General features: G+C 33.8%; 5 protein-coding genes across 6 annotated transcripts in view; 2 read left to right on the forward strand and 3 right to left on the reverse strand.

Moving 5' to 3' along the window:
• LOC144557317 (putative receptor-like protein kinase At5g20050) overlaps window positions 1-730 on the reverse strand; it is a 2,117-nt gene extending 1,387 nt beyond the window's left edge. Inside the window, exon 1 of the mRNA XM_078305876.1 lies at window positions 1-730. This exon is cut by the window's left edge and continues 652 nt beyond it. Coding sequence (XP_078162002.1) covers window positions 1-632 — 632 coding nt within the window. The 5' untranslated portion in view covers window positions 633-730.
• A 7,522-nt stretch (window positions 731-8,252) lies between these two features.
• LOC144556788 (putative receptor-like protein kinase At5g20050) lies at window positions 8,253-10,605 on the reverse strand. Its single transcript, XM_078305230.1, has 2 exons — window positions 9,253-10,605; window positions 8,253-9,063 (listed from the first exon to the last, which is right to left on the reverse strand). The coding sequence occupies exons 1-2, from the start codon at window positions 10,540-10,542 to the stop codon at window positions 8,728-8,730; spliced, it is 1,626 nt and encodes a 541-aa protein (XP_078161356.1). The 5' UTR covers window positions 10,543-10,605; the 3' UTR covers window positions 8,253-8,727.
• Window positions 10,606-13,173: 2,568 nt separating this feature from the next.
• On the reverse strand, window positions 13,174-15,536 carry LOC144556787 (putative receptor-like protein kinase At5g20050). 2 transcript variants are annotated; one of them, XM_078305229.1, is made up of 3 exons: window positions 14,907-15,045; window positions 14,198-14,809; window positions 13,174-14,050 (listed from the first exon to the last, which is right to left on the reverse strand). In XM_078305229.1, the coding sequence occupies exons 2-3, from the start codon at window positions 14,744-14,746 to the stop codon at window positions 13,538-13,540; spliced, it is 1,062 nt and encodes a 353-aa protein (XP_078161355.1). In that variant the 5' UTR covers window positions 14,747-14,809; window positions 14,907-15,045; the 3' UTR covers window positions 13,174-13,537. The 2 variants fall into 2 exon arrangements, with proteins under 2 accessions (XP_078161355.1, XP_078161354.1); XM_078305228.1 differs by having other exon boundaries at window positions 14,198-15,536.
• Window positions 15,537-29,744: 14,208 nt separating this feature from the next.
• Window positions 29,745-32,318, forward strand: LOC144557196 (uncharacterized). Its single transcript, XM_078305726.1, has 5 exons — window positions 29,745-29,854; window positions 30,155-30,993; window positions 31,351-31,580; window positions 31,730-32,182; window positions 32,313-32,318. The coding sequence occupies exons 1-5, from the start codon at window positions 29,745-29,747 to the stop codon at window positions 32,316-32,318; spliced, it is 1,638 nt and encodes a 545-aa protein (XP_078161852.1).
• A 20,959-nt stretch (window positions 32,319-53,277) lies between these two features.
• LOC144557219 (protein LIGHT-DEPENDENT SHORT HYPOCOTYLS 4-like) lies at window positions 53,278-54,281 on the forward strand. Its single transcript, XM_078305761.1, has one exon. It carries the CDS (start codon window positions 53,387-53,389, stop codon window positions 54,023-54,025), a length of 639 nt encoding a protein of 212 aa, XP_078161887.1. The 5' UTR covers window positions 53,278-53,386; the 3' UTR covers window positions 54,026-54,281.
• The last annotated feature ends 5,070 nt before the right edge of the window (window positions 54,282-59,351 follow it).

The following is a 59,351-nucleotide window of genomic DNA, read 5'->3' on the forward strand; positions in this document are numbered from 1 at the left end:
AGGGATAAACAAGCATTGATACTTGCAATTACTATAAATAACATATCCTTGTCATACCAGTAGATTTGGAGGAGAATACCTAACACCACAGTTAAAACAAAAATTGATGCGATGGCCACGACCTTCCACCTTTGGGCCCAGATTTGCTTAACATGAAAGGCAGAGAGGATTACATAAACTATAATTGCTACAATCAGCGTGAAAATTCTATTAAATTGATCTGAATCTTCACGATTACTAAATAGCAGGACCACATCTGTCACAAATGCTGTGAATAGAACTGCGCTCCTCCGATCACATGAAAATTTCATCAGTAAAAAAGGCTGCATGGCCACCAAGCCGATACCATAAATTAGACGGGATACGAATTCCCAACGCCAAGGAGTGATGTAGAAATGATTAGCAAATATCATTGTTATTAAACCAAGGGACAAAGCTACCATCACAATTCTCCATTTGATAGTAGATATTTGGGTGGCATGGAGATAACAAACGGCAAAGTAGATGAAGGTATTAAATATACTAGTTGCTAGATAGTTTGAGATTAATTTTGCAGAGTCTACGATAAAGAGAAGTGTGAGGGAGAGAACTACTATAACTGAGATTATGATCTCTGATATTTTCATGGCCATATGATCTTTAATTTTTTCCCTCAATTTTGATTATTTTTTTCAGGGTTGGAATTGGAATAGGCATTACCTTGAAAACAGAGAAAAATACATGTTTGGGAAGCTGGAGCAAAGATGAGAGGTGAACTTGGAATGAGGATACAATACCATTTGTCGGGTTAAGTTTGGGTTTTCTTTTAGTGGTTAATTAATTAGAAAAAATAGTCTATTGTGCTTTTTAATCTCACTTCACTTCTGTCATCCTATATATCAAACACTGGATCCGCTTACAATTTACCCGAACCCGGGTTTTATTCGAGCACACTAGGTTCTAGGTAGGCTTAATTTCCCAGCGCCGGGTCAAACCCGATGTGCACATTGTCAAACTGATCCCCTACGCCAAATAAGATTTCCAATACCATTTCTTAACCCAACAAGTCTGTGTATTATATTTATACCAGTCTCAACTCCGAATTTTTCTTCCCCTGCTGACCTGCTCTCGATCAGGTCAACACTCAACAGCAACAGCAACAGCAGCTTATCAAACTCAAATTAAACGAGTAAAAGGATGCCATTGACACGTACCCGTATGACAGTGTCGGTCAAGTGGAATCCAACGACGCTTAGTCAAACTTGCAAAAATACTCATCATCAATTGCTTAGATTTTTCTCAAACTCCTTGGAATTGATAACACCCGCTAGCTGTGCCTGTGTGGTGTTCACATATATACTTTCTACTAAGGTACATAATTTAAGCCGTCGATAGGGGTGGATTTATAATTTGTGGTTAGTTGGGCAAGAAAATAATGAATCAAGTTTAAATAGCTACTTAGATATTAGATAAATTAAAGACAATACTCTAACTTATTATTTTCAATATTCTAATTTTTATTTTCTATTGTTTTAACTTATAATTCTAATTATCAATCAGAATAAAAAAATTATTTCAATTTTAACTCTAAATTTTATCTAAATTACAAATTAGAATTTTAAAAGGTGTTAAATAAAATTTCATAAGAGACAAAGTTGATCCGAATATACAGATCTCCATAAAATTTCAAAATTAAGAGAGCAGTTGTCTCCCGCAGTTCTTACTAGATCCGCTCCTGATCGTGGATTTATAAACTGCATCCCAGTACTAATCAATTTGGTGATACTACGGTTGAGTGAAAGTATAATTATAATTTCATATTTTTTATACTAGTAGCTAGTTTTACATATGGTTGAGTGAAAGTATAATCACAATTTCATATTTTGATTCTAGTAGCTAATTTTACATATGGTTATGAAAATATTAAAAAATTTCATACTTGGGCTAAAAGTGAAACAAAAAATTGAAAATAAATATTAAAAAGATACGGTCGAACATAATTACCTAATTCCGGTCCATTCTATTGAATTAAAAAATTGGCCCCACCAGTCGGACTCCCCTTCGTCTCTTCTTTCTTTCGACAAACAAACTCCCGATTTTTTCTGTCACCTGCTTAAAACGACCAATTTTTCCAATGCCACCTAATTTTTAGTACAAAAACGGTCGATTTTACAATATAATTTAGATCCGATTGCACCGAGTTTCCATGTGAAACTCATCTAACCGTCCGTCTAAATCAGATAATAATAATTGACTTGGATCTGGCCAATTCGTCTCGAATTCACCCGAATCAACTCGGATTGTACCGCACCGATTATTATTATTATTATTTTCTAATTATCATTATTATAATAATTATTTTTTTATCATCATCATCATCATCTATTCATCTACGTTTGGCAAGTACACTATTTAATATTTATTGACCTACCTTCCTACCACTGCACTGTAGAATCAATTACTCTATTTTCAGTCTTCAGCGACAGCTGTAATTAGTAGAGGAAGCAGGACGCACAAAATAGGTACCGTGCAAGTTCCAAGGAAATAAAAAAAAAAAAAATGACAAAAGGATGATGGAGATATCTTTTACTTGGTTAGTAATATTAATGATCATGTTAAAGGGGAAATAAATATAGATTATATAGGCCAAAATTTATAAAATAACACTTTTTTGAAAAAAGTTTAAATAAAATACTCTCCTCTAAGTATTTTTGACAAAATGCTCTTATGGGATCCACATATGCACTCGCATTTAATCTCTTTTCTCTTTATCCCATTTACTCCTAACTTTTCAGTCTTTTCTCGTCAAAATTTGGTTTTTTGTGTGATCATATACTACGTGAGCAAATTGTCAAACCATATTCATACGCACATATAATTGATATATGTTCTAATTTTGTGACTACATTAAAATGCTCTTTGAATCTATTATTATTTTTATTTCTGCTCACATGCATGTGATAAAATAATAATTCTCATCTACATAAGTATTTAATTAGAAAAAAAAGCAAAAAAAAGAAATTGGAGTGACGATAGAATAAAAAAGAAAGTATCATGAAATCTAGTTCACACTAAGAAAAATCATTTTATATCGGTTGAAATTGTGTTCCGCCATCAGATTTCGAACCGTTGCTTATCACTTCAATAGAAAATGTACATATGCTATCGGCTCAAATCAGATGACGTTAATCAATATACCATCGGTAGCGCACGTTCAGCCATCGAATTTGACGAATCCAACGCCATCGCTTTCGTTTCGCCACCGACGACAAATGTGATTAGCGCTGTCTATTTGAATTTCAATAGTTGTTTGCAATAGTGTCTTGGCATTGGCAGATCTTAGTTTTCTAACGGGTCCTTAAATTTCTGAGCCGATGGTGATGTATATCTAATTATTATTATTTTTTATTAATATACTACTACAAAAAACATTTTTTTCATCGCTTCTTTACCATCAAATGTGCTTCCGCATAGATGGTGTACGTCATGAGTGGCAGCGCTGTAATTACTTTGAACTTTTTACTGTCTGTTTTGGGTACAAAACCGATGGCGTTGATAGACCCCCTCCTGACCCCCTCCTTTGCCATCGATTAAATTTCACAAACAGTTAGTATTGAGCGACTCTTTAACATTGGTTCGACTAACCAGTCGATGGCACTGGGGAGGGTTACCTTTACCATCCGTTACGTACATGATCCATTGGTGATAGTACAAAGTAATAACAACTCGTTACCATATTGAACTGATGACATATTCACAGGGGCAACGCTTTGTAAATAATTAGAACCATGGGTTTAGTATACACTATCTGCTCAATATGTTAAACCGATGGTGATGCTATTATATTTTATATATTTCAATAAATCCTAGGTCGATCGATTCGTCTCTCCAGAGCCTTCCAGTATATCTCCAAATTAAGTATTCTGCTATATTTCTCGCTGTGAATTTTAACTTCCCAAATCGACAGACAAAGATCAGCACTTCCTCTCCCGGAGTCATTAATTTGTATGCTAGATCACTCTTTCCTCCTTTATTTTTTGTTTATTTTAATCGTTACTTTGAATGGTTTCTTAAATTAGGGAACAACTAATTTAAACTAGGTTTAGTTAATTAATGTTATTTTTTATTTTGTAGAGGTGAAACGAGTAGCCAAAGTAGTCGTTACTCATTAGAACCTTATAATAATTGCAATAGATGTCGTAAGCCGACTGTTGTGAGACTTTCAAAGACCAAAAATAATTTGAGGAGAAAATTTTATACATGTCCAGCATGCAATCAACTATTATGGCTAAAGAAATTTCTAACAAAATTAGGTTTCGAACCACAATCTAAAATGAAGCTACTATGTTATAATAAAGCTACCATAGACAGCTCACAATCCAGTGCAACATGATAGAACAATACATGTAGAAGTTGATAGGCACTATATCAAGGAAAAGTTAGATGCTAAAATTATATCAATACCCTTTGTAGAGTCAAACCAGCAACTTGCTGATGTATTAACAAAACCTGTGTCACACAAAATATTCAATGACTCAATTGAAAGGCTAGGCTTGACAGACATTTACGCACCAACTTGAGGGGGAGTGTTGAATGGACAAGCTGGCACGCATTCGTAGAAGGCTGGCATGCATTTGGCAAGTATCTGGGACAAATCGAGTACCAACAGAGAAGAAAAGGAGAAAAAATAGAAGACAACCAATATCAATTAGAATTGATTCAAATTCGAATATTAGAAGCTGTATTAGTCTAAATACATAATTGTAATGAATTGTAATATTTGCTTTCTAAATATAGATGCGCAGAGAATAATAAAAGGAAAATAATGATGTATGAATGAAGTGAAAAAATCTCTGTAAAATATTCTGATTAAATAAAAATCTGGATGGGAGGGTGTTTTTTGAGTCTTTTGTTATACTGGTATTTCGTAACAGTACGAGTCCTATCTCTCTACGTAGAGATGCAGGTTATTCAACTCTCTAATAGCATCTAAATGAAATATGCTGCGCTTTACGGGGCCTTTTAATAAAAAAGAAAACAGAGACTAAAGGACAAGTATATATCTCGTAGGTACGTACCATCCACTAGTGGAAAAACATGAATCAGGATCGGCCTATCTGGATCGGTTATATGAAACAACCGATACTAATACCTATCTGGATCGGTTTTCTGAACAAAACCGATTCTAAAAACTAGTTAGATCGGATTTTTTAGTCAACCGATCCTAATTTGTGAACTATCCGGATCGGTTTTTTATAAAACCGATCCTGATACTATCAGGATCGGTTGTTCTAAAAAACCGATCCTGATAGTATCAGGATCCGTTGTTCTAAAAAACCGATCCTAATAGTTAAACTATTAGGATCGGTTGTTTAGAACAACTGATCCTGATACAATTTTTTTTTTCAAAATTGGTTCTGCAAAAAAAAAAAAAAAAAAAAAAAAAAAAAAATTAGGGTCGGTTTTTTATAAAGAACCGATCCTGATACTATTAGGATCGGTTTTTTATAAAAAACCGACCCTGATTTTTTTTTTTTTTTTTTTTTTTTTTTACAAAACCAATTTTGAAAAAAAAAAATTGTATCAGGATCGGTTTTATTGCTAAAAACCGATCCTGATAGTATATGGATCGGTTTTTAGCAATAAAACCGATCCTGATAGTTTTTTTCTTTTATTTGGAAAATCTTTTCATATGGTTATGTTTAAATAAATATAAAAAATTAAATATTAGAAATATAAGTTAATTATTTAATAGAAATTTTAATTTTCAAATTCTACTTAAATAATATTAAGATCCAACGTAAACTATTTACGGCCGTGCGATGTTGCTATATTGTTTTGCTTTGATGAACTAGTAAATGAATCCCGAATTGTATCAAATTTTATAATGGTGAAATTAATATGACATTCTTTCATTTTAACGGTTCCGATCGACCAAATGCTAATGTTCGTATTCGTTCCTTCACAACCCCACACAACAAGGGTTCAAGTCCTATGTATATTATTATATGGCACAAGTCATTGATGCATCATGCATGATTGTATAAAAAAAATTCAATAGTCAAAATGACTTCAAAATGAAATATCAATGTCAAATAATTAATTATATTATCACATAAATTTTAATAATATAAATTACATTAATTTTCATCAAAATTACATTAATGAAATGTCAATGTCAAATAGTACCTATCTCCTGTTTAATATTATTTAAGTAGAATTTGAAAATTAAATAAAATTTCTATTAAATAATTAACTTATATTTCTAATATGTAATTTTTTTATATTTATTTAAACATAACCATATGAAAAGAGTTTCCAAATAAAAGAAAAAAACTATCTGGATCGGTTTTTAGCAATAAAACCGATCCTGATACAATTTTTTTTTTCAAAATTGATTCTGTAAAAAAAAAAAAAAAAATCAGGATCGGTTTTTTATAAAAAATCAGGATCGGTTTTTTATAAAAAACCGACCCTGATTTTTTTGTTTTGTTTTTTTTTTTTTTTTTTTTTTTTTTTACAGAATCAATTTTGAAAAAAAAAAATTGTATCAGGATCGGTTTTTTATAATAAAAAACCGATCCTGATACTATTTTTATACAAAAAAATTAGTATCAGGATCGGTTTTTTTATTATAAAACCGATCCTGATACTATTAGGATCGGTTCTTTATAAACAACCGATCCTAATGATAATTCCTATATAACCAGCTTAGCTAGGGTTCTTCTTATTTTCATTTCGCGCCTCTCATTTTCAATTTAGCATCTCTGTCTCTGTCTCCGTATCTTCCTCTCAAATCCTCAGTACTCTGTCTCTCTCTCTCTGTCTCCGTCTCTCCCTCTCCTCCGTGTCTCTCTCTCTCTTTCTCTCCGTCTCTTCCTCTCAAATCCGAGCCTCTCGCACCTCCGACTCAATTGTGCCAGTTTTTAATTTGTTTTATTGTTTCAAAAATTAATTAATGGTGTTTGTATATTGTTTTACAGTTTTGAGGACATCTCTCTCAAGTTACTTAATCATCCGGCCGATCAACTATCATGGTATTAGCTTTATCTAATTTTCTCATTATTATACTTTTAAAACACATTTTTTTGTATTTTTTATTGGAAAATGTTTTTCCATCTAATTGTTACCTTTGTTTTTGTTTTTAGGGTCTTTTTTAATCTCAAGTGATGTGATTGCAAAAGAGGTAATTATTGATTTTTTTTATTGTTGTGCTTTACATTAATTGCATAAATGTGTATATTGTATAAATGTGTGTTAATTGAAGAAATAGCCCAATTAGTCAATTGTATGTTTGTTAATTAATTTTTTTTTGGATTTAGATTTCTTGTTATAACATGTAATGCTTCACAAAACTTTTTATGAAGTACATGAATTTTTTGTAATAGTTTAAGATGTGTATGATAATTAATTTAGAATGTGTATATGATATTTAATTGATTATTGCTTCTTACTGTGCAACAAAAAAAAATTTAGGATGCTGGCCAGCAAAATATATATGGAAGCTGGTCAAATAAATAAAAATATTTTTTTTAGCTTCAATAAAACATCAGGATCGGTTATTTTAAACAACCGATCCAGATTACTACTATTAGGATCGGTTGTTTAAAATAACCGATCCTAATTCTAAAAAAAAAAAAAAAAAAACTTTTAGGATCGGTTTTTAAATAAAAACCGATCCTAAAAGTTTTTTTTTTTATCAGATCATAATTAAAAAAAAAAAAAAAAAAAAAAATTTTAGGATCGGTTTTTAAATAAAAACCGATCCTAAAAGTTTTTTTTTTTTTTTTTTTTGGAATTATGATCTGAAATACAATCAAGATCGGTTTTAATATAAAACCGATCTTGATAGTACGTATCAGGATCGGTTGTTATGTAATTTAAAAAAAAAATTCGAAAATACTATCAAGATCGGTTCTTATATAAAAACCGATCTTGATAGTACGTATCGGGATCGGTTCTTAGTCAAAAACCGATCTAGATAACAACTATTAAGATCGGTTTTATTAAAAAACCGATCCTAATAGTTTCTATTTGGATCGGTTCTTGAAAAATATAAAACCGATCCTGATAGTATCAGTATCGCCTTCATCAGGATCGGTTGGATTCCGATACTGATATGTGTATATAACCGAACCTGATTCCTGTTTTTCCACTAGTGATCTGCGATACAAGTATTAATACGTTTAGTTATTCTTAAAAAAATCTGTAGGAATCTTTTCAAAATACACATTAATTAGAAAAAAAAGAATACACATTAATCAAATCAAATTAAAGGAAAACATAATTATACATATAAATACACATTAATTACATATACAAGCAACCATGTGCTCCTATGGCCCTGACTTGCTTGGGTACAAAAAGAAAAATGAGATCATATATTCATATTATGATTTTTTTCTCATTACCCCACAAAGACATTGTGTTCTACCCCGCCGGCCGTGCACCTGTAATTATATTATTGTATTTCCTAATAGCTCATTTAATTGAATCAATAAACACCAATAATTATACCAGCAATAGTTCTAGTTCAGAAACCTGATTTTCAAAACAACCATTTGGATTAGCATTTTTTATCTGCCAGATTGAATGGAAATGGACAAATTATTGGCCGACATTAGAGCGGCCTCGTGATTCACATGAGCTCGGGCAAAGCTACCAGACAGCAAATCCACATCCATAAAATTCACTACAAACATTGAGCTTTCAGGAGGCACATCCACCGGCTTGCGACGTTCTAGCATCTTAACCATGCACCTCTATCATGTTGGGTCTAAGCATCGGGTTTTCTTGAATGCACCAAAGAGCCAGTCGAGTTAAGATCACTACTTCTTCTTCTCTTATGTCTTCATTCTTGCTCAAGGTCTCATCGACTACCTCCATCAGCTCACCTTGCATCATTTTCTCTTGTACGATCTTAGGGAAATATGTGCCCCGTCTTTGTTGAGTCTCTCCATCCACCAATATCATCAAGTTCCTTCGTCCACCAATCAGCTCCAAAACCACCATTCCGTAGCTATATACATCAGACTTGGTCGAGATAGCATTTGGCATCATCATCTCAGGAGGTAGGTAACCAACCTGTTGGTGATAAAAAAATATGTTGCTCTGGTAAGATGTTTGTAATATACAAAGTGAACTAGGATAACTTTATATAATTAATTAGCCTTTTGGCATGTAACCAATGAGATATTAAGTCTTAACAATAATTGAAGAATACATTTTGAAACATCAAAATTGAACAATGGATTATTTATCAATATTAATTACCGTTCCCCTTGCTCGGGTCATGACACTACTCTCATCCTTCCCAATTAATTTTGAGATACCAAAATCTGATAGCAAGGCGCTGAAGTCTCCATTGAGAAGAATATTTGCGGGTTTGACATCGAGATGCAAGATCTGCTGATGGCATTCATGGTGGAGATATGCAAGTGCCTTGGCTACATCAATTGCAATGCGATACCTTAATGTCCACGTTAAATGGCTTCTCTTTCCATCATTCGTGAAAAGCCATGTATCAAGAGACCCATTTTTGAGGAACGGATAGATTAGGTAGTAGTCTCCTCTCGGAGAGAGGCAAAATCCCAGAAGGTGTACTAAATTGACATGTTGCCGGCTTGCGATAATTGTCATCTCTGTTCGAAACTCTGTTTCACCACTCGGCCTCCATTTGATCCTCTTTACCGCAATGGTAGAACCATCTGCTAGTGTCCCCTTAAACACTGCACCAGAAGCACCTTCACCTATGGGTGCTTGGAAGCATGCAGTTGCTGTTTCAAGCTCTTTGATTGTGAACCTTGAGGGTAATCCGGCCATCTCGAGGAAATCGTATTGCTCGTCTTGGATTGTTTCCTGCTCCATGTAGGCTTGCCACCATGCCTTTATTTTTGGGGCAAACATCAGCCACAGCCATGGCAGAAGGGATAAACAAGCATTTATGCTTGCAATTATTACAAATAACATTTCCTTGTTGTTCCAGTACAAACGAAGGAGAAAACCTATCCCCAAGACTGCAGCAAAAATTGATGCAGTGACCGCTACCTTCCACCTTCGGTTCGAGATTTGCTTTACATGAAAAGCAGAGAGTATTACATACAATATAATTGATATAATCACCGTGAAAATTCTATTAAAATTTTCTAAATCTTGACGATTAATGAACAGTAGAACCATGTCCGTTACAAATGCCGTGAATAGAATTATGCTCCTGTGATCATGTGAAAATGTCATCAGCAAAAAAGGCTGCATGGCCACCAAGTTGATACCATAGATTAGATGGGATACAAATTCCCATCGCCATGGAGTGATGTAGAAATGATTAGCATATATCACTGTGATTAAACCGAGGGATAAAGCTACCATCAAAATCTTCCATTTCGTAGTAGATGTTTGGTTGGTTAGGAGTAGGAGATAACAAACGGCAAAGTAGATCACGGTATTAAATATACTAGTTCCAAGATAGTTTGGGATTAATTTTGCAACGGCTAGGATGAAGAGAACGGTGAGTGAGAGAATTACTATGGCCGTGGTTATGATCTCTACTTTTTTCATGGCCATATGGATTGAGTTTTGATGTATTTTTTCAGAGGTGGAATGTTATTTTCTTGAAACAGAGCTGAGAGGCACGACTAACACCGACTTATCGGGTAGGGTTTGGATTTTCTCTAAATGGTTAATTAGAAAAATTAATACCCGCTTTCATATATAGTAACTATTTTCATAAATATAAAAAGAATCATATCCCAGACACCTCCGAAATTTCTTCCCATGGACCCATGGTTCAAAAGAATCATATCCCAGTCAAAGTAAAACCACAATAGAAGTGTGTTTGGAATAGAACTCATCGATCCAATCCAAATATCCAGTGATGGTCACTTGAACTCGCAAAAATGAAAGAAAAATCAAGAAACATTCCATTCCTACATTTTTCTCTGCTGGAATAAGACCCGCTTGGCGCTTGCTTGATATTTGTATTTATTGACTTTTCAAGCATTGCAGAATCAATTCCCCTGTTTTCCAGCCTTCCCAGACAGAGCATGAGCTGTTGAGTGTTGAGGCAGGGGCCATACACAAGGAGTCGGACACACACTAGTTGCAGTGAAAGTTCCAAGGGATGGAATAATGACAATTTATTCAGATGTGGACAGCGGACACTCTTATCTTTATCTTATCTTGCTGGGTAAATTTATTTAACAGAGTCAAAACCACATATGACTCTTACATTCCATTCCATGAAGCAAAAAAGAGCTCTGTCAATATCACTATACCCCATTCTACACGCATTCTACGCGGCCGGTCAATCTTTTTCAAACACACATCTCTTGATTAATTGCATGGATGTCACATCATTCAAAACATAACTATTAGCGACACAATGTAGATATTTTATTTTTTTGTTAAGACGTTCATGAATAGCTTTTAAAACTTTTACTAGTGTGTGTTTATATATATACATAGATATAGACGTTCATGAATAGTTTTTATGGTCCAGATTTATCTAAAAAATAACAATTTTCAATAAATTTAAAAAAATAGCAAATTTTTTTAAAAAAATATAAAATTTCGTCCCCAAACACATATTAATATGGAGAACAAGATAAACGGCTTGAATCGACCGGTAGAATTTTGAAAACTCGAATATTGAGCCGTAGCATGAAAGGTCTCTATGCAACACATAGCACCATAGCCAAGTCCTATATATATATATATATAGAGTAAAACTAGGGTGTAATGTGTTTACCAAGAGAGTTTGGTGAGCAAAAATCTAAAAGTTCATCGGATCGACTTCAAACACCGAATCTAAACCGTTGAAATCCATGTGCTTCATGAGTGATGCATGTGCATGCAAAATTTTGAAAGTTTCGAGTTCATTTGCTACATGGTCAAGCGGTCAAATAAATGAACATTTTATTAAGTTAATTTATAAGTTGTTTTATATAGTCAATTTTTATTATTTCTTTGACCGCTTGACCGTGTAGCAAATAAACTCAAAACTTTCAAAATTTTGCATGCACATGCATCACTCATGAAGCAAATGGATTTCAACGGTTTAGATTTGGCGTTTGAAATTGATCCGATGAACTTTTGGAGTTGTGCTCACCAAACTCTCTTGGTGAGCACATCACACCCTAGCTTTACTCTATATATATAGAGAGAGAGAGAAAAAAAGGTTGGCTAAAATCAAAGTGGTAGTTTCTAAGCTTTGGTGCTACCAATTTGTTTTTCAATTTTCAAAGTTCAAAACGTTGATCTGAACCATTCAAGTTGATCTCTATATTAAAATGTGATTGGAGACCAAATTTTACATTATTTTGAATTTTTTTACTATTTATTAAGCCATTTTGAAAATCGCTAATCCAACGGTAGTTTAACAAAACAGTAAAATCATAAGCCACTTTGAAAATTTTAAAAAAAAAATTGGTAGCACCAAAACTTAGAAACTACCACTTTGATCTTAGCCAACCTCTATCTACCACTTTGATTTTAGAGCAACTTTGAATTTTCAAAAAATCAATCCAAACTGTTAGATGTAATCTCTATATTAAAATGTGTTTGGAGACCAAATTTCATATTTTTTGAAATTTTTTTTACTATTTAGTAAGCTACGTTGAAAATCCCTAATCAAATGGTCCAATCTAATTTTGTTGTTTTATTTCAGCCCAGCAGCAGCTTACCCATCAGTGATTACATCATATCTGGCTTAACCTCTTCTGATTTAATAGGCTCCCCACAAGTTGCTCTCTCCTCTCTCCATTCAACTCCGTGAGGCTTTTGGTCTGTTTTCATACTGGCAAGAACTATATTACCACTTACCAGTTCATACAAATCAAATGCGACGAGCTATATAACAATTATTATAAGTGCTCTATTAGATTTTAATCTGTTGTTAAATCTAATAGAACACTTATTATTAGAATGATTTTTTTTTTAATTTATGCAGAGATTGAACAAAGTGTAAAATATCAGAAATGTATTTTCAATCTAAAGTATTATTGGCATTTCCCCACCCAAAATCAGATTGTTCTTGATAATTGATATTGATCAGTATAACATAATCAGGTGATCTATGGTTTCTGGTAAACCACAAAGTTGACATCCTGTACTCTCTTGCCAACCTTTGTATTTTACTAGCGTTTGGTATAGGTAAATTTTAATTTGTGGGTTTGTATTATATGCGAAATAAATATGATCAGCATTTAGCTATTCTTGAATGAATCTGTATGGACATTTTTTGGTGAAATTTACACTCAATCAAAATCAAACTAAACGAAAATGTAATTATATAACAAGCAATCATGTGACTTGCATGAAAAAAAAGAAATTAAATATAAAAACATTAGATCCTAGTATCCTACTAGGATGTTCTCTCTTTTCCCAACAATAAAATTGCGTTCTACCCAGCAGATGGACCTGTAATTATATTTTACACTTAATTTCCTAATCACTCAATTAATTGAATCAGTAGAATCCATTAACTTCACAAGCAATAGTAGATATGGTAAAGAAAACTGATCTTCAAAAGAACCATTTGGCTTAGCATATAAATTATTTTCTATCTGCCAGATTGAATGGAAATGGACAAATTATTGGCCGACATTAGAGCGGCCTCGTGATTCACATGAGCTCGGGCAAATGTACTAGACGATTGTGGTGGTTGCACTTGCACATCTAAAAAGTTCACCATAAACATCGAGCTTTCCGGAGGCACATGCACCGGCGTGCGACCTTCCAGCATCTCAACAACCTCTGTCATGCTGGGTCTTAGCATTGGGTTCTCTTGAATGCACCAAAGAGCCAGTCGAGATAAAACAGTAACTTCTTCTCTTATCTCTTCATTCTTCATCAAGCTCTTGTCCACTACCTCCATTAGCTCACCTTGCACCATTTTCTCTCTGACAATCTTAGGAAAATACGAGTTCCGTCTTTCTTGAGTCTCTTCATCCACCACAAACACCAAGTTCCTTCGCCCACCGACCAGCTCCAAAAGCACCATTCCGTAGCTATAGACATCAGACTTGGTCGAGATAGCATTTGGCACTAGCATCTCAGGAGCTAGGTAGCCAACCTGTGTGGTACAAAATATGTTGATATGTAAGATGTTAATTTTTGTAATATACTAAGAAAACTTGAATAACACCATATAAATCAGCTTTAATAAAAAAAATAAGCTTGAAAAAGATGGAACAATGGAGAAGTTATCAGTAATAATTACCGTTCCCCTTGCTCTGGTCATGACACTACTCTCATCCTTCCCAATCAATTTAGAGATACCAAAATCAGATAGCAGGGCCCGGAATTCTCCATCAAGGAGAATATTTGCGGGTTTGACATCGAGATGCAAGATCCTCTGATGGCATTCATGGTGGAGATAAGCAAGTGCCTTGGCTACATCAATTGCAATCACATACCTTAATGCCCATGTTAAATGGCTTCTCTTTTGGTTATCCTTGAAAAGCCATGCATCAAGAGACCCATTTGCGAGGAATGGATAGATCAGGTAGTGGTCCCCTCTTGGAGAGAGAGAAAACCCAAGAAGGCGCACTAAATTGACATGTTGCCGGCTTGCAATAATTGTCATCTCTGTTCTAAACTCTGTTTCGCCACTCGGCTGCCATTTTATCCGCTTTACCGCAATGGTAGTACCATCTGTTAGTGTCCCCTTGAACACTGCACCAGAAGCACCTTCACCTATGGGTTCTTGAAAGTTCGCTGTTGCTGTTTCAAGATCTTTGATTGTGAACCTTGCAGGTAATCCGGCCATCTCGAGGAAATCATATTGTTCGTCTTGGATTGTTTCCCGCTCTTTGTATGCTTTCCACCATGCCTTTATATTTGGGGCACACTTTAGCCACAGCCACGGCACAAAGGATAAACAAGCATTGATGCTTGCAATTAATACAAATAACATATCCTTGTCATACCAGTAGATGCGGATGAGAATACCTAACACCACAGTTGCAACAAAAATTAATGCGATGGCCGCGACCTTCCCCCTTCGGTCCCAGATTTGCTTAACATGAAAAGCAGAGAGGGTTGCATAAACTATAATTGCTACAATCAACGTGAAAATTAATGTGATGGCCGCGACCTTCCCCCTTCGGTCACGATTATTGAATAGCAGAACCACATCCGTTATGAATGCTGTGAATAGAATTATGCTCCTCTGATCATGTGAAAATTTGATCAGAAAAAAAGGCTGCACGGCCACCAAGTCGATACCATAAATTAGATTAGTTACGAATATCCATCGCCAGGGAGTGATGTAGAAATGATTAGCAAATATCACCGTTATTAAACCAAGAGACAAAGCTACCATCACAATCCTCCATTTCATAGTAGATATTTGGGTGGCATGGAGATAACAAACGGCAAAGTAGATGAAGGTATTAAATATACTGGTTGCTAGATGGTTTAAGAATAAATTTGCAGAGTCTACGATAAAGAGAACTGTGAGGGAGAGAACTACTATAACTGAGATTATGATCTCTGATATTTTCATGGCCATATGATCTTTTTTTTTCCCTCAATTTTTTTGATTATTTTTTTCAGGGTTGGAATTGGAATAGGCATTACCTTGAAAACAGAGAAAAATGCATGTTTGGAATTTTCTTCTTGTTCTTAATTGGAACGATCGAAGAGGAAGAGACCATAACACAGTTGTCGGGTAGATCAGTTTAATTTGGATCTTCTTCTTCTCTAAATGGTTAATTAATTACCCGCGTTATTACATCTTTCTCAGCAGGAGTGCAGGACTGGACGGTATGGGTAGGACGAAATCATCAATTTTTCTATCTTTATTCACACCCCCTACTCCGCGCGCAGTCTATTGTCATCCTTTCAAACACTGGATCCGCTTACAACTTACCCGAATCCGAATATCCGATCGAGTCTTATTCGACCACACCAGGTTAGGCTTTCCCTGCGCCTCGTCAAACCCCATGTCCACGTTGTCAAACTTTCCCTGAATTTTCTGATTCCATGTCTCTTTAGTATTTGCATTGAACTGTTAAGTGTTGGCTCTCCTTTTGGTATTCTGTAATATGTTTCCTGATACTGTTTAAACAGGTCCAGCTACTTCTTATGTGAGTTAGTATCTAGGATTTACTTTTTGCATAATGAGTTTATTACTCATTGTATTTTGTATGAACTTTGGTTTCTATAAGAAACAGGTGGGGGTACCCACTTTTATCAAAAAAAAAAAAGAGAAACACTGTACTACCAGTCTACTAGAGGAGGAAAAATGGCGAGCCGGAGCCGGTTCCGTCACGGAACGGCACGGTTATAATATGGATCAACACGGTATGTGTGTCGGTTATGTATTGTCACTCGCTTGATCATCTTTAGAAAATTTCACACGGTACAACACGACACGCAAAAGATTTAATCATGATTTAATCACGGCACGTAATCACGCAAGTCACATGTAATTAGAACCGTTAGATCTTGACAAAATGGTGAATCTTAAATAAACTAATATAAATTATGATTAAATGACCACATAAGTTACGCAAGTCACATTTAGACACGGCATAATTAACGTGTCGTGACCATTTACATGCCATGACCACCTTGAACATTTTAGTCATAATACAACACAACCACAATCAAAGTATGTTAGTCATAACACAACACAACAAGTGTTTTCCACACTAAGTCTCACCTCCGAATTTTCTTTCTCTGCTCTCGGTCACCTTCTGAACTAATCATTACATCTAAGTCATCAAGTGGATCCCACCGACAGAAACTGCATCAGTAAAAAAAAATACTAATATTATAACAAACTAATACTAATCTAACTAACTATTTTTAAGAGTCATAATTTATCTTGCTTGTTTCAGTTTAACTTGGTCAAATCTTGTTTGCTCTTGTTGTGATCTCTATTAGTAATACTACATTCGAGTGTAATACAAATATTAGTTATAATTTCATATTTTATTATTAGTAGTTTTACATTATTATTATTATTATTATTATTATTATCTTCTTCGCATCATCATCGTAATCATTTAGTTTGATAAGTACACTGCGAGAATTCATGATTTATATTAGGATTATTTATTGACCTTTCCAGCACTGTAGAATCAATTGCTCTATTTGTAGTTTTTTTTTATTTAAAAAAAAAAAAAAAGGCTTTTTAGGCCCATTTCTCTATCTGTAGTTGTCACGGACAGCTGTCAGCAGAGGAAGAGCATGAGCTGGTGAGGCAGGGCCCCATTGACCAGGACGCACACAAATACACAATAGGTACGGTGCAGAGTGCGTATCCTCTGAGATATCTCATATTTTGCGTGACCGACGCGTCCGGTGCCTGTTCTGGTAAGAGCGTAGTGGGCCAGTATTATTTGAGCTTTGAGATTCGTGCAAAACAATTTGAACAGTTGAGATTTTCCAAAAGATCACGCAAAATATGAGATATCTTAAAGGATGCGAATTTCAAGTTCGAAGGGAACTATCTCAGAAGAGGAACAATGGTTCTTTTACACTACCCGATTAGAAAATCTATATCATCAGGAGGAGGAAATCTGGAAAATCAAATCCAAACAGAAATGGTTAGAGGCGGGGGATTCCAACATCAAATTCTTCCACACAATTGCAACCCATAGATCAAAGAAAAATAGGATTAATTCTTTAGAAATTGATGGGCAGTTGACCTCTGCCTCTCATATCATTCAAAAACATGTGGTTGAGTTTTATAAGGACTTATTAGGTACGACTGGAACTAAATTTGGTCATTTAGAAGAAGGGTTCTGGGATACTCCTGATTTACTTACATCTTTAGAACAATGGTCTTTAGAAAGACCTTTCACAGAGACTGAACTCAGAAATGCTCTTTTTGCTTCTGAACCCAATGGGGCCCCTGGGCCAGATGGTTTCACCTTCAAATTCTACCAATTCTTTTGGGACATAGTTAAGGCAGATCTCATGATTCTGGCACACCATTTCTTTGACAACACCTTGAATCTCCATAAAATTAACAAATCTTGCATATGCCTTATTCCAAAAGAAAAAGATGCTAAGCTTATTACCAAATATAGACCCATTAGTTTAGGTAACTGTAGTTTCAAATTATTATCCAAATTACTTACATTCAGATTAGAACCTATTATGTTTAGGATCATTGATGCCAGCCAATCTGCATTCATCAAACATAGATACATCCTGGATAATGTAGTCTTAAGTCAAGAAATTTTACATTCCTGTCAAACTTTAAAACAACATGGAGTGGTGATCAAAGTGGACTTTGAGAAAGCCTATGATAAGATCCACTGGGATTATCTTTTAGAAGTATTACAGAGTAGAAACTTTGGACAAAAATGGATCCAATGGATCACTCACTGGCTCCATAGCTCTCAATCTTGTGTACTGATTAATGGGAACTTATCTGAGTTTTTCTATTGTAAAAGGGGTGTCCGACAGGGAGATCCTCTGTCTCCTTTTTTATACATCTTAGCTGCTGATACACTCAGCAAGATCTTTTCTAAAGGGCGCCTACAAAATAAACTGATAGGTTTAGGACCTCCATGTTTAAATAACAAAGCCATTACAAATTGCCACTATGCTGATGATACTATCCTCTTCTTGTCTGCCACTGAAACTAATGTAGAATCAGCATGGTGGGCAATGCTAGGTTTTGAGGCTCTTTCAGGAATTAGGGTAAATTATTCCAAAACCTCTATGTACCCTATTCATACCAGTAGATCCACCAATTTGAATCATCTGTTTAGATGTCAGTGGGATACTTTCCCTCTCCTATACTTAGGCCTTCCTTTAAGTAGCAAAAAATTAACTATAGCTGACTGGCAATTCCTGATAGATAAGATTGAAAACAAACTCTCTAGTTGGAAAGAACATTTACTCTCTTTAGGTGGTAAACTTACTTTAGTTAATTCAGTACTAACAGCAATTCCCTTGTATACATTGTCTGTTTTTAAAATACCCATTACTGTTTTAAATAGAATTGATAAGATCCGAAGACAATTCCTTTGGAGAGGTAGTGATCACTCTAAAAAGAAATATATTTTGATGAAATGGTCTATAGCTTGTTTAGCAAAACATTTGGGAGGCATGGGCATTCTAAATCTTCGAGAAATGAATATCTCTTTGTTACTCAAATGGTGGTGGAAGTTAAAGAATCCTCAATACTCTAGTACATGGAAAGATCTAGTTATTACCAAATACTGTTCTGCCTCATCTTTACATCCTTCCTCTTTTTGGCTAGCCATCAGTAAATTAGAGAATTTAGGTCAAGTTAGCACTAGTTTTGAACCAGGTCAAATTCATTCCACAGTTAAATTTTGGGAAGATATATGGTATCAAAACTGTTCTTTAGCCACTAGATTTTATCAAGTCTATCAACTCTGTACCAATAAAAAAGTACTATTAACTGAGGTCATTGCCTCCCAAGGAAATATTGTACAATTTAGAAGGATTTTAATGGGAATTGACCAAGCTGATTGGGCTCAAATTCTGTCCATTGTGAATTCCACACACCTTCCTGACACACCAGATACTCTCATTTGGAGATGGGAAAATTCAGGGAAGTTCTCCACTCAATCCATTTATAGATTACTCAACAATACGGGAGTTCTGTCTTCTCTCCCACTTATTTGGTGGACATTACCAGTCCCTCCCAAAATAAGAGTTTTTATGTGGCTCACCATGCACCAAAAAATATTGACCAAGGATACCTTAACTAGAAAAGGCTGGGTAGGAAACACAGTGTCACTTTTGCTTGGAACAGGAAACTAGAGACCATTTATTTCTTAACTGCCACCTAGCTCAACAGATATGGTTTTATCTTGGTAAAAGTCAAATCTGGTTACCAAACTGGTGTACATGGGGAGACATTTTTCATCATGCCCTAAATTTACCTAAAAATGAATGCACTGGTTTATTAGTGGTACTTAGTGCGGTTTGTTGGATAATATGGAAACATAGAAATGATATTTGTTTTAATGATATTCACCCTAAAACTGTTAGAGCTTTGATTTTTCAGATTAAAATTTTAATTGAATATTGGACAGGAAAAATGAAGACGCCAGTGGCTGCAGAGGCGCAATCCTGGATGCCAATAATAGAAGATGCCATTCCCATTTCTGTCATTCCACCCAACATGGAGCTGGTTGCTTATGGTGTATCAGATGACACCATGCCTCCAGCAAACATATGGTGATCTGATGCATCTCTGAATGAAGAATTACTTCAACTTTTTTGTAGTTAATATACCCCTCAGCCCAATGTTATGTGGCTTATGTTTAGCTTGGTTAAAGTACTTCTGGTCTTTAGATGTGAATGTTAGCTGGCTATTATGCCATTTATTATACTGTTTCAATGTGCTAGTTATTTTTGGAACTTTCTCTCTGTCAATGGACTGAGAAATTGATGTAATTAACTGTTTCAGTAATGAAACGGGCTTTATAGCCTCTTTTAAAAAAAAAATAAAAAAAAAAAGTTCGAAGGGAAGAGAAAAATGACAAAAGGATGATGGGGATACCTTTTAATTGGTTAGTATTATAGTAATCATGTTATAGGGGAAACAAATATAGTGATCATGTTTATTTTCTTATTTTTGTTCACTATATATATGTGGATCTTACGCGCTCAAACTTTTTAGAAAGTTCGACAAGAACAACGACCTTGGAACATATTTTTCCATTCCATAGGTCACATCATTCAAAATCAAATTGAGTACGGAGTCTAAGGAGCAATTGGGATCAGGTTACGTGCGAAATCTGAGGTGGATCTATCAAAAGTTGGAAGATGAGAGAATCCTGAGAAGGGGAAGTATCAAAGCACGGCTAATCTTGAAGATTTTGAGATTCGGAGCGGAAGAAAATTTAAGTTCAAATTATTTTTGTAATTTCAAAGTCTAAATAGTTAATTCAAATTATTTAGTATGATATCTATATTAAAATGTGTTTGGAGGTCAAATTTTATATTTTTTTGAATTTTTTTATTATTTTTTAAGATAGTAGAAAATCAATTGATTCAGAAGATTATGAACTAAAAAAAACAATGATTTTTTACTTACCTTAAAAAATAGTAGTGAAATTTAAAAAAAAAATTATAAAATTAGGTCTCCAAGTACGTTTTAATATGGATATCACGTTCAATGGTTTGGATCGACTATACGGAATTTTAAAACGCGAAAACTTCTTATAAGCATATGGTGTTGAAATACTTATGGAAGCAATTAGGGGTGTTCATCAATTCGGTTCGGATCAATTTCAACTGAACCGAATTAGGCAAACCAAAGTTATAATTTGGTTTCAAAAATAGAACCAAACAGAACTGATTTAGCATTGCAACCGAACCGAACTGAAATAAAGTTTTATTTCGAATTATTTGGCTTCTTCGATTCAAACCGAAATATATTAATTTTTTTATTTAAAACAATTGATTTATAATAAACCAAAGTATATTAAGAAATAAACTGGGTATTAAGAAATAAACCAAAGTATTTAAAGCAATTGATTAAGAAATAAACTGGGCTATTAAGAAATAAACCAGGACAGTCAGGACCAAATTCATAATATATAAAAAAAATTGTTCGGTTTGGTTATTTCGATTTTGAAAATTTTCAAACCAAACTGAACCGAAGTTATAATTCAATTTTAAAAAGCAAACCGAATCAAACCATTAAACCAAAAAAATCAAACTGTTTAGTCCAAACTAATTCGGTTCGGTTCAAAACGGACTAAACAAGACCCAATGAACACTCCTAGAAGCGATTAGCCGGTCTGGTTATTGATATGCCAATAGATCCGACATTTTTATTTTTACCCAAATTTTAAAATATTTTAATAAAGTAACTAGGTTTTTGAAAAAAAATTAAAAATACCCAAAGTGAGGAAAAAAATCCGCGGCCCAGATATAAAATTCGAAAGTGTGGAAAAAATCCACGGCCCCGAATAAAAATTCAAAACCGCAAAATTTTTCCACGGCCCGACCTTTTTTTTGCATTATAAATAGGCGGGTTTTTTTTGTGTAGAAAGAGAAGACAGAACCAGAAGGAGAAAGAGAGGAAGATAAGGAGAAGAAGAGAATAAGAAAAGGAGACGTACTGTTCAGCTTCTAAATTAGGTAATTTTTTTTCTGCAACTGTTCATTTACGTATTTACTGTTCATATACGTATACATGTTTATTGTTCATCTACGTATTTTCAGTTCATATACTAATGTTCACTACTATTCACAACTGTTCACAATTGAAATCAGTAAACTGACAAAATATTTATGAATGTAGTTTTTTGGCCATGCCTATTGGAATTTCAGTACATTTTGGAGAGAAATTCATTTTTGACCAGAATGGAGTACGTTACTCCAAACCTCCAGTAAAAGAGAATTTGGCTCTGGTTGAGCCAGAAGTTGAGAAGAATGAGACCGAAGGTGGTGGAACTCAGGCTCAGGAGGAGTCGAGATACCGTAAGGTGTATGTTAGAAGAACACAGCAGAATGAGGGAGTCATGCCTACAGTGCCAATTGTGTCAAGTCCTTTGTCTCTGCCTGTTGCTAAGGGAGACCTAAAATGAAAAGCAGCCATGCAAGAAGAGCTCGAGGCCCTCGAGAAGAACAGAACCTGGGAGCTTGTGTCGCTACCTTTGGTTTCACCTTATAATGGGTCTCATCTCCTCCTATTTAAACATTCCCATCCTTGATTGTCTCTTTCCTTTTTTGAATCTCATTTTTAAAAACTTCCTTCCCGATCAGCTCCTTAGCTAAAGCAATTTCCTTCCTCTTTCAGATTTCCCTTCTATATTTCGTCGATTTCTTCTCTATAATTCCTGTAATTAAATTGCTCCTTGATTTAACTGTCTGATTGGGGGGGGGGGGTCACATGGAGGTACACTCACCATTTCCTGATCAAAATTAGATCTAGTCACTCTCTCAATTGTAACTCCGATGAGAATCGACGATCTCAGGTATGGCTTGCTCGGTGGTGCGCACTCGAAGCAGATACGGCGATGAGGTGATACGCTAGACTTCCCCAGGCACCGATGAGAAGGGAAAGGGGTACTTGAACCGCAACCTCTGACACCCCGCGAATCACGCAAGTGGGAGGACTGAGAACTTCCTTGCTGCGTCACCTCATTTCTCACGATCGTGATCCTCGGTGTGGGGCTAAATACGAAGCCTGATCTGACGATCGAGACCTGGTTCCCACGAAAAGGCTTCAGAGAGGCTCTGTGAAAAGGAGATGGGCACTGCTGGTCAATCTGAGTAATTGATCGGGTATGGATCGTCTTTTGGACCTTTGATTCTGGTGGTTTTGCTTTTGTTTTAAAAAGTTGGGCTGTCGTAACACACAGCCTTTATTAATAAGTTCACCTGGATATGCTATGAATTGATATTTGGAAATCCTAATTTTTTTTTGTTGTTGTTGAAATCTGTGAGATACAAGTTAAAAAAAATTGTCTGATTGATTTTGTTGATTAGGCTTCAGGTTTTGGTTTTCACTATAAATGCTTTGAACTTGTATTGAGTGAGTTATTTACGGATTGAAATTTCCAGGATGAATGTAATCAATTTACATATTCTATGCATTATTTTACAGGATTGGTCAGTTAGATTTTAAATTTATGTAGAATATTTTTTAGGATATGTTTTACAGTTTTACATGATATATCATATATTTTACATGAGCTATGCATTGTATTTATTTTCTTTATTTTACTGGATTTGTTTAACAGTTTCACAGGATATATATGCAATGTTTTACAACATATATAATCACAGGACTGTGCTATCTTCGTTTTGCGTTTTGTCTACAATATAATCACCGACACTCCTGTGAATTTCACACAGGTAAAAAACTTGAAAGTTTATTTTGTAATTCTTATTTGTAATAAATCCAATTTGTTACATTGTTTATTTTATTTGTATGTAGGACGGTATTTTAAAAGAACGTGTGGTTCTTGTGATGAGGCTTCTTACTCATCATAACAATGTTCATCAGAGGATGATAATTTAGAAGTTTTATTTTTGCATAGTATGTTGGATATTATTTTGGATGTTGAATGATATAGTTGTGTTTGGATGTTGAAATTTTACAGTATACATGGGATCGATTTATAGTTTAGATTTAGAAATTTTACAGTATTGTTGTTTGTAGGTTGTATGTTTTGTTTTTGTAGTTTAAGTTGAAATTTTATATTTTTTACATTTTATTTTATCCTTTTCATATGTTTATTTTACATCATTGCAATTTTATAGTTTTTACGTTTTATTTTCGTAGTTTATATTCACAATTTTACAGTATTGAAAATTTATGTTTTTAAATTTGTATTTTAATCTGCTAATTTTATAATTTTTTTATTTTATAGTTTTTACCTTTTGATTTCACAGTTTAATTTGATAATTTTACAGTATTGAAAATTTATATTTCTTAACAGTTTATTTTATTGTTTTCCTTTGTAAATTTTGCATGTCTGTTATTTTATAGTTTATACATTTTATTTTTATAGGTAAAATGGTCAATTTTACAGTATTAAATGTGTTGATGATTTTATTGTTGTTCATTAAATCGAGAAAAAAAAGAATAAAAAAATAATCGGGAAATTTAATTTTGTATTTTTATCACTTTTTTTGTCAAAATAACTGCTAATAACTAACAGTAACTACCAGTAACTTCCTATAACTGCAATTTCCGAAAGTACAATTTGAAAGTACAAATTTTTGTCCGGTTGTGCAAGTTGCAATCTCTTTTTATCTATCATGGGACCACTTTAAATAGTTGCTGGATGTTTTGTAATTAACTGATATATTTTATGTGATATATTATATTATTATACAGCATATAGAAGTAGTTTTACAGTATTCACACAAGTCAAAGCTGTGGACAAAAATCTGTGGACAATTAGATGCTTCCTTTTCCAAAAATTGGTTGATTTTTTGGTACTTTTATATTATTATTTTCATTTTTGCTTATAATAATAATAATAATTATTATTATTATTATTGTTATAATAAATGTAATTTAATTATTTATTATTATTATTAGTATTATTATTATTATTATCTATGTTCATTATTACTTATATATGTTTGGTAAGTACACTAAATGACTTCATGATAATATTATTTAATTTACTGACATTTCCAGCAGCACTGTAGAATCAATTGCTGTATTTGAAGACTTCCTGGACAGCTGTTAGCTAAGGAAAAGCATGAGCTGGCGAGGTAGGGGCCCATTGACCTGACGCACACAGACACAGTAGTTGCAGCGGAAGTTCGAATCGAAGGGAAGAGAAAAAATAGAAGAGCACACCTTTTAATTGGGTATATATACACTATATATGTACTTGCTCTTCTATATATTTTTGTACTGATCAATGTAGAAGCAAAAGGAGATCACTTCTTTCATAAGTCATAACTGAAGTATTTATGTTAGATATTTCTTTGGTTAATGTTCTTCAATAAAATTTTTAAAAAAAGTTGGGTCTTTGGAGGTGTTGCTATGACCATCAGAGTTAAATAGTGCTGGAATGGGCTCAAATAGGATCCAATAGTTGTACACACCATACAAAGGCCACACGGCCCACACTTAATTAAGGTCCTCAGATAGCAACATCACTGCTTCTCCTCAGCTGAATTCTTTAACAGATCATTGTAAATTTTATGATTTTAATAGTTTGTTCTTTTTATTAATGAAGAATGAGGCTATGACACTATATATGCATTGCACACACCGGTTCATACTATGGCTTCATATTTCTATTTTTTAAGTCCAAATTATTGATCCGAACCACTCAATATCATCTCCATATGAAAATTTACTTCAAGACCAAATTTTATATTTTTAGAATTACTTACTATAGTATAAGTCATTTTCTACCTATCTAAAAGAATTCTAAACAAATATAAAATTCAGTCACCAAGTACATTTTCATATGGAGTCACTTAAAATCAGATATTATGAAGTCATAGTATGGACCAATATGCACTATGCATAGTACCGTAGACTCACTCGTTAATGAAATATATGTTTGAATAAAATAATATATGTAACATTGTAAATATAACTACCTAAATTCTTTTATCTAATTCAATTTCAATCACTGTAGAATTTCTGGTTATCTCTCTGTATCTAATCTAGTTTATAAATTATAAGAATTAATTTGTTATATCCGTGAGAGAGTAAAAGTGCTTAATAGTGTAGTATATTCTCGTCGGTAATAATGATACCTTCGAAAATAACAATTTTTGTTAGCTCACCATCGGCGATAGTCGTATTTTATCCTTGCAGATAAATCGTAGGAACTCCACTTGAATCTAGGTATATAGTGTAATTTGGTGAAGTATGAACAAAAAATATTTCACAAGAAATGCATTCAAACAAAATAATGAAACAGCGAAGAATGCATGGTTAATCGATCGGTTTATGGATTTCAAATGCTCAGTCATGTTTTACATGAAGGACGATCGATACAAAAAGAAAAGAAAGAAGGATCTAGAATAAAGACCTAATATCAAAATAGAAGCACAAAGTTTACATATGATAGACAGGAGATAAATAGCAATGATATCTGATGTTGTTTTGATAGACAGGAGATAAAACTTGGGTCATTATTAATTGTCTAAAATAATCATTTTCTTCAATTGATTGAATCTCTCAATATATGTAGGTATCAAATTAAAGATTTCAAATTTTAATTAGATTTTAATTATTTTGACTGGAATATTTGAAGTTGTGATTTTTTTTTATATAAATAGTACGTACATGGTTCTAAAGGTACTACAATAACTGAAATTAATTGTTCCAAATCCCAACATGTTTTACCCAGATTAAACATACATTAATAAAGGTAATTGAAAAGATTAATAAGTTTTAGCACCCCTACTGCCCTACACAATATTGCTCGAGTTTCCTTTTGTGTAAGAACTGTCTCGTACTTTTGTTCATTGACCATATTGTCATGTGAAAGAGAAACTACGATCTGTGCAATATAATTTTTACTTTTTTTTTTTCAATGATAAAGTGGGACCAGATCTAGCCTCTCCTTTTTTTTATTCAAGACAAAAATATATTATTTCTCATACAAGTACACAAAACTGGCCAATCGTAAATAAATTATTATTTTTTTTAGCAAAAGATCAAATATTAGACGGATAAAGATCGGATATTAAACGAATACGGATGGAATATCCATTTTTCTTTGTAACAGTGAATAATATAATATATTTTTTTCATAATATATATTAAATTATATGATATAAATCTACTATTTATATATGGATAATTAAAATTTAAAATCATATCCGTATTTGTATCCGCATCCGCACGGATATTCGGATATCGAATATTCGTATTGAAATTTTAGATACGAACGGATAATATCTGATTTGTTTGCACCCATAACCCAACTATTTAATATGTATATGAGATCCCCAATTCAAACTTTAAACCTGTGATCTTACACACGGAGCGTGTTGCTTTTGCCACGACCACAGATTGCTTCTCAAAAAAGTAAATAATTAGGTGCAGGAGATGTGGTTAGTACGGGGTTTATATATTTACCCCATTTTTTTTATAATTAGAAGTAACAATTATTGGTGCTTTTTATATTCTTTTTAATGCTGATATTAACAGAAATTCTAAATGATCCCCATTATTTATTTAAAATCTGGTCATTGAATTGTTGGCCATCACACTTGTGAAAATAATAAACTTAAACAACAACAACAATATATATATATATATATATATATATAGTATGTTCTATGTAGACCCATAATATTGACCCCATCTAAAAAAGGTTCTGCATCCGTCCCCAACCCAACTCAACAGCTAGCACAATATCCCTCTTTATATAGTTCATACCTAGGTTTTCCAACGATGGCTCTTAATCAATTAAGGCTGTTAAGTATATATAGCCTATGTTACACCAGCAGTTGACCTAAAGACTGATACATACTTGGTGTATATACAACAGCACCCCTGAAAGTATAGAGCTAGGCCACTAGGCCATGCCATCAACAGGGCAACCCTAAAAGATAGTGTACTTAGTTTAGGTACAATTTTGGTGGGGCACTTCTCAAGGGTGCCTTACACTAGGTTCAGTTACTGCATGCATGAATTCACTTAATTTGATCGGAACAGCTCGGTGCAGTACATATGTTGTGTTTTGACCATGAGTCGGCACCCTAGTTTGAATCACTAGCCTAGCTATTACAACTTTGCATGGAACAGCTTGTGGTGGGTAACATATACAAGGACCTCAACCGGTATGGTTCGTACAAAAATGAGAGGTTTCTGCTGATATGTCGGTACACTCGCTGCTTTACCAATTATAATTATGACTTGACCGGGACTTGATCGCTGCTTTGGTGCTTTACCAGTTACATCAGTAAACGTGTGAATGTTGAACTACAAACAATTGCACCAATAGATGTGGAGTTAGGTGTAAAACTTGTTTCATTTAATGAAACAGACAATATGCCTATTTTAAAAAAAATATATGTTTATGTGTGTGGTGTCAAAATATGAGACTGTGGAGTCGACCAATGAACAGTTATATTGGGGGACCGAATATTTTACGGTAAAAAAAGGCCCATTGCAATCAGGTTGTACTGATAATAAATGAGGTTAGTGCTAATTCTATATATATATTCTTTAATCATCTAAGCAAAATATAACTACTAGCTTTTCTTTGTCTTTTTGAAAAAAAAAATACTAGCTTTTCTTAGAAAGCGTGCATAAGAAATTAAGAAAAATGGCCGTAGTTGTTATTTATATTAACAAACGGCTGTATATAGATATTGAAAATGGAAAAATGCGTTAGTATTCTGGCCCCATGTGCAGATTTAAGAGTTATAAATAGCTAGCTAGATATAGTTGCGCATTAGTTGTGCTATAGTTTTTTCGGACTTTTTAAAAGCGATAGTTGTCATACTTAAATCAAAAATTCTTGATTAAGTTGTGATTATGCCTCGCCTCATGTTTATTAATCAATAAGCATGCAACGCTAATAAACACGAACAATAACAAATAAAGCGGAAGCGTAATATAATCATACAAGCATCAGTCACATAACAATAAATAAACATACACATAATATCCGTACAGTCCATATCATATCAAATAGAATATAATCTAAGGAAGGAGAATACAGGATCTAGTGAGTTCCGTGTGTAATACAAGAATACCGGCTTTGACCCTTCATCCACCTCTTCATCCGTCTCTGAAGGTCCTTCCTCCACCTCTTCATCCGAATCTCCATCCGTCTCTGAAATGATCAAAATACAGAGCGAGAGAGAATTTTTTTTTTTCAATAAATTGATCAAAACAGTGCTGGAAGGAGAAGACAATGTTTACAGAGGGTAGCATGAAGATACATGTTTTAATCAAAAAAGAGTTGAATAAAAAGTTGGATGAAGGACCTTAAAAAAAAAAGGGAAGAGGTGGATATATGAAGGACCTTCAGAACCGGATGAAGAGTCGAATGAAATTAATCATAAATATTATAAAAAATTTCAGTATATGTCTAATGAATCCAAAACGCCTTTATATCCCGGGTGTACCGAATTTTCGAAACTGCCAACTGTATTGAAATTATTGAACTTAAAAGCAGACAATGGTTGGAGTGATAAGAGTTTCACGTCCTTATTAGAGCTTTTACGAGAAATGCTCCCAGATAACAACGAGTTACCTTGTACAATATATCAGGCGAAGAAGTTGATCTGCTCAATGGATTTGAAGATCGAAAAAAATACATGCATGTCCGAATGACTGTGTATTGTACCGTGGAAAGTACGTGGCCATGCATGCTTGTCCTAAATGTGGTGTTTCACGGTATAAACGTAAGGACCAAGACACTGATGATGGTAACGATGAAGGAAATAAGGGCCGGGCTCTGGCTAAGTCAGTGTGGTATTTTCCGATAATACTGAGATTCAAACGGTTATATGCAAATCCCAAAAATGAGAAATTATTGTGTTAGCATGAAGAAAAGCGCAAAAGGGACAGTAAACTAAGACACTCGGTTGATTATTCTCAGTGGAGAAACATTGATACAGAGTTCACAGAATTTGGTGGTGAATCAAGAAATCTTAGGTTAGGGGTGAGCACAGACGGAATGAGTCCGTTTGGAAGCATGAGCAGTCGGCACAGTACTTGGCCAGTTCTTATATGCATCTACAATCTTCCTCCTTGGTTGTGCATGAAATGCAGGTATATAATGATGTCATTACTAATCCAAGGACCCAGACAACTCGGAAATGACATAGATATATATCTCACACCATTAATTGAGGACCTCCAAAAATTGTGGAGGGATGGCATCCGGGTGTGGGATGCGTACGACAAAGAACAATTTGAATTGCGGTTCATGGTATTTTGCACCATAAATTATTGCCCCGCGTACGGAAATTTATCAGGCTACAGTACTAAAGGAGCAAAAGCGTACCCTATCTGTGAAGATGACATGCAGGTGCTGAGGTTAAAAAATTGTAAAAAGAATGTTTTTATGGGGCACCGTAGGTTTCTTCCTATTAATCACTCATACCGTAAGAAGAAGAAAGAATTCAATGGGAACATTAAGCTTGGAGTGGCACGTCGTCCGTTAGACGGGAAGGGTGTCTTCATGCGGGTTAAAAACCTGAAAGTTGTTTTTGGAAAATGTGCTAAAGCACCACCGAAAAATATTTGGAAAAAGAAGTCCATATTTTGGGAGCTACCATATTGGGAATATTTAGAAGTGAGACATTGCCTAGATGTCATGCACATTGAAAAAAATATCTGCGACAGTCTAATTGGCACATTATTGAACATTTCGGGGAAGACTAAAGACGGTATTAAAACTCAAAAAGACATGGTAGAAATGAAAATACGACCCATGCTTGCACCGCAGGATAAAGAAAAGCAAAAGGCATACATATCCCCCGCAATGTGCACAATGTCGAAGATCGAGAAAATAAGCTTTTGCAAATGCCTTCATAGTATTAAAGTCCCATCGGGATATTCTTCGAATATTAAGAAGCTGGTGTCGATGAAGGACATGAAATTGATTGGTCCGAAATTCCACGACTGCTATGTTTTAATGACACATATGTTCCTGTTGCAATTCGGGAAATTTTACCAAAGTCCGTTCGGCAAACCATCACGAAACTTTTTTTTTCTTCAACGCAATTAATTCCAAAGTGATAAACCCGCTAAAGTTGGATGCTTTGCAAAAGGAGGTCGTCGTTACACTTTGCCATCTTAAGATGTATTTTCCGCCATCTTTTTCAATGTTATGGTTCACCTTGTTGTTCATCTTGTGAGGAAAATTAAGATCTGTGGTCTTGTGTTCCTGCGGTATATGTATCCATTCGAGAAATTTATGGGTATTTTGAAAAGTTACGTAAGGAACCGATTTCGATCTGAAGGTAGCATCGTAGAAGGATATTCCACGGAAGAGGTCGTTGAGTTTTGCACCAACTACATGACCGGTGTGGATCCTTTTGGCATTCCAAAATCTAGAAACAAGGGCAGGCTCCAAGGAGTAGGGACTATTGGGTTGAAAGCCGTAGTTGCTGATAAAGATGAAATGCTAAAGGCACATTTTATTGTACTACAGCACATGACAGATGTTACTCCCTATATCGATGACCACATGGCAATCTTTCGATAGCAGAACTACACGAGAAGTCAGAAGTGGCTTACTGACGAGCATAACCATTCTTTTTATAGGATGGCTGAAAGAAATAGTGAAGTCACACCCCGAAATGTCGCCCATAAGTGAAACTGGTAGATTGCTGGGCGAAGGACCCCAGATGGTTGTTAGAACATTCCAAATCATATTACGGTGTTATTGAAGAAATTTGGAAGCTCATTTACAATGCTCACCTCAGCATTCCCTTATTTCGGTGTCAATGGGTCGAAGATTGGGGTGTTAAAGTTGATAATGACGGGTTCACACTTGTTGATTTTAACAAAGTCGGGTATGTTGATGATCCGTTCATACTCGCCAAGCAAGTCACCCAAGTCTTTTATGTCACTGACCCGAGTGATGCTAGGTGGAGCGTCGTCCTATCTGGAAAAAGAAGGATTGTTAGGGTAGAAAACGTAACTGAGGAAGAAGAGTACGACCAGTTCGAAGAGATACCTCCATTTTGTGCCGATGTGCAAGCTGAGATAGCAACAATTATTAAAGAACAAGACGGAGCAAATTACATCAGATCTGACCACAATGAAGGACTATGGGAAGATGTTCAAACAGTGAAAAAAAGAGAAAAAGGAAAAAAAATTCAATGTATAATATTTATTCTTTTTAAACTTGAAATTTTTAATATTTCTTTTCTGGAAAAAAAACCAATGTATAATATTTATTTCTTTTATAATATTTCAGAGATGAAGAGCCAAACGAAGAGTCAGATTATAAAGATTAAGGTTGGTTCTATATATCTATCTCTGGATATTAATTTGTTTCTCATTTTTATTTTTTTATTTTTTTATAATATTTTTTTTTGTATATGAGCAAGAAGATCCATCTCTGTATTAATGACTCGAATAGAGAAGCAGAGTTTATTTGCAGTACTGATGAGAGCTTTGGATGACTATAAACCGATAATATTTTATATTTTTTTAAATATAAATATAAATACTTTATTAGTTTAAATATGAATTTAAATATTAGATTAGTTTAAATATCTAATTATTAATATAGAAATATGATTATTTATTATTATAAATATCCTATTAGTTTACTTAAATATTAATATAAATATCAGATTATTAATATAAAAATCAGATTATCAATATAAATATAAATCTAAATACTAATATAAATATCATATTTTTTAAACTAATTTCTAAGAATTTATGTAATACAATTTTGAAGAGTCATTTTGAGTCTTCTCATAATTTAATAAAAAGGTAACTTTTCGAATTATGTGAAACTGTTAAACCGTGTAATTAAAAAAAGGAGTTCTACACGGCCATTTAATAAAATATCCGTGTAGAAAAGCGTTCGTACACGGATGTTTAATTAAATATCCGTGTAGCTCCCCTTTCTTTTCTACACGGTTGTTTAATAAAAAGTCTGTGTATGACATGTTTCTACACGGATATTTAATTAAACGACCGTGTAGAAATAGAAATATTAAAATATGTAATTTAAAAATAATGTGCTTTAAAAATAAATAACCAGAAATTTAAAAATTATAACCTGGAATTTAAAAATAAGGTAATGATTGCAGTGGTTGAACCGGTGAGAATATTGAAAAGAATAGTTAATACAGTGGTTGAACCGGTGGCCGGGAACTTAATTTCTTGTGTTTCTATAAATGCAGCAGATCGATTCATTTGGAGATCGAATTAAAGAAGGTGAAGAGGGCAAGAATATCATGGAAAAGAGATGGCGAATTGGAACAAGAATGAATACTTTTTACGTGGAGATAGAATTCATTCTTGGATCCAATTCGCCATCTCTTCTTCATAATCTTGAAAGAAAAATCGTTGAAAGGATTTATTTGTTGTAAGAGGAAACAAAAAGGTAAATGTAGCTTTTTAATTCTTTTTAATTCGTTGTCTATTAACTTTTTAATTTTTTTCTTGCATCAAGCAATTTATTTCATGAAGGAATTAATGTGATGCTGCATGCAATTTCTAATTGTTTTTTTTTCCTCTACGCATCAAGCAATTTATCTCAGGAGCTAGAAGCTGGCCATGCTATATTGAAGATTTAACCACCATCGTTGGAGCCTTCCTGAACAAGCGGCTGTCTTATTTTATATTTTAATATATGTGGAAACGTTTATCACTGTTAAATATATTATATATGATTTTGTACGATTTGTTGTGTGTTTTTCTATGATCTGTTAAATATTAATATGATTTTGTAGTTTTTATTACAGTTTAAATATTAAATGAAAAACTTAAAAAAAAATAAAAAATAAAAAGGTATTTTTTTTATTTTTATGTTTTGCATTTGAAAAATATAAAATTTGAAATTTGAAAAATCTGAAAAACCTGAGGTTTTTCACATTAGCAATTTATTTATTTAATAAGTTTTATATACAAAAAAATATGTGTAGAAAGGTATTCGTACAAGGACGTTTAACTAAACATCCATGTAGAAAGATATTTGTACACAGAATTTCAATTTAACATCCGTGTAGAAAGGTATTCTGTTTAACTAAATATCCGTGTAGAAAAGCATTCGTACACGGATATTTAACTAAATATCCGTGTAGAAAGGTATTCTACAGGGACGTTTACTTAATTAAAGGTCCGTGTAGAATTTTTTTTTTTATACTTTATTATTTGTTGGTTGTTTTGTACTGCTAATTTATATCTATAAATTATTTAGATAGCATTAATTATTTAACAAAAAAGAAAAATTTATAGAAAACAAAATGTGATTAAATTAAGAACGTGAACAATATAATACATCAAAAAGGATCGATCCTAGCTAACACATCAAAAAGGATCCTAGCTAATACACAAGGAAGAAAAAAAAATATGGAAGAAGAAAACAAAAAAAAAGTTAGCTAACTAAATAATCAATTTTTTTTGTTTAAGTTAGCTAGTTTTTTTTTTGTTTTCTTCTTCCATATTTTTTATAAAACAAAATATGGAAGAAGAAAACAGAAAAAAGCTAGCTAAATTAATAAAACACTCCTTCATAAAGGCCCTGGCGTGACCCCAGTCTCCTTCTAATCCAGGGTCTCTTTGGCAAGACCCAGCGATCGCCCCTCCATATGTACGGCTTTAGTGGTGGGTGCCCCCCTTGGGCTACGCCGTGGCACTTTTAAGGGCGACCATGGCTATGTCCTCCTGTAGTTGGGAGGAGGCATTTAATAACCGGGAGGAACTTCGAGACCGGGAGGGAGTTGGAAATTGACATCTATTTCTTCGGAAACATAGCTGGGGGGCCATGACCATGGCACATTTGAGGGATCATAGCCGGGGGACAGTGGCACATTTGAGGGGTCATAGCCAGGGGGTCGCACTGGAACCCAAGCGGTCATTTCTTCTTCCAAATCTTAGATGTTTTTGAATTTTGATCGAAACGGGGGAGTTTCTCAAATTATATAGAATTTTGAAGAGTCGTTTCGTCTTCCCAGAATTTTAATAAAAAATGTCATTTCATTTAATATTTAAATTTAAATTCTACACGGCCGTTTAAAAAAAGGATCAACCTCCCATTTCGCTGGCATTTCGGCGAAAGTAGTCAAGCATCCGGGACCGAAGTGCTATGCCAGTTGGACAATCTAAAGGTAATCACTACTTGTTCATAATCTAAAGGTAAAACACGGATATCTTATGTTACATTCAAATTCTTTTGCAATACTTGAAAAATGTACAAAATTTGATACAAACACGAAGAGATGCTGCCAACACTGCAGACAAAACTTTGTCACCGGTACGGAGCTTGGCATTAGTCGTTGGGACTGATGCGCCAGAAGCTCCTGATGCGCCAGTAGATGCGCCAGTAGATGAGCAACTAGAACGTACGGGGCTCACCAAAGAAGATGTTAACCGTTTGCCCCGTGATTTGCGGGCTCTCCACGCTTGCTTGATTAAGGCACCCGAGGGCATGACAGCTGTTACATTCACTGTCCCCCCCAGTATGTTTCTACATGAAGGCAGGGAGGTCGTGCTGCCTTTCAAAGAATTCAACGACTTTCTAGAGGCCGCCTCGTCAAGCAATAAATGGCTTGATGTAGGAGTCATCATTGTTTTCCTCATGTTAGTGACAAAAAATTATTTATATCATGTGTATAGCACTCAAATATATATTCTAATGTAAAATGATGATTTTTCAGGTTTATTGTCCAAAAATGCCATGAGACCACGTCGAAAGGTAAGGTGAACTCGTGTGCATTTTTGCACCCCGGTAGAATTAATGCTTTCATGGTGAATATGTATCTGACTGACTGTGTCGAGTACTTGTGTAAAGCAATGCATCAAGCTCGTGAGAATCAAAAGAGATTTATTCTCCTGCCATACCACCAATTGTAGGTTACTTGTAACCTTAACTTATGTATTGTTTGTATTTTAGTTAAAGAATTACACCATGAACCATAGCAAAGACTTGTGTCACTATTATATGCTAAAGTACTACAATTCTTCTCCTCCCACAGGGGCTACTAGTGTTTGCTGATTGTGCCACTTGAAAATGCGGTTTATATCATGGATTCAAAACGGCCCGACCAATCCATCACTCCTCAGAAGTCCAAAAGTATCTTTCCTGTTTTACTTAGGTAAGCAATAATAATTCACTTGGTTTGATTTTTTTTTCAATTATAACAAATTGTGGAATTACTAATCACAGTCACTCAATTTTGTAAGGGCTTTTAAGCAATATGTTAGTGAGAGTGGATTGCAAAGCACGGGCAAGCAAAGAAATAAATTGAATGGGAAGTGGTTGGAGGTGAGCACACTATAATTTTATAATTCCATATTTTTCTTCAAAAAATTATTGTCGCTCTAACATAGGCCGCTAAATGTAAATTTCAGTCCCCGCAACAGAAGGATGGTTGGGAATGCGGTTATTACACGATGATTTATATGTATCACTTTGTCGGCCGCATACAATTCCAATGGCCATCATATCCGTTATGTAATTCATATTAATTTGTAATTCATATTAATTTGTAATTCATATGTTTGCCTTGACTTGTCCATATAATTAATATTGATTTACTCTAAACTTATTTTGTTAGCTACATTGTTATATTTATTTTTATAAATCAAAACAGAGATGTAGTTGCTAGATTGTATTTTTCTAACTTGCATATTTTGAATTTTTGTAGTATTCATTAGAGTCAAAGAGTTACTCCAAGGAGTAGTTAAATCATTGTAGACGTACGTGGGCAGGGTGGTTTATGAAAGAATTTTGTAAACCAGAATATGGATTTGTATAATTTTGTATAATTTAGTGAACATGTATTTTGTATAATTTTTGACATAATTTAGTGTACATGAATTTTGTTTAGGGGTTTTGGTACTCTTATTTTGGAAATTCTCTGTTTTGGAATTGATCTGATTTTTAAATGGCTAACAAAGTGGAGGCTAGTAAAAAAAAATTAAAAAATGTAAAAAAAAAATAGGACAATTATACACGGACATTTAACTAAAGTCCGTGTAGAAAGGTATTTAAACATTAAAAAAATATTAAAAAAAATTAATAAATAAAAGAAAATAAAAGAGCTACACGGACATTTAACTAAAGTCCATGTAGAAATATTTTTAAACATTAAAAAATAATAAAAAAATTAATACATAAAAAAATAAGAGAGCTACACGGACATTTAACTAGAGTCCGTGTAGAAAGGTATTTAAACATTAAAAAAAATATTAAAAAATTTAATAAATAAAATAAAATAAGAGAGCTACACGAATATTTAGCTAAATATTCGTGTGGTATTTAAACATTAAAAAAATATTAAAAAAAATTAATAAATAAAACAAAATAAGAGATCTACACGGACATTTAACTAAAGTCCATATAGAAATGTATTTAAACATAAAAAAAATATTAAAAATAAATAAATAAATAAATAAAAATAAGAGAGCTACACGCGTGTAGAAAGGTATTTAAACATTAAGAAAATATTTAAAAAAATTAATAAATAAAAAATAAGAGAGCTAGACGGACCTTTAGCTAAATATCCGTGTATAAAAGAATTTAAACATTAAAAAAATATTAAAAATATTAATAACAAAATAAGAGAATTACACGGACATTTAGCTAAATGTCCGTGTAGAATAGTAATCGTAGACGGTTTTTTATGTAAGAATACGTGTAACTTGGTTATGAAGAGAGCCACTGTCAAGGAATTGTACACGGCTGTTTATGTAATAATTCGTGTAGCTATCAGTAATTGTACACGGGTAAATATCCGTGTGTAAATATTCAGGGATTTCTAAACCCTCGCATTCCACGCGGCAGGAAAATTTGTGTAGCTCGCATGTTTATGTCCGTGTGCAATCATTTATTCTGTAGTAGTGTCCGTCGCTGATGACTTCCTAGCTGACGTCACCATTCGCTGAAGGGTAAGGCGTCGATCGCTGATGATCCCTTCAGCTACTAGCGAGATTTGTCGCTGATGCTATTTGTTGATGTGGCTGGAAGCCTATCAGTGACCGATCGAGTGGTCGCAGAAAGGTCCCAAATCGGTCGCAGAAGGTTAATTTTTTTTGGGTATTTTTTGTTATTTTTTTTCCCTAATTGGTACAAAATGTACCAAACAAATATAACATTAAACTCATTATGTTCATATTTTTTATCTAGCCCCAATTGGTACGAAATGTAATTCACAAGTATTTAACATCAAATATCAAACAATTCACAAGTAATTTAATTGATACATACCAAGCATTTAACATCAAATATCAAACAATTCACAAGAAATTTAATTAGTACGTACCACGCAATTCACAAGCAATTTAATTGGTAAGTGCCAAGCAATTCACATCAAATATCAAACAATTTACAAGCAATTTAATTGGTACTACATAAATATCAAATATGAAATATCTAAAGTATGACATAAAAATAAAATATCTAAAGTACGACATAATATCCTACAACATCAAATATCTACTAGTCATCTCCGAGATCATCCCCGCTGTCATCATGAGTATCGGGGTTCAATGCATGGTGGAAGCTAGAACCTCCCTGTGAAAATATAACTAAAATTTTTATGGTTCAATATTAAGAGTTTACTGTTTAGGGTTTAGTGTTAGTCCCAAAGACACCTAGAGTGGGGTGAATAGGACTTTTTATATTTTCGTCTATTTAATAATGTTCTAGCGTGTCTATAAGTTATTCTTAGTGGAAACTACAATAACTTTGTCCTAAACTAAATGTAAAGTAAATAAAGTAAATGGTAGAGTTTAGAGGCATTTGACACGAGAGTTGCTTACGGAGTTCGGCACTAATGCCTACGTCTTCGGGGCTCGCGACCTTCTAGATGGCGCGCCTTTCTTTACCCTATGAGAAATGATTGCAAGGTGGAACCGGTGAGCTTTTACAATCTTCTGGGAAGTCACACGACCCTAACAAGACAATCCAATTCACGAGGACTCAAGGATTGCTAGGTGAGCACAAGACTCGAAGTAGTAAATGATTCGATCACGCAGGATCACTCTAGGAGTTGATTGATTGAATAAGCTTGAGATTAATTGTGTATATTGAAGTTTGAGTGCACAAGCAACAACGACTTTCTCTAGATCTGTAAATACAAAATATTGAAGTTAGAGGTGGCTAGAGTCGTTCTTTAAACTTTGGTATAGCTTCTATTTATAGAGAGCTGATAAAAATGAAGTAAGTGATGCTGACCGTTGCAACGGTACAGGGGACCGTTACAGCGGTAGGTTAATTTGAGTGGTTTGAAGTATAACGGTGGTTACTGTTGATAACAGTCAATGACTGTGACAACGGTTCCCACCACGAAAATCCTTTAGAAGGGTTAGCATTCGGTGACGCTAAAACCTATTTTATGCGTCACAGGATTTATACAAGATTTATTTATTCAGTTGTAATTGTCACTGGATCGTTACAACGGTAGGCCTCACTTAGGTCAATCTCAAGCTTATTTTACCAGTCTTACATATACATTATTCTTAATCTTGAGTTAATGCTTTTGCTATCCAGTGTCTTGTGCTTCATGACTATCCTTGATGTTGTATTGCAGTTCATTAATTCATCATTGATGTCAGTTCATTAATTCATCATTGATGTGTAATTACTGATCCTTCTGTCACACCCCGAGGCCACGGGTCGTAACAGTCCCCCGCCGTAAGCATACAACGCCGTGTATGCTTACAAGGCAATTAACAATTTAATCCAAACAACAAGCAATATAAACAAGTTTCTAATATATAATCAGAGTACACAGTCTGGACATAAAATAGTACAACAAAAGTATCACATCCGGATACCAACCATGAGGTCTACCCTAAATCTACACAACAAAACATATCTAGGGTCATGAAGTGGTAAGCTACTAAGGCCTACTACTCTCGTGCCTCTCCGAAATCAGTCGCACCAGTACCTGTAAAGTAACCCGAAGGGTGGGGGTGAGAATAAAATTCTCAGTGCGAATTTGCCACAGTTTAGACTATTGGACTTGCAATCAGACTCTATATTCAAAAATGAAACCCAAACCATAACAGTTCAAATAGATATATATTCATAAATAACAGAATGCCAATTCTCGACAACAATTAATCAAACTGAATCACAGTTTACGGAATTTCCAAGATGAATTTTGAAACACAACACATATTTGGCTTAACTCGACTCATTAGGGCTTGTAGCAACTACAGATGTTCTTTCGAGCTAGACCCTTTATCAAACCCACATCTGTAAGGTTACTGACACCTACAGATGGCCCACCGAGCTGGACCCTTTATCTGACACCCATCTGCAATTGCTTGGCTTAACAGTTATTAAGGTCTGGTTCAAGTCACATAAAGAAAATCCTCTTTAGAATCGTTTCCAATATTCGCAATATTCAATTGACCGTCTAAATGCATTAACACGTAGGAGAATGCCACCGAGCCATAGACGTTACACATGTCACCCACGATTCCAATTCACACATCATAACATAATCACCCTCCCTCGTCCCAACCGGTACTGGGAAGCATTGAGGGCCGTTCACCTAAGGCCATTTAGGATCCTAGGAATCAAAGCCAGCATACAGCCCGACTTTGCAAATTCATTGGATCCAAGTGCTTAACTTCGTAAATCCATTCACATACATATCAAATCGTGGTGACTTTCAATCAAATCAGATCATAATAGATTGACACAACCTACAACCATACCAGCATGCAAATCACTCAAGTCACATAAATTCAAGTTTAATTTGATTGGGCTATGCAAATGCTTTACACAATTCAATGATCCAATCAATGATATTCAACATGACAAACGAATAAACCGTTTAATTCCTGAAAATAAAGTAACAAACAAGTCCAAGAATCCTGCACCTGATTACGATGAGCGTACCGCTTAATTAAGGATCAGACGTCTCGAATTGCCCTGCGAAGTCTTGCTCGACCGAGCCTACACTTATATTACACGTATACTAGGTTTAACCTTGGTTCATGATCGAGAGGTTTACTCGAGTTATATTAGGCTTACACCTTAACTAATCTCCTATCCTTTGGTACCAATTTATTTGATTTCTCGCAACAATCAGGGCTTGAGTGGGAAAGGAAGCTCTCACGCTCGTTTTCTTCTCTTTTGGGCGAAAATCACATAAAAATGGGGAAAGTGGGCTGTGGGGAAAGAGAGAAGGTTTGATTTGAGTTTTAGGGTTAAAAATACCCCGAGTACGGACGCACTCAATTCAGTGCGGGTCGGTCACCCGCACTCAGCACTTGGAACATATTTTCAGCAGTTGAAAATACACTGAAATATACACGAGTGTGGACGCACTCATTTTCAGTGCGGGTCGATCACCCGCACTCAATACTTGGCAGAATTTCGGCAGCTTGAAAACACAGAAAAGAATACTCCAGTGCGGACGCACTCAGTACTTAGTCAAATTTTCATGAAAATGGCACTGAACAAGGGAAATGTTTGAGCGTAATGCGGACGCACTCAATTTCAGTGTGGGTCAGTCACCCGCACTCAGTACTTAGACGGATTTTGGAAAGAAATTCAATCAACACAGAAGAATACTCCAGTGCGAACGCACTCAGTAGTTAGTCCCATTCTGGAAAATTAAGTCAATACATAATTTCTCAGTGCGGACGCACTGAGAAGAAATTCAGAAAACAACTCAAGGAAAACAGAATCCAGTGCGGGTCAGTCACCCGCACTCACCACCAGTGCGGACGCACTGGACCTATAAAGGTTCAGAACTTCGAAATTCCGACGCGGTTTCGATTCATACTTAATTTACTCATTTAGAGGAACTTTAATTAAGGTTTAAATGTCTATTTTATTAGCACAATTTTCGACTCTTGCTTTTAAGATATTCAAAATTTAATTGTTAAAGTTTCGTAACGTAACACCTTCACTAGTCATGAACCTGCACAAATACTCAAGAAGGAAAACTGTAAAATGCAATTATATATGTTTTGCAAATCCAAACAAACGAATAAGTCAAGGGCTCTCAAGGCCAATAATCCCCCCCCCCCCCCCCTTGATGATTTGCAAAACATGCATATCAAGTGAGTGCACAAATTGGTTATGCCCACAAAGTATGGAAAATTCAAATTTTTGAAGTTTTTGTTTTTCCCTTATTCTTGTGTATTTTACTATTTTATGTGTCATTGAATACCAATATAGCATGAACTTGTAAATATCTCTCCCCCTTTTTGAAAATGGTCAAAAGGGTTGAAAATAAAACAAAGTTATGCTCAAAACGAAGAGAGGGCTCAAGTCATGCACTCCCCCTTAATTTGGTAAAATTATAAATTAAGGCTTATTAATAAAAATATGAATAAAATATTGAAATGAAAGCATGAAAATTTTCACTAAATATGAATTTTAAGGGTATATAGTGCAATATATGTAACTTTTGACTCTTTTTCGGTTATGAAATTGTTGAAGTTAAATTAGACCCTACTTGATCAATCAAATCTTCTAAATTAAGAGAATATTGAGGTTAATTTTTTATCAAGTGTATAAGCATTTTATTTTAGGCAAAATATAAAAATTATAGCAATAAATTAATTTCTTAGTGTAACAGATAACTATATTATAATAAAATATATTTCCAAACCGCTAGAAATGGCTGATATAAGTAGTCTGGATGCATTTTGAACCCCTTAAAGTAAATAACTAATTAATCAAATATTACAAAATACAGAATCTTTCCAAGATAAACTCTCCAAAATAATTTCAGCGTGCACTAAAACTAAAACCACCTGTAAGGTGCATAACTTTTTTCATTTTAGACTAGCCTAAATGTCAGCTTATTACATCTTAGTTCAACTTAATTAAAACTTATTTAGCGAAATAAGTGAGACATAAAACCCTTATTCCACAATTTAATCCAGAATCAAACATCACCATTTGTCTTCAAATTAATTAGTTGGATAGTAATGTATGAATCTTTATCTTAGATATGAATTGGTCTCACCTCTATCGACCATTAGGATTTTGAAAACTCAAATATTGAGCCGTTGCACAAAGCCCCTCTATGCTACGCGTAGCACCATAGCCAACTCATATATATATATATATATATAGAGAGAGAGAGAGAGAGAGAGATGGGCTATGGTGCATTGCAATGCATGGAGGGGTTTGTGCATTGGACTATAAATCTAAAATTCAAAATCCAAATGGCCGATTCAAACCGTTCATCTTGTTCTCCATATTAATATGTGCTTGTAGACCAAATTTTACATTTTTCTGAATTATTGTACTATTTATTAAGTATTTTACAAAATTGTTGATCCAACGGTAGCTGCTGATTTTACTGTTTTGTTAAGCCACCATTGGATCAACAATTTTGTAAAATACTTAATAAATAGTAAAAAAATTCAGAAAAATGTAAAATTTGGTCTCCAAGCACATATTAATATGGAGAACAAGATGAACGGTTTGGATCGGTCATTTGAATTTTGAATTTTGAATTTTAGATTTATGGTCCAATGTACAAACCCCTCCATGCATTGCAATGCACCATAGCCCATCTCTCTCTCTATATATATATATATACATATATATATAGAGAGAGAGGAGTTGGCTACTCTACTTATAAGCATATGAGGGCATATGCTTATAAGTCATTTTTATGTTTTTAATATCCAAATGGTCGATCTTAAGCACTTAACATGTTTTTATATTAGAATGTGTTTGGAGACCAAATTTTTCATTTTTTGGAATTTTTTATTATTTTTTTTAGAAATTTTCATAATAGTGGTTTTATATTAAAATAAAAATAAAAATAATCTGAAAAACACTATTTTGTCAGAAAATTTCAAAAAAGTGTTAAATTTCGTTTCCAAACACATTAATATGGAGAACATGTTGAGCACTTCAAATCGACCATTTCAATATTGACAATACAAAAATGACTTATAAGCATATGCTCTCATATGCTTATGTAAGTAGAGTAGCCAACCCCTATATATATATATATATAGAGAGAGAGAGAGAGAGAGAGAGAGATATGCTATGGTGAGTTGCAAAGTAAGGATCTTGTTTTACTTCACGCTCATATCTCTATTTTCATAGACTAAATAATCGATCTAAACTACTGAACATGATATCTGTCTTGAAATATGCTTGGAGACTAAATTTTACATTTTTTGGAAATTTTTTATACTTTTTTAGATAGATAGAAAACCGTTGTTTTTTTATGGATTCTAGACTATAAAAAATAGTGATTTTGAAATATTCTAAAAATTTAATAAATAATTTTTTAAAAAATATAAAATTTGGTCTCCTAGTACATTTCAATATAGAAATCATATTGAGAAGTTCGGATTGTCTTTTTGAAATTTCAAATATAAAAAATATGAACACGAAATAAAACAAGATCCTTACTTCCCAACTCAACATAGCCGAACTCTCTCTGCTTTATAGGAAAAACCGACAATGTACAATAATTATCAGCATCCTCTTATCTTGTGGTTTCAGATAGCAGCCAGAACTGTAGCAGTTCATATGAAACCTCTTAATTATTATTCTGAAATTTGAATTCTCTTGACCGGTTGGCCCTTGCACGTATATACATACCCCACATGACACTATCACTACAGCACACTTTCACAAATATTCAAAAACGGTCTAACCTAGCTGGTTTCTGGTTTGCACTTTTTACTTGTCCAGCGAGAGAGCTAGCTAGAGATATATAATATAGCTTTCTTTGTTGAGGCCCCATATCCTCAAAGGATATTCGGATCGTCTGCATTATGTATTTTATTGTTTGAGTTTGAATTTGGAACGTTTGATCAAAATCTAAGTCAATCAGCTAGCTAACAAGCCTAGCTAGGTCATGAATGAACCGACCTATTATTAGATGAACTACCGTGAACAGCAATGTGCATTTTGTGACTGTTCCCCTTTCCTCTTTAGAGAGAGAGAGAGAGATCTAGCATCTGGTCAAAGGGATCAGAAACATAACAGATGAGTAAATGTGAATTGATTAAAACGGCCAAGGATTTGCCATTGGCATGCACGTTCTCATGTACAACGCTTGTGCTGTACATATATGTCAGCTACAGCTTTGATTCCCTTCTTCTCTTTAGCCCGCCTTAGACCTAACACAACCTCTATTTATTTAGTGCAACTACATGTCTCCGCTCCTTTTTATTTCTATACCCCACAAATCTTGCCTAACCTATTTCTCTCTCATTTTTGCAATCAATACAATAAATAGTTATCTCCTTTTTGCCTCTATTTGAATTTATGAAGGTATAGTCATGCTTGTGGTGATATATTTATTTATTTCACAATACCATTTACATATGCTTGTGGTGACGAATAAATGACGTACTTTTTTAAATGAGCAAAACAAACTAAATTAATATATAAATAACTCTTTTTCAATTATTAAAAATGGCAGTGCCACCGTCTTGCAAATTAATTATGAAGGTGGCAACACCTTACATTTATTGTAAATATTGAAGCAATGTGTCTAAATTTTGGCAATTCGACAAGAATAATTTACAGAACATATTCGAGTACTTGTCTTATATTTTTCTTAGTCTTACGCTTATTCATCTTTAGATATATATGTCTATTACTTATGTCTTATCCCCCAAAAATTCCAAATCATTTGAATTTTGTAATAATAAAGGCGCATGATTTAATTATTTACATATTCCAAGATATATATATATATACTATACGAACAAAATCATTAAACCTTGGTAGTCTCTACCAAGCATTTAAAAAAAAAAAAAAAAAAGGGATTCCTTTTTTATGGTCCCAATTGATTCACCCCTAGTTTTGACCTAATATTTACTTTTCTTTTTTGAAAAAAATGGGCGTGAGATTACATATCACTACTACAAAAAAAACATTTTTTTCATCGCCCCTTTACTATCGGATGTTCTTCCACACAGATGGCGCTCGTCACGAGTGGCAGCGCTGTAATTACGTTGAACTTTTTACTGTCTGTTCTGGATAACAAACCGATGACGTTGATGGACCCTCATTTTTCATCGGTTAAATTTTATGAACAGTTAGTATTGAGAGACTCTTTAACATCGGTTGGGCTAATAATCCGATGGTGTAGATGTAGTGATCTTTACCATCCGTGATGTAGATGAGCCGTCAACATTAGTATGATCAATACCAACTGCGTTCCTTATTGAACATATGGCGATATTCTCAACTGTACGTGTTTCTTGTGATGTATTGCGTCATTAAGTTTGGAGCTATATATACTCGGCAATTAATATAATGAGATAATTGTTTAATAACATACATATAATACCAACTCAATAATATCTAATTAAATAATAAGGATAAAAGTACAGGCTCCTGAAATTTTTGTGTTATAATTTGTTAACATAAAAAGTTCATAATTAAAATATCACTAGTTAAATTAAAAACAATAAATACTCATTGGTATCATTAGTTCATAATCAAAATTAAATTAAGTAGCAAGATTAAAAATATTCATTGTTACCATATATCATTAGTTCAGCCACTAGTAGTGAATATATATGGAGATAATTCCGAGATAGGATTGTCGGATGAGGCTCTGCGATGTACTTATTTAATCAACATATTGGTCACTCATGCACATAACGAGTTTGATGAAGCACAAAGGCTGCAGGCTAGAGAGAAGGATGAAGACAACTTGTACCTATTGTATGATTTGAATACGACTTGCAAGTTAATTTTAACTACTGTTGTGTTTTTCCTATCTAGAGGAACAACTTGTATATGTATAATATATATATTGTTGATGCATATGTGTTGTTGATTATATTATATGTTTAAAAATGGTTAGGCTAGCCTGTAATACAAGAATTAATAATAAAAAATAATAATGTAACACCAAGTAAATTGAGTTGGGATCAAATTAAATAACTATATTTTAAATGTAGTGCAACGTAATTGAAATACTAAAATAGAAGTACGACATAAACATTTATATATTTTTTTTCTTATTTTCTTTCATGTAAATAGATTAATTTAACAATAATAATTAATCCAAAAATAACATAATAGAATGAATATATTCCGATTGATGATATTCGTATATATAAGTTAGCATATATTTAAACAAACCGATTTAGCGTAGGGTTGCGTAGGGTTGGCAATTTAAAAAGTCCTCATTAATAAAATTAAAATAGATAACTGTTCAAAATAACCGGCGCCGATCCAAAACCGTCTCTATAAAAATACATGAATTAATCGGTTTACATCTCTGTCTCCTTCTCCGCATCTTCACAGACCCCATAGTTTTTTTCAATTGTTTATTCATTTTCTCCGCCATCTTCACAGAGTTGATCAATTATTATATTCTTTTTCATTTGTTTTACTCTTTCCCTTCATATATTCCATGAGTTACCAAATCCGTACAGTCAACGTTTCAAATTTTTATTAAATTAAGGTTTCTTACATTTGGATTTTGTTTGTTTCCTTCTGTTTGCATTCGTTGGGGATTTGATTACTTTATACTATATATAAATATACATGTCTCCGTTTAAATAGTCAGATTGTGCCTCTTTTATTTTTATTTTGTTTTCATTCGGTTCGAATTTGAGTATCTTATACTATATATATATGGGATCGACTAACAGTCCTCCTACTTCAGTCCCCTATCTGTCTTCCCGAACTAAAAGACAAAAAAAATAGTTAAAACGTGCTAACTACCACCAAAGAGCAAGATTAATGCTATTCTATTAATAGTCAAAACGTATAGTATTCATACCTACGAATTTATAGTATTTATACTTATTATCAGAACCATTCGTCATATGTAAACACAAGCTGGAGGGGACCACTAATGACCAGGGGGACCGCTGACGTCTTGTGACAGCCTGGATTGGAGACCGCAATCGTCTGAAAATGACATTTGCCAAGATTGGGGACCACTACAGCGAATCTATATATTATTCATATATAAATAAAGAAGTATTCATATCTAAACAAATGAAGTATTCATACTGACGATTACGAAGTATTCATACATGTTTGAAATAATTTATACAATTCAAAATTCAAAGTCAGATTCATCTCTCTCACCCCACTTCTTCCAAGAAGTATTCATACTGACGATTACGAAGTATTGATACATGTTCGAAATAATTTATACAATTTAAAATTCATTGTCAAATTCATCTCTCTCACCCACCTCTTCCAAGAAGTATTCATATCTAACATGAAGTATGCATATTTAACAAATGAAGTATTCATATCTAACTAATGAATTACTCAATATCTAACAAATGAAATATTCATATATATAACTATTCATATCTAATTAATGAAGTATTCACACATGACACTAACAATATTCACACCTGACACTAATAATATTCACGCCTGTCTAGATTAGGACCAAGAAATATTTTCAACATACTAGTATGCATATCTAAAACAATTAAGTATTCATATCTAACTAAAGAATTATTCATACTGACGATTACGAAGTATTCATACATGTTCGAAATAATTTATACAATTCAAAATTCAAAGTCAGATTCATCTCTCTCATCCCACCTCTTTCAAGAAATATTCATATGTAACATGAAGTATGCATATCTAACAACTGAAGTATTCATATCTAACTAATAAAGTATTCATATGTTGCACTGTGACAACCTTCGCTGAGCTAGCATGGACCCCCTCCAATGGTGCACCACGCTCTCCCCGCCGAATCTCGACGGTGCACCACTCTCTCCTCGCCGGATCTCGACCGTGCACCATGCTCTCCTCGTCAAATCTCGACGGTGCACCACGCTCTCCTCGCCGAATCTCGACGGTGCACCACGCTCTACTCGCTGGATCTCGACGGTGCACCACGCTCTACTCGCCGGATCTCGACAGTGCACCACGCTCCACTCGTCGAATCTCGACCGCCATCACAACCATCGGCGTGGGTAGCTAGTGGCGAGCAGTAGAGGAGAATAACATAGTGGATTTTGAGTTGTGTTGAATTTTTTTTTTTAAGAGAAGATTGAAGAGGGTGGATTTTGATCACGTAGGGGAACAAAAAAAGAAAGGTTGTTAGGGGGACAGATAGGGAACAGATTCAAGGGGGACAACATCTTTACTCTATATATATATTAGTTTGATAATAGACAGATTTAAATAATCATTGTGGAATTTTAAATTTTATTAAATTATTTTATTATTTTGGAATTTGATTATTTTCATTTAATTCGTTCATATAGTCAGGTAGTCATTTTAATTAATTTGATTCATAAAGTAAGTTTGATAATAGATATTACTCTGATTTATATTATTGAGTGATTTTCAATTAGTTTAAATAATTCATATAAAATAAATATGTATATTCTTTTGATAATTGACTTTTGTCTGATTTGCACTAAGTATGATTTTCCATAAAAAGAATTTTGATCAATTTGATTATGTCTTGATATGATGACCGGTCTGAATAATTGTAATGATATTCATATTTTTAAAACATAACAAATTTTATTTTAAGTAAGATTAGATGGTAATAAATATATTTGATTTATATCTTGAATGACAGTCAAATGGAGTTATATATAAGTATTAATTTAGAAACCGTGTAATATGGTCTAGGTCTGAGTTCTGAAGTAAAGAGTGACGAAGAAGCGGTAGTGAACTACACCGCAATAGCAGGTACCGGTTTCCTGGACATTGTCAAATTGTTACTTATCGTTTTGTTTGCATTTATTTACTTATGGAATTATTCATGTCGAATCGAACGATCCCTTTGGCTTTGTTTAGAGAATACTATGATAGGATTATTCGATTGATCAACGGACTTATTGGATGTGTTGTGTTGAGTATGACTAGAGCGTGATTAATGAAATGAATATGGAATGTAATGGATAAGTTAAAGGAAAGGGCCAATATGCGTTGAACGCATGTTGGAATGTATACATTGGGTCTAGTATTTGACTGGACCCCTCGTTAACGTGACGTTGTTTGGACTTCCCGTCACGGATCAATATCTTGTGGTGGTTCGAGTCCCCGTTGAGTGAGACAGTTGAGCTAGTGGTGGTTCGAGTCCCCATAGTGAGACGCCAATAGCTGGGGTGGTTCGAGTCCCCCTGGTGAGGCAAAGAAGATCTAGCGGTGGTTCGAGTCCCCGTCTAGTGGCACAGCCAAGATCTTGTGGGGTTTGAGTCCCCCTGGTGAGGCAATTAAAAACATGAAAGATAACTAAAGAAGTGTATGTGTCCTTGTGTGTGTGTGTGTGTGTGTGTGTGTGTGTGTGTGTGTTTTAAATATGTCTTAGTAAGATAGCATGTGAGGATATAATTTTAATATCTTGTTTGTGTTAATAAGTGAATTTGACAAATTCCGGGACTGGAACTAAATCCCGTACTGAGAGACTGTTCGATCTCTCACCCGTTCCACTTTTATGTGGGTTCCAGAAAATGATGAGGCCGACATGGAGCACGAATAGGAGGGATGCGGATCAAGAGATCAATGAGCGGATGGCTCAAGTGTCTTTTTATTTTTCTTTTTAGTTGAACTTTAATGCTCTCTTTGAAAGTGGATACATTGACTGACATGGAAATTATCGGTTTGTTTGCCATGTTTGTCTTGATCTCATGTTGATGTGTGTTGTGTACTCAAACTAACTGTAGTGTTAGAAGACTTGTTTGATTTTAAATGTTGCATGAGTATTTATTATTGATAATGTATGTGATGTGCATACGCCTTACGTGTTAATACGTGGCGGGTTGTCTCGGGGTGTGACAAATAATAATTACATATACATCACAATCAACCCAGAAATTAATGACCCGCTAGAATTCTAAGATTTGCCAACGCCAACACAGACAAAACAGATGGTGCAAGATGCTATTGCAATCGGCTATTGAAATTCAGTGGATAGCGTTAATCACATTTGTCGTCGGTTGGAGAAATAAAAGTGATGGCGTTGGGTTCGTCAAATCCAATGGCCAAAGGTGCGCTGCCGATGGTATATTGATTAACGCCATCTGTTTTGATCCGATAGCATAGACGTCTACATTTTCTATCGGAGCGATATGCATCGGATCGAACCCCGATGACGCAACGCGATTCTAACCGATATAAAATGATTTTTTTTTTGTAGTAGTGTATATATTCCATTTTAATCTTATATACCAAATGTTATAATTTCATTTTTCATTGCTTTGTGGTGTCATGAGCAGATCTTCCTGCATTCCAACTTCTTGGATAAATTAATCAATTTTGAAAAGACTTGTGGATTGCCTTATCATTAGGGGTTTTAATGGATATGGTATGGGTTGAGTGGAGATATTTTCATTCTCATAGTCAAATATAATTAATTTTATTTATACCCTACCCATATTCATTAAATTTTTGGATTGATTCATACTCTTCCATAACCCATTAAGATAAAGGGTAACAAAATGAATAATTGGTAATTATCCAATGAATTAATAGCTTATGTAATTTAATCTAAAAATATAACACACACATAGCGTACGTAATATCATATAGTTTGTAATCTCATTATTATAAATTATTAATCAAATATAACTATATATAATGTTGTATAAATCACTTTTGTCATAAATTAATAATTAAAAAATTAAAATGTTGGATAAATCAATTTTATTGTATTACTAAAATAAATTATATAAATGTTGCATAAATCAATCTAATGGTAATAAATTATATGGCTTTACATATAAATAAAAAATTATCATATCGAATTTAATATTTATCAGTTACTCTATAGGATCACGGATACAAAATAGCTCTTAATTACTTGTATCCTTAACCAATAAGCTAACAAAACGTTTTCTTATCCATATCCATACTTCTTAAGTTAACGGAGAAAAAATGTTAATTCATATTCAACTTATCGAATATAATAAGAATTGGGTAAATGGTTAAATTAAGTGTTTGGTTGACACCCCTACTTATCATAATATATAGTTCTCTCTTCACTCTTATAGGAATCCTTCAAGGCTCAAGCCAAGGTTCCCACAACATCACATTAACTCATTCTCCTCCAATTCTCAAACAAATATTAGTGAAGTACGTACGTACCAATTAAAAAGATTTGGTAGGAGAGGAGAAAAAGGTATACATAGAGAAATAAATAAGTACAATGAATAGTTCTCCACGCATGCACGTAGATAATTAACCAATTAGTCTTTTCAGCTCTGAAGTTTAAGCAGCACTAGCAATCTCCTACTAGTCAAAAATTTACAACGTGTCAAATGTCTATTGTTCGCACAAGCATCTTTCAAACAAATTAACCTAAAGAACAAGTGTACGAAAATATCTGTTAGCTAATCAAAAATACATAAATGCTCAATATATGGAAAACTGCAATCTCAGCCAGAAAAATTGATTAGGAGTTACTAGTCAGGATGCATAATTTGTTGGGTCAGGTAATTGATTCCACTGGTTTTTTACTTTACTATGTCCCACAGTTTAATTTCCTTTTTCTGTCAACATCATGCTTCATATGAGGAGGCTTCCCCTCTTCTCTAACACAAAAGCAGGTGCTCTCTCTCTCTCTCTAGAGAGAGAATAAAGTTCCGGATAGAAGTCTTTGTTTACCTCTTTTTTGAGGCAGACACATCACTCATTAACACCTGAAATTCCTGTTAGACCATTGAAATCATACTGTTTCTGTATTGATCCAGTAGCTCTCACCTCCACAGCTTATTCACTCCAAAGGTAATCTTTCTCTCCCTCCTAGTTTTCTCTAGATGATGCATCTATCTTCTCTAAACCTTTCATTAACCAAACCAGATCTTTCTTATCTACTACATACTACTGTTTCTCCTATATGATGTCCAAAATTTCTCACTGTGCTCCCTCCATGTCTCCCCTCTCCAGGAACAAACACCCACATACACTGCAAATAACAAATAGTAGTAGTACTACTTCAAAAGAAGATCGATCGGAAACAATATGCTGAAAAACCAACACAAATTAGGAAAAATAATTAACTGTGATATATTATTTTATTTAGCTAGCTAGCAAATTTTCAGATATTACAGCTTGGTCATTATCGAGAAATTTGGAGGAGGACGGCCGATGGATTTTCATTTTTGGCTGCTTTTTGTTCCGGAAATTAAATAACCATTTTTTTTTGTTTAAATTTGTTTTCCCTTTGAAACTTAGTCATAGAACACAGTTATACAAGAACATATTTTATCGAGCATGAGATCGAGGCTTCTGATTCAAACCCTAGATATCAGAACTAACCATGATTTCCTTCATTTCAGGTACGATATTTTTGATATTCATATACCGGTTATAATATCGACAAGGGGAGATCAAGAATTTAGAAGCACAGCAGCAAAGTACTTGATTCCATCAAAAACTCAAGTTAATCATCAAAATAAATGGACCTGATTCCTAATCCACCCGATAGTCCCCCATCAGAAGGATTCTTCGCCTCCTTCTCCTCCTCCTCTTCCACCTCCTCTGCTGCTGCTGCTGCCACCTCCTCCAACCCTTCCCAGTCTCAATCTCAACACCCCCAATCACCAAGCCGCTATGAATCTCAAAAACGCCGTGACTGGAACACCTTCGGCCAATACCTCCGCAACCATCGGCCCCCACTTGCACTCACTCGCTGCAATGCTGCTCATGTTCTTGAGTTCCTGCGTTACATGGACCAATTTGGGAAGACTAAGGTTCACACTCAGATGTGCCCCTTTTTCGGGCACCCAAACCCGCCTGCCCCATGTCCCTGCCCGTTGAAGCAAGCATGGGGCTCTCTAGATGCCCTCATAGGTCGCCTCCGTGCCGCTTATGAAGAAAATGGTGGGAGGCCAGAGACTAACCCGTTCGGTGCCCGTGCTGTCAGGTTATATCTACGTGAAGTGCGCGAGACACAGGCCAAAGCAAGAGGGATTAGTTATGAGAAGAAGAAGAGAAAGAAACCACCGCAACATGGCGAAGCGGGTCCATCTGGCAGAAGCCCTCCTCCACCACCACCACCTGCTGCTGGTGCAGCCTCCCCGCCTTTCATCACTTAATGCTTCCTGTGCGATGAATTAAATATATTCCTCCTGTTTTGAGAGGTATGCATTTGATTTATTTGTTGCGTTGTGTTGTAGTTTCGTTTCTTGTCAGAGTGCAACTAATGACTGCATCAGTACATGATGGCGGTTGGAGTTACGTTGCAGCTTAATTTAGTACTTGCTATTGATTGGGTTATTTTGTAGATTGGTTTTGCTTTATGTTAGTGGAACTAATGTTTTTGATTCGAACATAAATTGTCCATCTCTGGCATTGTTTTCTTGTTTTTTTATTTGAACATCAAATGTCGTCTCTTGCATTGGTTTCATTTCCATGGCACGGAATGGTGTGAACCAACATTAATCGTAACGTAACAATGTACTAAATAACAATTACCTATGAATAAAGTTTCGTAGGTTGACTAATTCATTCTATCTTTATTAATGAATCAGAATCTTTTAAAAAATTCATCTATTATATATAACTACAATCCAATTGAACAATCAGATATTGCGCGCACATCTATAAACAAAACCACAGGAGCTGTCCAGTAAGAGAAGCTCTCACAACTGTCTTCTAGGGTTGTCATACTCAAATGTATTTGTTTCCTTTTTTGGTTTGAACACCTTCAAGGGATTACATAACACAATAACACATAAATGTATATATTAATATTGTGCACGTCTTGGACAAAAGAAATGATTAGTGCTACTTAATTTGGCCATGCATGAAGGCCTGTTTTGTTCTGTTCATGATTTGATTTACTTAAATAGGAACTACCTATATAATTTGTTTTGTTTTTGGCATGTTGTCTTTTTTCGAAATGAAGATTTATAGTCGTCTTTTTTTTTTATCATTAAAATGCCCATAGGCTTATTTAGAGGTGCTATCGGTCGGGTCGGGTCCGAATACTATTATATTTGGTCCCATACCCTAAAAGTGTTCGGGTATGAATTTCGATCCATATACTTATTTGTTTCAAATCGGGTCGGGTCCGGATCCGGATACCTATTTACCCATAGATATTTTGAATCCAGTCTTTCAGTTCCGGGTAGATAGATATCTATAACTTGTTTATAGATTATTGGATCTGGTTCAGATACAGGACAATTCCGGATTTGAAGCGGGTATATGTCACAACTCCAAAGCATTTAAAAAATTATTTACATTTAAATATAATTATAATTATAATTTCTTAAACATCTCATATCATAAATCATTATAATATAAATTAAAAACTACCACAAAATAAAAATTATGCTATTAATCTTGTTCATAAATAATAAAATATATCATGCTACATAACACAATAAAAATAATAACTCTAAACTATTAGTTATCTATCTAAATTAAAAAAATACTATCCTATTGATTTAACATTTGTAAGTACTCATTTCATACTACATTTTTTTTCTTTTTTTTTCATTATAGTCTTCAATAATATTTTGTGGAACTTGGGTAGTATTATTTTTATAATTTAATTGTTGATTGTTTGGAGTACTTGTGGTGTAACAAAAAATATTGAAAAGTTTTTTGTTTTTTGTTAATGGCTTTTGAATTTAGGAGGATGGAAAGAAATAATTTTTGAAAATAAAAATATTGAAGTAGAGATATAATTTTTAGAAAGTAATATATTGGAGATGATGATTTCCTTTTCTATGATTCAAAAAATCTATGAATGAAATACTAATAATTTGTAGAAAGGACATATCAATGAGAGCAATAAATTTTCATTATTATGAAGAGGATATTAAGGAAAATATGTAACTGCATTATATTTTCTCACATTCAAGTTGTAAAAGTACTAGACTCACCATGGCTTATGCAAAAATTAATATGCAAAGTTGTATTTTTATATATTAATAGTTATTAATATATGTTTTATCGGGTATTTATACGGATATCGGGTCGGGTTTAGTTATAGGTCGGATAATTAAATAAAACCATATCCTACCCATTACAGTATCGGTTCCGGATCGGATATTAAATTATTAATTTTGTAACCGAACTCATAATTTAACCATTTATATTTTTTAAACCATACCCTATCCAGATTAATCGGATCCAGGTCAGTTCTGGGTCGGATCCGGTTCGGTTCCGGATCGGATCCGAGTAATCGGTTAAAAGTAGCACCTCTAGGCTTATTTAGTGTGGTCTTTATTATAACGATTTTGAGTATTGTCAAAAGCGAATTTTATTTCTACAGAGTACAGAACATTGTTCTTTGTCATGAGTAATACATGAAGTCACTATTTTCTCTTGATTCTTTCTATTTTCATGAACATATATAGTAGCTTCCCCTTTCCTTATTAGTATTTTTTATCTCAAATTTTCCTGTTCCAAAATGACCATACCTAATCAGATATGAACTGTTTAGTTCTTGAAAAGATAGCTGCATCTCGCTTGATATTGCAAATAATTAAGATGCAGTTCAAGTTCTAAATAGTCAATAGTGATTTCATATGATGATGGCTGAGTTATTATACAGATGGAACTTTAATCATGATGCTATAATTCATCGTACATATATAATATCCGACAAATGATCAGGCATAAAGTATAGCCAATAATGGCAACAATTAATATTGAGTTTAATGATATTCATCTGTTACCAAAACACAAATTCATTGATTATATATCAAAAAATTCTTAGGGGCCACCTGAAAAGCTTTTTAAGGGGGGAGAGGAGATGCTATTTTTTTATATTATTTATTGTGAAGTAACGAAAAGAACAAAAATCCGTTCGTTCTATTTTTGTGCTTTTTTGTGATGTCCTTTCAAGGACCCAGTTATTATGCATTAAATTCATTAAGAAGTAGGATCATTGACGAGATAACGACATTTAATTATTATTTTTGTCATGTCATATTTACAATTGGAAAACAAATTTGACATTTAAATTAGTTTTGAACCACCAATTCCGTGGTGGTTTGCATTTTCCTACATAATATCATCCATAATTAAGTTCAAGTAATCAATCTTCGTTACGAGGAAATTAAAAAATAGCATCACATATATATATCGATCTCCACCTTAAAGTTTTATTATTAAGCATGATAAGTCAAATATCATTAAGCACATAATTATGTTTTACGAAGTGCGCGCATTATTGAATTTTTGGGATGCACTTGACCAACCAACTTAATTGGTGTGGATGTGTGTGTGCGCGCGCATATATAGCATGTTACGGGGCTATTGTAAAAGTTATCCTACCTATTTTCTTCTCTTTTTATATATATTTTAATATGACAAAAAGTAAAAAATATATATTGAACATTACTAAATAAGTATTAAGTCCTTAATTCATAATATGAAGCTTGCATTAAAAAATATGTTAAATTTATTCCTTTATAAATATTTAATGTAATTAAATTCATTGCTGAATAATGGTATGCTAATTTGAACATATATAGTGGAAGCTTCGATCTGTTGGATTAGAAAATTATGTTACCAGCTCTCTCGGATAGTTGCTTTAATTAGCAAAAAAAAAAAAAAAAAAAAATGATCGTGCAAAATACTACCATAGAATAAACTCATTCACATCTAAAATTAAGGTTATATATATAATTTCAAATTATAAGATTAAGGTTTGACGAATGTTGTGCGCGAAGTAGAGGATTTGCGTTATGTCGATTGAAATAGAGATAAGAAAATAATGGTGGAGATCTAGTGCAGTCGGGAAGTGTAATTTAAATTGAGATTGAGAATATATATATCTAACTGTAATGTGATTTTATATATATTATAAGGAGAGTGAAAAGTATCAATACATGTAATTTAAATTACAGAAATTTAATTATTAATTTGAGAGGGTTTAGATCTCCTTTTCGCTCACTATATATACCCTTCGGCTTCGCCCATGAGAGGGCGACTCATACAACTATAAAAAATTAGCAATACGACACTAGTTTGATTAATCCTCACTTTATATTATAGCTAGATTGGAATGATATGAAAAAAAATGCATAGCAGCATATATATATAGTGTACATTAAAAACTGCTACTGTTACGTTCGACGATCGAATAGTATATATATATAAAAAGGTTCACGATCTATTATATATATATATATATATATATATATATATATATATAGAGTTGGGCTATGGTGCATTGCAATGCATGGAGGGGTTTGTGCATTGGATCATAAATTTAAAATTCAAAATTCAAATGGCCGATCCAAACCGTTCATCTTGTTCTCCATATTAATATGTGCTTGGAGACCAAATTTTACATTTTTCTGAATTTTTTTACTATTTATTAAGTATTTTACAAAAGTGTTGATCCAACGGTGGCTTAACAAAACAGTAAAATCATCCGCCACCATTGGATCAACAATTTTGTAAAATACTTAATAAATAGTAAAAAAATTCAGAAAAATATAAAATTTGGTCTCCAAGCACATATTAATATGGAGAACAAGATGAACGGTTTGGATCAGCCATTTGGATTTTGAATTTTAAATTTATGATCCAATGCACAAACCCCTCCATGCATTGCAATGCACCATAGCCCAACTCTATATATATATATATATATGTATATTATAGCGGCCATAGCGGAATTCTTTTAACTTGTATCAAACACGTTAAAAACTGTATGAATATATCACGCAGAACTAGAAAACCATTTTCCCCTCGAAATCCTGGCCGTTCTTAATGAGATCAATGGATGTAACAGCTCGCTGCAATGTCCAACTAATGCCAAAGACATCAATATACTTTCTCTATATTTTCTTTTCAGTTTCTTGGCTTTTAATTGTAGTGAATAGTGATAAATATCTACCATGCATATTGAAAAAAAAAAATAGATTCAAGAATAATTTGACCAGAACAAAAAAATCCTTGATCTGAATATATAAAATATATAATTTGAAAATAATTTATTTTTTATATGCATATATATCAAAAAAATGAAGTTTCACAAATTCTACCAATAATTTCGAAATTGTTCTAGAATTATGCAAAGAATTCTTAATAATCATCTATAATTCACGAATAATATTTTAAATATTGTTACCCATCTGCGCTATATATATATATATATGCATAGTTACTATAAATTCATTAATGCTTCGCTATTTTTAAAAGTTGGGCTTTAATTTTAGGGAAAATTGTGAGATTGCCACTACAAAACCTTGAAATTGTGAAATTGTCACTACAAACTTCAAAATTGTGAAAATGCCACTATAAAACTTCATTAATTGTGAAAATGCTATTAACATTGTATTCTTATAATATTTTTATTAAAAATTAATTGAAAAATACTGTTTTGATATACATAATTTTGTATTTTCGATTATACCCTTCATACAAAAACAGTAACACTCCAGTTGATATCGC

The sequence above is a fragment of the Carex rostrata genome, chromosome 7 (genome assembly GCF_964058835.1).
Source record: "Carex rostrata chromosome 7, lpCarRost1.2, whole genome shotgun sequence".
NCBI lineage: Eukaryota > Viridiplantae > Streptophyta > Magnoliopsida > Poales > Cyperaceae > Carex > Carex rostrata.

Excerpts from the sequence above, each read along its gene's own strand:
- LOC144556788 (XM_078305230.1), bottom strand. The coding sequence starts at position 10,542 with ATGGCCATGAAAAAAGTAGAGATCATAACCACGGCCATAGTAATTCTC. Across the intron at positions 9,064-9,252 it reads TGACCCGAGCAAGGGGAACG|GTTGGTTACCTACCTCCTGA; the intron begins GTAATTAATATT and ends TATCACCAACAG.
- LOC144556787 (XM_078305228.1), bottom strand. The coding sequence starts at position 15,490 with ATGGCCATGAAAATATCAGAGATCATAATCTCAGTTATAGTAGTTCTC. Across the intron at positions 14,051-14,197 it reads TGACCAGAGCAAGGGGAACG|GTTGGCTACCTAGCTCCTGA; the intron begins GTAATTATTACT and ends TGTACCACACAG.
- LOC144557196 (XM_078305726.1), top strand. The coding sequence starts at position 29,745 with ATGCATGCTTGTCCTAAATGTGGTGTTTCACGGTATAAACGTAAGGAC. Across the intron at positions 29,855-30,154 it reads GCTCTGGCTAAGTCAGTGTG|GTATATAATGATGTCATTAC; the intron begins GTATTTTCCGAT and ends CATGAAATGCAG. Across the intron at positions 31,581-31,729 it reads CCTATATCGATGACCACATG|GACCCCAGATGGTTGTTAGA; the intron begins GCAATCTTTCGA and ends TGCTGGGCGAAG.
- LOC144557219 (XM_078305761.1), top strand. The coding sequence starts at position 53,387 with ATGGACCTGATTCCTAATCCACCCGATAGTCCCCCATCAGAAGGATTC.